The sequence below is a fragment of the Sylvia atricapilla genome, chromosome 6 (genome assembly GCF_009819655.1).
Source record: "Sylvia atricapilla isolate bSylAtr1 chromosome 6, bSylAtr1.pri, whole genome shotgun sequence".
Classification (NCBI taxonomy): domain Eukaryota; kingdom Metazoa; phylum Chordata; class Aves; order Passeriformes; family Sylviidae; genus Sylvia; species Sylvia atricapilla.
The window spans coordinates 53389911-53461999 of NC_089145.1; the positions used below are offsets into that span (position 1 = coordinate 53389911).

The 72089-nt window shown below is 34.7% G+C and overlaps 1 long non-coding RNA gene across 1 annotated transcript; it reads left to right on the plus strand.

Annotated features, from left to right (window-relative positions):
• Nucleotides 1-14233: 14233 nt before the first annotated feature.
• On the plus strand, nt 14234-23214 carry LOC136363233 (uncharacterized). The gene is made up of 3 exons (XR_010743941.1): nt 14234-14304; nt 23002-23080; nt 23181-23214. It is a non-coding gene; the product is annotated as an uncharacterized lncRNA (long non-coding RNA).
• The last annotated feature ends 48875 nt before the right edge of the window (nt 23215-72089 follow it).

Sequence of the window (72089 nt, forward strand, 5' to 3'; positions counted from 1 at the left end):
ATGTAAACACTGCATGAAAGCATCAAGACACAGATATTAGACTTGTTCAGCACCTTTCTTTGATTTCATAGCTGTGGATAAGAGGCTGACATAATTCTTCATTAAGGGTCTTGGAAGATGAAGAGAGCTAGAAGGATTTCACATACAGATTTGGAAGCACTTTGTGTAACAACCATCTGATTGCAAAGCTGAGTTTTTCTTCCTTAGCTTATGCAACCTACCACTTTTGTGAAGTCATCTGAGATAACACAACAAAAGTGTGTTTTGTGAGGAACTTCACATAAAAAGCACTGTACTATTTCTTCACATAGCCAAGAGGGAATTCAGGGTTTTCTGATGAGTGCAGGCATTGACAAGAATAGATGTGCTCTGGGAACCTGGAGGTCAGGGAGGAAATTTCTGTACTGTTGGTGGTGCCAGAGTGCAGGACTCTGACCAGTTTCTTTTAGATTTCTGCTCGTGGGGCATTAATGTTTGATAAAGAATTTACTTATTTTTAGGTATTTTGAGTTACGTGGGATTTTGATTTAACAGAGAGATGCAGGAACAGGTTTGAATCAGAGTGCAGGTACAGATTGTGCTTAGCAGACCGAAGGATTCAAGCATTCATTATAATCACAATAAAACAAAAATTTCGTGAGCTCACCATCAAGACACCAGACATCCCCAGCACTCCAAAGGATACATGTGTTCAAACCAAATCAAAACTATTGCTCTCTTCACATGTCTTTTGTTTGTTTCTGTTTCTCTATGTCACACATTTGCATATTATTGACTAATGAAGCTATTTATAGCTAGCTAACATCTGATATAGCCCTTCAGGGAGAGCAAAGGCTCCCTCTGGTCTCCTTTGCAATGAGTTCAGACTCTGCACATCCTTACCAGATTTCATAATTGTCCATGGCCATCTCCTCTAAGCCTTCCATTGAAAGGGCTCATCCATCAATAACAAGGGACAGAGAAGAAGTAAGAAAAAAAAAATCAAAACCCACAGATGTTTACTGAGTATAGAATACAAAAATGAGGACAAAAATTGTTAAATTCTACCAGAAAATTGGAAACAAAGGCTATTGCAACAGAGTATAATATAAATGAGGATGAAAAGAAGAGGTCAAATGAGGTGCAGCCATTATTCAGGTCTTTATGTAGGTGTAGAGAAATGAAATATTCAAAAGACCTTGAATGGTTTGGATTATCTGTCAGCTTTATGTTTCTGTGAGAAAATAACTTCCTTCTGGGTGTGAGTCCTACTCCTCTGCTAAACTCCAGTAAGTTAATAAGAAATCTTTGTTATGTTCAGCTCAATAATTTCAAGTTAATCTGGTTGTGCTTAGTTGAAAAGAAACCTTTTCTAGAGCTCTACCTCATATTTCAGACTTACAGAAATTATATTCTTGAGATAATAGAAGGAAATTAAAGTGGAAGGGTTTTGTTTGTTTGGTGATGTTTTCCCCCTCCCTGCCCCTTAAACGTTTCACTTGTTATCTGGATCACACTTCACAGTGGAGTGAGCATGAGAAACTATTGTTTTATGAACTGATTTCCTCATTTCAGCTCAACAGCACTTCTAAATCTTTGCCTTTTGCCTAGCAGCTGCGTTATCTCATAAACACAAGAATTTTTATTAAGGCATGTCAGCCTCAGCAAAACTATAACAAACAAACAAAGACAAAGTTTGATTAGCTGCCTAAAAGAAAGATCTGCACAATTTACACGTCTACCCTAACATACCTTTATCTTTTGTAGCCTCAGCCAATTGCTTACTCCAGGTGGTTGCCTACTGCTTCACAACAAAAATGAAGCTTTATAATTACCAGTTTCTTAACATAAGGTCCTGCACTTAAGGCACTTTAAGTAGTTGGACAAAAGGGCAGTATAAACCTCATCAGGACATACTACTGTTTCACACACCCACCACCGTTGCTTGGTCCAGGTGTGTTAGAGCCTAGCAGTTGCTTTTTCTTGCTTTGTTTTTAATTTCTCTCCTTTCCTTTCCTCTCACCTCCATGTGGCTAAGTTTATAATATTTGAAAAATTAATTTGGAAATCACAGCATGTCAAAGCAGTTCTACACAAATATGGTTTTCAATTTTGAGGAATTGTTTTGAGTAAATGTTTTGGCTGAGAGACAAGAGAGACTGCATAGTTTAGCAGTATACACCATTGGTGTGGTACTTGGAATAAACTGATTCCATGTTTTGCTTTCTCATTTTTCTCTTCCAAGTTCTATACTGTGCTTCCTTATATTGCACTGTAAGACCAATAGGATAGAAATTGTCTAGATTTTATGCATCTATAGTGGCTACTACGACAGTGTTGGAAACTCAGAGCCTTGGTATGCTGTTTTCATGAAATAATAAAAAAGTAAGAAATTTATGCTACTGAAAAGCAACTTGTGGATCACTTAGCTAATTTAAATGCTTGAGTTGAAAAAAAAATCAAAAAGTTTATCACATAGTTTGTCATATCAGGAAGAGAATAAAGCTCTGTACTGTACAAACAGCTCTCAAAATGCTTTTTTTCTCAAAAAAATCTTTTGCCATCTTTGGAACTCTAATGTCACAGAACAGTTTTCTCAACTCAACATTGGATCACATATCCAGCTTCCTAACAACCTTTATCTGACACTGAATATGCTCAAAAACATACAAAACAAGTCCATGTCTCTGCTAAGTTCTGTTAGCTCACAATCCAACTGAACTAGAAGGGAAAAAATATTTCGTGATCACATTAAAGAGGAAGACAAATCCACTCAAAATTGTAGCAGTGGGAGTTTAAAAAACTTTAAAGAAGAATTACAGTTACCACTACTACAAGCAAGAATTTTTTTGATCTTATTTTTGTGTAAGTAGTCTGTGTTTATGTATCAGTGAAAGCACCCTAAGTATTTGAATGTTTTTGTTGAAAAATAAATGGTAAATTTACATTAAGTCATTAAAATATATTGTACATTTTCACTCTTATTCATTAGGGGCTATTTTCAATTACATTGGATATAAGAAGACTTACAAGATCTTTTCTAAGTAGGAAAAAAGTACAAATTTAGAAGTTACTGAAATTATCCTCAAAGTATAGGAATTCTTGTCATAGTATCTCCTTTCAACCTTCTCTCTATACTAACCCACAAAGCTCAAAACTAACATATGAGTCATAATTAACAAAGTGAATCAGTCTATTAAGCAGTTTCCCTATTTTTTTTTTTATTTAAGAATATGACCAAAGTTCTGTAAATATTTCTTTAATCTTAATATTCATAAATAATTTTAAATGTAATTAACTTTCAAATCACTGCAGTCTGTTCTACTCACAGAGAATAGTTGGGGAGCTAAATCATATAGAACTTTTTTTTCATTTTTTGATGATTGGCTTAAATTTTCTTAATTGAGAGAAAAACATGGTTTAAAAAAGCAATATCTACTATCACTTGGTTAACCACTTCTCAATTTGTTGTGATTTATTCCATTCATGAAGAAAAATCCACTCAGATGTTATGTCCAGAAAGATTGACTGATGAAAGGTAAACAGAGAGAAAACACCAAACTTCCTGGAATTTAAATGAGGCCTGTTTTCACTGCATTCAATCAACCAGATTTATGAAGTGTTCCTACATTTCCTCCTCATCATCAGGTCCTAATCAGTTGGATTCACACTTAGTTTTGTGAGATTTCCAATGGGGCTGTGCAGCCTCAACAGGGAGCACTTGCCAAATAGGAAGCCTGACCAAAACTTTTTAGATGTACTAAAAATACTAGGGCAGAATGGAAGCTGCTATCAGTCATGCAAAGGTAATAGATGACATCTCTTAAAATAACCTACCTATACAAACCCAAGGCCCTTCATTTTTGCAGGCATAACATGGTAAATAAAAGAAAAGAGAAAAGTGAGCAATTAGGATGTTAAGGTGGGCATTCTAGGCCTTGCACTGTAATTTCACTTGTACTTTAATACTTTAGGTAAAGGTTTTTTACTGTCACTCTGTAGTTTAAAAATTGAAGGAATAAATAGCATATGCCTATAATCTAGTTACTCAATGCTCACAGAAGAAGGAACTAGTATTATTCCAGAATAATAGCCTACCGCCCCTACATTAAAAAAAATATTAAGATGATCATGAAGGAACTGAAATATACTGTTCTCCTTTCCAAGATGTAGTTATGATCTCTTTTCATGTAGTTTATTCAATTTTCTCAAGGTCTATTCCAGGGTTAGCAGAAGTTAATCAACTCCATTAATTAGTTTTCTCTATACTGATTTAGAGCCTAAATCTTTTCCTTTTAAATCATATCTTCCAGCTCTAACATATTATATACTTTTCTTAATTTCAGTAGGAATTCTCTGAAACAAGAATTTCCAACTTTTTTAAGTGATAAAGCTACTAGACAGTCCCTTGTAATTTTCCATAAATTTCTGCCCCTTTTAAATATACAGAAGGCCATTTCCAATTCAGATAAATAACTCTGTCTAAGGCTTTTGATATATCTAGGAAGGAGACTTTCAAAGACAAACAGGAGCCAGACACCTACATTCCACTGATAGCTAATAGGCATCAGGCACCTGTGCCTTTGAAAATCTCTCCCCAGTCAATCATGTTTGACAATTATTCATCAAGTTTTCCTACTGTTGTGCTGAAAAAAAAGTGAGCTGTCACTTTCAAGACTGTTCCTGTACACAAGAGAAGCCAAATCCATATCGATCAAAGTGACATGTTTGTAGTGCAAAATAAACTGAAACATCTATATAATTTATGGCTTGTTATGTTTGGTGATAAACAGGTGCTTTAATTAAGTTTGAGATTCAGAGCCTTTTAAACCTAGTGCCGAATTTTATCACCTATAAATAAAGAGGTCTTTGGAAAGAGGAATAGATAAGCATGAGTATTGATTTTGGTTACAGATGTGGACATAAGTTGCAGCACTTACAGCAAATAATATACTGCTGGCGCCTTTAAACTACAATTACCTGCAGAATACCATGTGTTCTGTGCTGTTCAAGAGAAGGGCTGAAAATGTACAATAGGATGTTTCAGCAGAAGAGAAACTCAAGCAAATGCAAAGATACAGGCTTTCCAGACAGCATCTGGATACAGCAGTAAATTTGTCCTCATCTGTGGGTGCCCCAGGCCCTGTTTATTAGAAGTTCAGGTAATGAGATTCTGAAGTACTTTTACATCTGAAGCGCAAATATAAAGTGGAGGTTAGATCATAGGGCAGATTCTGACATAGATAGGCACCTCAGTTCCTCTTTCACACAGAAAGGCTGGAGGCTTTGGAATTCACAGTACTCTTTTATATTGGCACATCCAAACATTTCTGCAGTGAATAATAAGTTTGCTTCTTCGTAATTTTGCCTCCTTTAAAGTGGATGAAAATAGAGGCATTGAATAAGTATGGATAGAATTAGTGCTGCATAACTTTTGGGTGGATAAGCTCATTCTACAGGTAAGACAGAAAACCAGGAAATTGCAGTCAGGATTTCACACTACATATCAATAAATATATTTAAAGAAGCTTCATGAATTGTCTTTAGAATGTGTCCATATATCCCTACTGACTATAAGGAAAGGCTGCAGACTCACTTGGAATAGAAGTTTAATTCCTAAATGTTAATGACTTAAAATTTATCAAGGAAGATTGTAACCTAAATAACTTTTGTAACTTTTACAGTGATTTATTGACATAGCTAGACAAAGAATCCAGAATTCTGAACTAGATTTTTTATATCTTTGTTTTATATTACTGTCTCTGGCCCCCTTATTAATATAGTCTCTAGTGGTGGTATTATATTTTAAACCTTTGTAGATTTCAGAGAACGAGGCATGTGCAGCACCCATTTGGCATTATTGGAATGAAGATTAATACAATAAGAAAATATGAAGAACTTAAGAAAAAAGTTATAAGATAGAAAATTGTTTATCAATTATTTCATGACAGACTTTTTCAACTTCAAACTCTGTATCAATTTTAGGCGGTCATGTTTTTTAGTTTTGGCTGTTGGAGATGTCTAGTTTTCAGATTATTGTTCCTATTCAGGCCTGGAAGCTAACAATAAATTAAAAACTAATGAACTGTCTTCAAGCTGGAAATGTAGTACCACGTATCATCTTCTAAGAAACAAGCTTGAAGTCCCTCTAATTCTGTATCCTCAATCCTTCTCTTTAATCCTCAGACATCTTGTTTACTATAACAGATTTTATGTTGTCTTTCTTTCCTTTAAGAGGTGTAGTTTATAGCATGTCCCAAGCTAACTACCTCTACCATAAATAAGAAAAAACTGATGCTAGGTATTGCTGAGCAGAGAGCACAATCATTAAGAGAAACAGTCCAGTAAAAAAGGCAAAGTAATTACTCTATTTGGAATCTGTTTATTGGCTTTCTGCTTTAAAACTTTGCCACAGACATAACACCTCCAGCTCAGCAACAATTATGGTGTTACTATACAAAACATGATGAAAATTTTTTTTTGAAAAAAAATCCGACCTTGTTTTTTTTGGTTTAGGGAAAAGAAACTATCTTTCTCCAAGTTTCTTTAGAGCAGTGCCATTAAATTTTGAACTTTTAATGTCCACTTTTAAATTTTCATTATTTGGAAATATTAATGGGGGAAATCTTAGTTAACACCTCTGGGTTTTGATAACTCTAGAAAGAAGACTCTGAGTCAGTTTCAATATTTCTGAAGTTGTTTTCATGGTCCATTCTCATTTGAGGCCAAAAGGTTAGCATAGTCAATAGTACAAAATAATTTTACAAGCCCTAAAGTTTTCAAAAGGAAGAACAAATATTCATTCTCTAAGATGTTTAATTTGGTTATCCTTGTTTTTCTGGATGAAGATCATTGTAATTGCTATAAATTCCTGATTTAAAAAGGTGAGATGACATTAGACAAATTAAGAAATATTTTGCTATGGATTTGCTAAAAGAGTAATTTTTTTTCTCAGAAGTAAGCTTTTGCTATAGAAAAGATCTCATAGATTTTTTAATTACAGATGAAAAATTTAACACAAAAATGATTTTAGGGACAAGACATGAGGGAAAGAGCTTGCTGAGCCTCCATTGACCTACCAGGTATCCACAAGCATGACAAATTTGTCCAAAGTGATGACTAATAGATATCTAATTAAAAGTATTTAATACTTTGAGTCTGATTTCCTCTCTTTCTCTACATTATTAAAGAATAGCACTTGGTTATTCAGGAGCAGATGTTGCTCAACAGTATCAAATTATTTTAAAATGTCCCATTTTTTTGCATGTTACAGATCCTTAGCACATTATGCATAAAAAGAGATCTTAGCAACTGTATAGCCAAAGCCTTTAGCTCATGGTTAAATCAAATCTTTTAAATGTCACACCTTCTGAGTCTTTTAAGTCCTATGAATTGTTCAAAGGATTTAAAAATGAAGTCAAGCAGCTGCTCTGCACTTTGTATTAACAATATCTGTTCAAATATGCTCATGTCTTCTAAACTTCTACATCTATTCCGTGTATATGGCACATACCTGTATCAAGATGAAAAAGAATAGGCTGAATCACTTAAATCTGGTAGACCTCAACTTTCCAGGTGTTTGGAAATCACAGGTTGTACTGGAAAATACAGCAGCAAGAATGTAGAGGACAAATGTATTTTGAAATTTTTGTTTTGTATTGTTACTCAGAATATTCATTATACATATATTGATATATAAAAAGCATCAATATAGCTCAGTTTAGTCTTGACTTTATTTTAATTATTTAGAATTCATCATTGGTGGCTGATTGGAAATGCTGACCATGATTCAGGAAGAGTTCTTCCTTTAGGAAAACTGTTCCATACACTATAAATATAAGGATAAAAAGTAAAAAAAAAAAAAAAAAAAAAATCAGAAGAAAAAAACAAGCAAGTATTATGGCTTTGCAGAAGACATGGAAATTTCACATTCCATAACAATTCTACACCTGCTCTTGTGAAAAGAAAAATTTTAGCACCATTGAAACTGATTCATGATTCTTGTCACAAATGAGTGCAAATGTATCAAAGTAATTTCAACAAAAAGATGTTCTGTTATGAACACAGAAACACACAATTTTGTTAAATATCCAATAGACACAGATTGCTTTAGCTGCACTTCCCTTACTCTGTCTATCCACTCTGTATATTGAGGAAATGCAATATTCAAAATCCAAATTGCACGGTAAGATATTTGAAAGCAAAATCTAGATTTTAGTTTGAAATATTTTTTAAACAGCATTCCTTTGCAAAAGTGAGGGTGCCAAAACACAAAGATACATGTTTATAACTCTATGCAAAAATATGTCTGTCATATCAAGGCTGCAGGTTTGACCCCTATATGGGCCATACACCTAAGAGCTGGACTTGATGGGTTCCATGTAATTCAGAATATTCTGTAGTTCTTTGATATTTATTTAGATTATTTAAACAGTGCAAAATTAGAAATTTCTCTTTAGTAAAAGGTGTGAAAAAATGCAATAGATTTCTCTGTTTTTCAGAATTTTCTGCACATCTCCAGGTATATTGATTCAATGAAGTTTGGAAAGGTTAGGGATTTATTTCCATAGAATTAAAATTATTTTAGGTCTTAAATAATAGTGGGCTATTCATTAATTATTATAATGTTCATGAGCAAGTCTGATGAAATTGAAGAAAAACTTTGAGTAGTTTTGAGAATGTAAAAAGCTCACTTGTAATAGGGAGATCATATGACCTGGTTCACCTATTTCAAAAGAAAAATACATGGCCTGCATTGCACATTTCTCTCTGTATGATATCTAGCAAGCAGGGTTCTTTAGCAATTTGCCTGGCTGGATGCAAGTGGCCTGCTGAAAGAAAAAGAAGAGGAACATCTCATTTCAGTCTAAAAATTCCTCGTGAGGGGAAGAGGAAGGGCAGGCACTGATCTCTGCTCTGTGGTGACAGTGACAGGACCTGAGGGAATGGCCTGAAATTGTGCCAGAGGAGGTTGAGGCTGAATATCAGAAAAAGGTTCTCACCCAGAGAGGGATTGGGCACTGGAACAGGCTCCTCAGGGAAGTGATCACAGCACCAAGCGTGACAGTGATTAAGACAAGTTTAGATGATTCTAGATTCCTTCTCAGGTTTGATTCTTTATAAGCAATGCCACAGCATACAGTTATGTCAGCGTTCAAATAGCTACAAAACCTGAATGTACATATTAAGTATTAAATACAAACATAATCCAAAGAAGAAGCATTTTTAAGAAAGCTGGTCTAATCCAAATCTCCTTCTACATAGAGGTGTAGGTTTATATTTGGACTTCACAGTTCACTCTGATTTTATGATGACTGAGGACTGTGTAATTCTACATGTTGCAACACTCCTTTTCTATTTTTAAAACCGGAAAAATAATTCTTTATCCTTAATAACTACTGATAATGACACATAAGATAGCTGATCCAGCCCAGAATTACCAGTCTAAGCTAATAATTAAAGTAGGTTCAGGTAAATTAAGTGCTTTGAAAGAAAGATTCCTAAAGTATACATAGTCGTTTAAAAAAGAAAAAAAAAGTCCAACTCTGTGTTGTTACAAGAAGAATTATATTCAAAAACATTGTTTTCAATCAACCATCTTCTGTTCCATACATAAGACAAAGGACTTTTTTCTGCTGTCTTGAGTACCAGCACAACTACTGAGGAGGCACCTCTGAAGCTGAAGGAATTATTGCTATTAAAAGCCATGCAGGATCAAGCCCTCCCTTCTTTATTTAAAGAATTCATTCCACATTGATGAATGCATTACATGAACTACAACTGGACCTGTCAAAGAAGTAACTTGCATCAAGCTGGATATGAAACATTTTGCAGCTATCTGAATCTTTTGATGTGCAAAGAGAAATGCCAGGTCCCTCCATGAACACGACAGAGTGCTGAGCCTTCACTGTCTAGCAAGGCAATACATAAAAGGCATTTTTGCTCTTCCCCCTTCAAGGCTGTCTTCTCATACCTCTATCATGTTTTGATATTTTTCTTTTCCAAGTCAGTTACTAAATCTTCCAAAAGCCTTTCATTGTTCTTCCCAAGCGGAATGTGCTGAAGGAAGCAATGTGTGCAGTGCACTCTCAAACCCCTGTTTCCTGTTGCCCCCAGCTGTCCCACACATTGTTAGGGTATGTAAATAATGCAGAAAAACCAGGCATTAAAAACCTATCTCTTCCCTGCTGCCTGATGGATACGTTTTGTAAATAGTACCTTTTGCACTGCTGTACATCTGTCACTTGTGTCCTCCCCTTAAGCCTCAAGTTCTACAGATGGAGGGACAAATACACATAATGCAATGAGACCAAGTACTCTGAATGTACTTTTAGTTGTATTTATGCACGATAAAATAGAAGGAACTTATGTATAGGGAAAAAAATGGACTGTTTAGTTAGTTCTTTGTGGCATTTTTGAAAACAACAATATATATTTTCAGGACACCAGATGTACACTTGAAAATGTAAGTCTAGATGGTATGTCGAATCACAATCAGGTTTCATCCTGTATTTTTATTTTCCTCCTGTAATTTTATGTATTTTTATGTCTTTTTTATGAAGCTGAAAAAAATATTTTAAGACAGCAAAGGCTAAACTGAATGCTACTCACCTGCACATTCCTTACTTGCACTATTGGGCTTCCAATTCCCTTCTTAATCCACCCAGCTATGAGTGCACTCTACACTGTGAATTGGATGTTCATTCTAAAATGTTGTCCTGTTTGTTGTAAGAGACATCAAAGAAAAGTGTTGTAACAAAGAAAAACTCTTATATTAGACCATATTGAAAATGGAGTCCAATATAAATGGCAAACAGCATAGGTAATACAGCCAAATAACAGTCTTACAATCAAGATACCTGTCCAAGTCTAGGACTTGGAATTTTTAATGGAATTTTATTAGCATACAGTAATGTAGAAAAATGTCACAACAGGAACACCTTTATAAATAGATTTAATTTGCTAATTATATAAGTGCACAGAGTTGATTTAGGCTGTGTTACTTTGCCAGGCTGTAAAACTTTCATATGATCAACTTGTAATTTTTTTTTTTTTCAAAGATCTGTATATACAAGCAAAGCAGACAGTAACACAGAACATCCGGAATATTGAGAACATATGTTGTCTGCTCTGGGATGTTTATCCCAGATTTACAAAACAGAGTTTAAACCACAGTCTCAGGTTCCCTAAGAGTTTCTGAAGCAGCTGTAAAAACAATAAATAAATAAGCTTGCCTGAAATCAAATCAGTGGACAGGAGAATGCTTTTGACTTTATATGTTAGATGCATAGGATTCATATGCTTATGACCTCAGGAAAAAACAAACAAACAAACACACACACACACACACACACACACAAAAATGCCAACAGCACAAAAAAACTCCCCAAAAAACCAAACAAAAAAACATCACCCCAGAGCAAAGCCACTATGATTTGTTTTTGGTTTTTTTTCATGCAGACTCCTAATCTAGACCATTCATGCAATTTTCCTCGTGTACCAGTAGATCAATCTAAACATAATTTGGGAGGGTAGGGGGTGGAATTCTGTGGGGTTTGGTCTTTTTTTCTTTCAGAGAGAGGATTAGCAAGTGTCTGTCCACTCTGCCATACCAGATAGTTTTTAGCAGAAAGAGAAAAACTTTCACAAGATGTCCTTATTTTTCTTTTTTTCAATACCAAAAAAAATTTTGACAGATAAATACTGATATTGCATATCATGTAACAAAGCAGCTATGCAATACATATATGCACATGCAATCTCAAAATTATTCAAGCCTCAGAAATAATGAAACACTGACTCTAATCTTTATGTATTTTCCCTGGAAAAGATAGTCAAAGAGAATACAAAATCACATCTACTACCAACAGGTCCAAATATCAAGCTTTCTGCTAGACCAGATGTTATAATATTACTCAGATTTATGCTAACTGACAACAACATAAATATGGCTTTCAAATAGTGTTCTTTTACTTATTAAGAAGAATAATGCATTTTAAAACACGTAGCTGGTCTTGTCCTGCACAGAACAAATGTGACCATACCAAAAGTCCATGACACTGAGCACTATATGAAAATTTGTGAATATTTACAGTAGAGTATTTCCTACTCTTTTCATATTTATTTTCTACTATGCTTTCCTTTAACAAGAATCATACCATTGTGTTTAAAATTATACATGAGATTTTTCATCTGAGTTTGTCAGTCCTTAATTATTTTTGTTTTTACCTTTAAGTAGAACTCCAAGATTGTAAGGGAAGTTAAACCACATACTTTGTTTTGGCTTGTTTTTTGATGCTTCTTACTTTACATGCTAGAAGAGAACAACTATTCTCTTTTCACCTCTGCTTTACCTTCATGCTATATAAACTAAACTTGAAGGATGAAACCACACAGTATGTAACACAGAGCATTGAAAATGTCATCCATAAATGCTGCTTATGGTCATATTGATGCAATCCAAATGCACAGATTGATTTAACTGGATTCTGCAATGTATTGTTACACAGTTTGACCTCTCATATAGAGCTTCACTGAAAGCTCAGATCTTTCTGTCTACTGCCAAGGATCATGTACTCCTATTCATCTTGGCTTACAGAAACTTGGCATACAAAAATTGAAGTGGTGAGCTGTTACAGTTTTTAGGAAATTCAGGAAGATTTTAACACTTTCTATTGCGTCAAACTTCACCATTAAAATAGAAAAATAAAAAAAAAAAAAATCTCACCGACAAGGAAAGACATGTGTTAGGGGCTGGATAAAAAAACAGAAGTATGCCATTAACTACTGTTCCTTACTCACACACATACTTGGACAAAAGATTAACTCCTTAAGCAATTCCAAATTACTTAGTTTCGTTTAGTTCTTGCTTGTCTGGTCTGGTAGTCTTGTAACATTACGTATTTTGTACTAATTAAATGTATCAACTACTCAGCCTAAGAATACCATATAAAGACTTAAAAGTGAAGGGAATTAAAATATAAAATAACCTCAAACTCTTTCTTTAAGAAACTATTAATAAAAAAAATAAAATAAATGAGTAAATGTGAGATATTCATTCATTTTGGAAGAAGAGTCTTCATTTCAAGGGAAACAAGCATATGCAACAGTCTCCCCTAAGCAAGTATATCACTCAAATTGACCCAGATTTTACAAAAGTCTTTATAAACTATATCTAACCTATTTAGATCTTTCAGACTTAGCAACTTTTAATAATTAAGTAGGTTTTTTTTGAAATTAAGAAATAGGTAGCAAATGCCATTAATGCGAATGCAGTTTATCTTAAAGAAGAGCACATTTATCTATACTCAAAAATTTTGTAGTCTGAAATAGTTGAATTTAATTTTTTTCTTTCTATCCTCATAAGGTTTATCAAATTTCTTCCAACTCTCTGCATTATTGTCTGTAGAATCTAGTGAAATAATCTGTTCATGGCAGTCTTTATCCTTCTCACTTTTTCCAAGTGGTCCTTTTCCAAAAAGGATTCATCATTTTTCAAAAAGGATGAACCACAGCATTGTGATTTAATTCAAAAGCACTCCTCAAGCTTCACCTTAATGAATGAGAACTTATTTCCTGAACAATTACTACTTCCAACCACTGGATGTGTTTTCAGAAGTTGTACATATTTTCAAAGAAAACAAATTAACTTTAAATTCAATATAAAATGTCAAGACCTCCCAATTCATTAACAACAAACTCTTTTGGAATCAGCAGGTAACTAGATCAAAGTACACATTAAATTTAGCTGGAAGGCAGCACCAGGTTATCTAATGGTCATGTAAAACAGCTCTGTGACTTTGGTAGATGGCTCATGATTTCAGTTTCTGAAAAGGAACATGGCACAAGAGGTGGTTTAATCACAAACACAGACACTTTCTCTAAAGGACTACATTACAGCAGTGCAATTCCCCAGATGATCATGATGTTACTTTCCAAATATAATGCTTAGTGGTAAACTTAAACTTCAGTTCTGATAACACAAGGCTTGTTACCTTAAAACCCACTTTGTTGTCTAGCTCGGTCCAGTCTCTGTTTCAGGTCAGCCTTCCAAGGCATCATGTTAATCTCAGCTCTGAAGATATTTCTGTTCCCAGTGTCTGGCAGTCTTTATGAAGGCTATGACACCTCTCAGCCTAATCAGGCAAACCACCTTCCAGTATTTCTGCAATCAGTGTGCAGATTGCCTAAACCAGCCCATGCAGTTAAGAGCTGTGCACAACTGTAAACTTATCAGTGCTCAGCTGCTCCCACAGGCATCCCTTCAAGAATGGTGTTAACAGCTGCTGTGTTATAGCAGGCGTGATCTACTGAATTCTCCACTTGGTAGCTGTTGTTGGTATAAAACACACTTAATTCAATTGGTCATTATATGATTTTCTGGAGGAATGACTTATGATTTGCCAGAAAAAAAGAGCAAGTGCTATTCAGAGAGCTCTGGGAAGAGTAATTTTTATTATGTTCCTGTACTAATACATCATTAAGACTTATAAAGCCATTGTGAGCAACTCACACCCCAAATTGTATCCTACACAGGAATGCCAAAACACAACTTTCAAACTAGATTACTTCAATTTGAGGATGAGAAAGGGAGTAAAAGACTATTTGAAATCCTAAGGAACTTATCCTTTTCTCACTAAGTATAAAGTATATGTGAATATGTTAATTTTCTATTGTCCTAGACAACTTTATTATGTCTGGGGAGCTGAGCTCTGGAAAGTTAGAAAGATTTCATTAAAAATGTTAAGAGCAATTGGATATTATAGGATTTAGGCATTTTTGGAAAGGTTTATTGAAATTCTATTAAGTCTGTGTAAGACTGTATATCCAGACAGAATTGGGAACTTCATTTATCATTGTCTTTAAACTTTCAAAGGCTAGTTGAGTAACTAGGGCTTAAAAACAAACCCCTTAATTTCTTTTTCTCTGGACGACAAGAAACATAAATGGACCACAGTATCAAATATAATAATGTTTTGTTTAATTGCTTTATTGCATGAAACTTAAAATAATTATAATTTATTGAGAGTATTATTTGGGGGCATTATTTTCCTAGGTTCCCTTCAGTTATTTTCTTTTTAGTTACTTGTTGGTTGCTGAGGGATTTTATTAATCTATCAATGTGAATTCATGTCTATTTTGCATGAAAATGCATCTTCATATTCAGAAACTATTACAGGAATTTTCACAGATGCGCTGTGAATTTTGGAAGCCCAGCCACTGCTCTTTATTCAGAAATAATGTAGGTGGAACAGAAGAAATCACCACAAGTGCAGGCAGAAGACAAGCCTTAAGCAGCATTTAGACAAGGCTTAAAGCAAGTCCTTTATTGGCAGACAGAGCAAATTCAGGGGTCCTTGGCTTGGGTAGTTATACATCTGTATGCAAAGAAGAAAAAGTACTGGACAACTTAAACACAGAAGCAGAAAGGAATAAAATGAGCTAAAGTATGAAACACATTGAAGCACTGGTTTCTTAAGATGCTGTTACTATTATTTTTTTGTGGTTTTATTCCTTATTGTTTATATGTTGTCACTTGCAAAACTGACAAAGATTTCAAAGAAAGCCTCTGAGAGTAACTAGTTCTAACTTCAGTGTTCAGTTTCTAAATCCATCAATTTCAGCTGTAATTTTTACCACTGTCATCAAACTATTTGTTGCATTTGTTCACATTGTACAAAAAGCCTTTCTTTCAATATCACATTTTTGTAAGCAATTTGACTTAATACTTGATTGTGACAAATTCAAACCCACAAACTATGTTCTACCATGCTATTAGAATTTCTGTACAATTTTTAAAAGGACTCTTAATATAAACCATGGAATTTTGCTTGCATCATGAAAGTACCAGGTCCAGGGCTCCAAATCTTTGACAACTACAGAAAATATAGCAGTCCAAATAAAGTGGAAGGCGGATAGTAAGGTAGAATTGTGATGTGCAGAATAATTTCAGGTGACAGACCCTTGTCTTGTAAGGTTCTCTCTACACGGCCCTGCAATCTCAGTGTTTACCATAATTTTTTTTTTAATTAAAATTCAATTATTTATTGTTGTCACACATCTGCCTATTTAAAAAACAGTAAAGGTCCGAAATATGTATTTATCAACTGTCAGGGTAAAGTGAAGACTGACTCAAATAAAGGATTTCAGAACTTTCAGCTTTCAAACATGTAGTATAGTATGGCTTTATTCTAAAATAGTTATAGTGTGCAAGAAGTGAACTAATACTTCTGGATAACATTTTTGGTGCTATGCCTGCCTCGCTAGATCTACTTCAAGGATAACTGTCTAGTGATGAAATCACCCTAACTACATGTAAACAATCAACAGTCCAATGTTATAATAAAATATCAAATTTCATTTAAGTAGATATGCATAGTTAAATTTGCACTAGGAGTAATTCCATTCAACTTGGCTTCTTGTTCCTAGTGACTGACCACATCTGTCATCCTGTTGCCAACACTAAATGATCTCAGAATGGTGTTACAATAACTCCAGGTCTTGTCAGTAAATTCCTGAAAGCTTCATGCAGTATCTTCAGGGGGAAATTAAAATAAAGGTTAATGTCAGTTTTTATGATTGACTAGTTCTGTAAACAGACCAAAGGGAAAGTAGCATCTGAAACCTGAAGAATTTATTAGTCTGACGAACACCAGGGAGTACCAAATACACCTGTCAAAGCTGAGCTTATCTTGTGAGGAGGAATTTTGAAGACTTGTTACAGGAGCAGCAAAACCAGCCTTACTGCTCTCAAGATAGCATTGATGAAACAAAGATCTTGGCAGTAAACTACACGCAGAAGTGAATAAAACATAAAATTGATATTTATAATTGTATAATAATAAAATGTATAATTTCCAGGCTTAGTGCTGATCTTTGCAGAATTTTTTCTCTAAAAATACACATATATGGTAGAATAGCTGGGGGAAATCAAGCTTTTGTATCACAGAGGTTCTCCAGAAGCTATGATTAATGAATTTACTTCAGTGAAAATTTTGAACTGACAGCCATACAAAATCAGCAATGCCATAGTGGTTGAGCAGGAAATATTCTATGCAGTATCAATCAATAATTGCTACTCTTCTTGTGGAGAGATAATTTTAATTGCTTGTCATGTATTTGTTTTGCATCATATGCTTACTCTTTGGCTTTTCCAAAACTAGCCAAATGAATTGACAATTAAAGGGTTGCTTTGTTTTCTTGGAGTGAGAGGATGTACTCTGATTTTATGAAATTAAACTCACTAATAACTTGACCCAACTGTTACACCCTAATGTCAGGGTATCATTTCCTTATGTACTAAGTACCTTCTGGCCTAAACATCCTACAATATTGCACAAATACCGTTTGGAGGATGAAAGTGCTACCAATAAGAAAATGGGAGCAGATTGTTAAAGTCATCAAAGTTTAAGGAGCTGGAACAACACAGTGAACCTAAGACTCCTGCATAGGAGATTCTCATGAAAATTAATAAACATTTTGGCCACTGCATGCTGACATTGGTCAGACTTATCTGGTAGTTGCTAAGTGTGAAGGATGCCCTACTGAATTAACCAGGTTTTTCAAACTACATCAATAAAACTCTAATAATAATTCATAAAAATCCTGCAAATATTAGATTGCTGGACATGGTATTAACAAAGAAAAGGAAAAAAAGCATATTTTACAATAACTCTACTGAGTTGTATGTGTGTACATACACATTTTATTATTTATTGCATAAAGTTTATTGATTTCTTTGGGCTTTGGGTATTTGCTCCTGTAGTAGACAAGTGTTTTATAGGATGAATAGTTGCATGCAAGGAATATTGCTAGTTCAATATTTGGCAAATACATTCTCTGTGGACATATGAGTCACAGTTTTGACATTTAAGAAATTTAATTGAAGCATATTTGTATTTGGGCAATAATTTAATTTATAAGGTGTATTTCTAAACACAGATGTAACTTACTAAGCTTGTGCTGCTGATGATGTGTAAAATTCTTTGATGTATATGGCATTGTGAATTCTGTTTACTAAAAACCATACAAACCCCTACATAGTAACTATGTATGTGGATTGCCTGTTTATCTAATAGATTACAGCTACATAAACCTGTATCTGTTTTCCTTTAAATCCTTCCACTCAAAAAGAGTGGAACAAGGTCAGCTGTACAGGTCCTTTAAGTGTATTTCCTAACTGCTTACGCCTCCTATCCATGCACTTGTCAAGGTCTGTCATATACAAGCAGGCTCTAACTGCCCTGCCCCATCCTGGGTCCCCAGCCACTCATAATTTGTCTATTGACCCAAAAGCTGCGTTTGAGTTCAGGTTTTTTGCCATGCCTGAGCTGTGTTGTAGCTGTTGCTGCCTGCTGTTGCTCTGTTGCTGCCTGCTGAGTGTGGCTGTGACTGGTGCTCATGGACTGAGTGCACCTTTCTCTTGTTCCTGGACCAGTTTTGCTCATCTTGCTTATGCTTGGTGGGACTGCAGCCCTGGTGTTTGTGCCTCTGCTGCTGCCACGTGTTAATTCCTGGGCTGCCTTCCCTTGAAAAATCTGCTCTACCACTTCTGATGCTTTGCCATAATGCTTCACAGTAAAACCAGGCCCTTTCCAGAGCAGCAAAGTAATAACAGTAAGGCAAATTCACAAACTCCTTGCATACAAATAACCAAAACTAGCCCCCCAAAAAACCCCAAACCAAAAAACACACAAAAAACCAAACAAACAACAACAAAAAAAACACAGAAAAAAACACAAACAAAAAACCCCACCCTTTTCTAACCACACATATTTTAATTCTACCTTGAAATGTAACTTTCTGTAGTAAATTGAACTGTACTGAAGCAACCTGCAAGTGGTGTTTGCCACACATCTTTTATTATGTGGGAGCATTTCTATTTTGAGTTACATTAATAAGCAACCAAACCAAACAAACAACATTATTATTAAAAAAAATAAAAAAATAAAATTTCATTTGCTTTAGGAGGATTACTTTCCCTTTGAGAGACTGTGGAAGACTGTAAAGAAACCTCTAACTATCCTAAGGTACAAACTGTACCTACCTGTTGAAGGAATAAGAAACATATTGCATTGTTTTCCAACAAAGAGGAAAAAAAGTCGCATCTGTGACTATCTTAATTTTATTATTGTTGAATTATGCTTTCCAAATGAATACTGAAATATCTAAGGTGCATGTAGTGACTGAAATATAAGCCATGAAACTGATCATCAGTTGAGTGCCTCAGATAAGAAACAGGATAGATTTATTCTTGGAAAGCAAAAGCAGTTCCAAATCTGTTGAGGCACTCTGTGACTGTGTGTCTGTTGTTCCTGTTTCTTTCTTGAATGATAAATAAAGATGCACTGACAGTCGTGCAATACCCCTGACCAAAGTTATCTTGTTAATGGGTCAGTGGCAGAAAGATGAGGTGTGAAACTGGATTTAGAATAAAAATCCTGGAGTCTAGAACAAAGAATAGATAACAGCTGCTTAGCTAACTTAACACTTCAAAGTCACAGAGGTCAGTTTGTCATCTATGGGAACCAGCAAGATGTGGTTAAATCTTGTTTGTACTTCCTTTTGTCAAACTGTCTTGTGACTGAGTGTGCTTGGTTTTAGTTTATAAATCATCTATGGCAAGGACCTAGGGCAAATAAGGGTAACCTTGCCATGCATTATCTTGCGAACAGTATCCATAACCTTGTAAGCATAAGATATGGAAACCAGTTACAACATTTTTAATCCAAATTCTCAGGCAAGATCCATATAGAAAACTATTTGGCTTCACTTGTGCAGTTCAAAAATACTTAGGTCTCTACTGTATGGTTCGTCCAAGATTTCTGCTGAAAAAACAAAAACAACAACAAAAACAAACAAAGAAAAGACCCCAAAGCAACCCCCTCCCCAGGCCCCAACCCAACTTTTAAACAGGGTAGCTCTTGCATGGGTCTAAAACCTAGGAAAAAAAGCAAAAACACCATTTACAACCCTACTCTGCTCTGTTCTTGTAGAGTCTCACTGAATGATGCAATCCAAGACATGCACTTCTTTGTTCCATTAATACTGATAAGGAAATGAATTAACCTAACTTTGTCCCTGTTTGGTAGACATTAGTGATCCTGTAACATTTTCTCTCAAGTGGAATTATTTCCTTAGGAAAAAGGGAATATGAGGCAGTGAAGAAAAAGACATAAACCAGTCATAGTGTTGAAGTTAACATAGGACAATTGGACAATGCAAGTACTAGGGGAAAATAAAAGCCCAGTCTGAAAGAAAAAGAGCTGTGTAACTACAGAAGCTGTGTAGTGCCAAGAAATTTTTTGTAGAGCCATATGCAAGCATTATGATGAGTGTGCATGCCATATACTTGATATTGACAAGAAGGGTCTGAATCTTTGTCTTTTCTTCTATGAAAAATTTCATGCCCCTATAAAGACAATCTTACTCCTTAATTTCAACCTATATCAGCATGACTTAGTTCCTAAATCATTTGATTGGCCTCTAAGCCAGTACCTCTTATCTCATCTGTAGGTTTCAACAAGTTCTGCGCACTATCTTGCATGTGGTTTCTTTGCCTGAGTTTAATTATCTAGCAGAAATCAAACATTCTTTATCCAGGAATGTGTGCATATTGGGGCAGATCCATATGTTATGCCAATAATAATCATTCTTCTGTAACATGCTACAGAAATTAATGAGACAAAAAGCCTAGGAGTGATGAGTGTTGAGAGAATAAAGGGAGACTGAAGGCAGCAGACTGAGAGAGGAGAGTATAGCTGCCTTTCATCTGCTATCTACCTGTTCTGCACTCCTCCTAGATACAGCAAAACTTGATTATTTTTCCCTTTTATCTAACTGCCATTGTAATTAGATAAACAATTTGTACAGTGCTCCATAGTACATATCTATAAGTGATTTCCACAAAAGTATCAGCACCCAGAAACATTTTCTAATGTATTATGCCACGATGAGGAGATATTCTGCAACTGACTGTAGATTTACTATGGAGAAGTAATAATATCATCCTTTGTAATGATACTTATGGGCTAAATGTCTGAGAGGAGAAACTCTTCTTTTAAGGCAGCTGCTCTAGATTGGAAACTTACATTATTATGCAATTTTACTTGACCATTATGCAAATTTTTCTCTTAGAGTGTACTTGATAGAAAGTCTTGGTCAGAAATAAAGCATTGCAATGGCATGAGTTTGTCTAATAAAGTCTTGTTAGTTGTGTTCCAGTCTCTTCAGACTTCTAAATTCCAGCTAAAGAGTTAAACTTTGCATGAAATAAGCAGGAAAACAGCTGCTGAAATGTTTAATTACTTCAGAGCTAGATCAGGATCAAACTGCTGTTTCTGCTGCATATGCTCCACAATAGCAAGTCTGAGGGGCCGGAGACTTGCTGCCAGCACTGTACCTGCCCGAGGCCAGAGTCAGCACTTATTTTCACCAGTAATTTGAAAGGGCAATCTAAGTAAATATGCATTTATTATACTATGACTTATGTCCAAATATATTACAAGGAAGGCCTGACATAACTTATAAGAACTGCAACACTGTAGTGCTGCAGAACTTCATCAGTTCAATGGGTAACTTATATGAAAATAAGCAAACTTATCTACAGAATGTACATTCTATTATTAGTAGTATAGTCAAAATAAACTCACTGACAACAGGATTTCTTAAATCCTCTATAGTTCTAATGCTTAACTTCATTATGGACAGAATAGACAACTGTAAACCAAGATATTTTTACAAGACTAAAGTATTCACTCCTGATGTAGAGCAGACTTTCCTCTTGAAATGCTCTTAAATATTTATTATGATTAGGAATAGAACAATTAGTTGGAAAATGAATTATTGATGAAATGCCTAATAAAGTAGAACTGTATAAACACTTTTAGAACTCTCATTTTTTGAGAAGCTTTGAAATACATTTGCTACTAACTTTAGAGTCAATATACTAAAAGAACTCACACCAGGAGAAGCCAGCTATGAAACATAGTTCAGTAGATTTTCAAGCCAAATATGAATCTGTTTCACAGTCCTTTTCATCTGTTAAGGAAAATCTCACAAAGTTAGTGAAGAACTCATCATCATGGTTAGATTTCTTCTCCTAAACCTTAAGAAAATGCCTTGGCATTAATTCAAGGTAGTAAAAGGAGGTATCTATTCCTTCTGCCAAAACCTGATTAAAATTACTTCAAACTGCCTTTTTCAAATTTTAAATTTACTCTATTTAAACCACAATACTTAAAGTTATTGTTTAAGAAACTACCTTGTGAAAGAATCCTGTTCAGTGCCTGCTGCTAAGCAACTCTGATCTGTCTGCCATGGGTGTACATTAAACATATCAATTATGTGCAGAAATTATCTGCATAGCAGCAGTCACTACAAACAACTTGCAGACATGCATTTGCATTTGCATATGCTAAATGAGTGTAGAAACATCATTAGTTACGGTACACCAAAGAAAACAAAATCAAGTGGGACAAAGTGTTTTAACACCACTGGAGGATAGTCAGCCGAAAAGTGAAAACAATTACTGAGCAAGAATATCTGTCACTATTGTCTTAGAAGTCTCTGAAAGGCAACAGCCAGTCTTTGTGACTCCAACGCATATTATGCTTATACAGCAAGTTTATGTTGTTTCCTGTAACTATTGTAAAACATTTGACCAGGGTCATGAAACCAGACAATGTCAATTAGCACTCTGCATGCAATTCAAATGGATTAAGCCCCAAGGTGGAATGTTGAAGAGATTTAAGGGATGCATTATTGCATTACAGAACTGCCAACTCTATAAGCCAAATAGTAATTTCAGTGTATGAGGTGTCTCAAGAGACTGTTATCTCAAAGTAAACTATAGTAAACTTCACACAAATTTAAGTAAAGAGAAATGGTGGACAAATGTTAACAGCAAAAATTTAATATAGATGAGTAGGTGTATTATATGCTTATACACCATTCAAGCAGCAGAAGATATAAATTTCCCTTTTAATTCATTTAGCTGGCAATGCTTTTTGCTTCTTCTGACAGGGGTTAATGGGCATGATACACAAGCACTGACAAACTAAGATGGCACTGAAGCATTAAACAGGAGCATCCTAATGTTCACGTAAGCAGATGTTATCAAATCTTCCCATAGATAAAACTGATTTTAGCTCAGAATGTTTGTCTGCTACAAGAAGTTAGGACTTTGTTCTCTGTCTTTCTAGAAAAGGCAAGTTTTGCTCCCGCTCATATCAAGAAAGTAATGAAAATGTCAGGTTAGTACTTTCAAGTGAAATCTAGGGCTCTTGCTTCCTCTTTCTCTTTCTCAAAATTCTTCTGCAATGACTGCTTTTAAAGCACTGCTGAAAGAATGGTCTGGCTACAGGTGCAGTCTCTACCATGATGCAAAGCTGGTGCACAATAAATCCAGGAGCACCTAGTTGTGCATTTTAGCATCTGCATTAATTCCACTGTGAAGATTTTGTTAATCTTAATCTTTGTGTACAAAACACTGAGCTCCATTGTGGAATGTGTGTATTTAGCCATACGCTTTTCTGATAGATGTATTGAAAATGTGGGGGGTTTAATTAACCTGCACCGTGAGGCATTGAGAAATCAGCATAGAAGCAAGCAATACTGACTCTGGCACTTGTTCCAGTCTGCAGAAATCAGCAGGAGTTATGTTCTCACTCTGGCTAATTGGAAATTGAGCAGAAAATTATGTTTGACGCCTCATGCACCTTCATAAAGAATGGGTGGTTCAAGTTGCTTATCACAGAATCAAAGAATCATCCAGGCTGGAAAAGACCTCTAAGATTATTGAGTCTAACCTTTGACTGATTACCACCCTGTCAACTAAGAAAAAAAAAAAAAAAAACACCACAAAAATTTACTTACAACATTTAATCACTGTAGCATAGCAGAAAAGATGCACCAGCATTAGGATTTCCTTTAAAGGAAGAAATGGCTGGACAATATAATATATTAAACTGAAAATATAGTACTGGTCTTTTTGTAAGAAATGAAGTATTAATGAACATCTCTACTTAAGTACCTGTACCTATGCCTCCCTAATGGCAGTAGCTTTGTTAGAGAAAGCCATTGCAACCAACTTAATGCTGCATGAAAAGACAAGTAAACATGCTCACATGAAAGGGTATAATATATGAAGTGTGAATATTTTTTAGGATGCCTTGAGTTCTCTCCGCTTCCACTTACCTCACCTATGTGCTTCATCTCCCACCAACACTGACTCAGAAAAATGTGTCCTTCCCCCAAAACAGATGTTATTCTACTTTGAGTTTTACATAAGAAAAATATTTCTCTAAATTATAAAAAACCTTCCCCTGATAAACCTAATATCTGATCATTCACAGCTGTAAATCATTATTGATAGCGTATTACAACTTGTATTTCATGTAAAGACCTTGTATGTCCTTGAGCAGATATTTCGTGCCAAAACTTAGATCAGAAAGCTACAGTCAAAATATAGCCTCTATAGGAGGGCACACCATATGTTTCCCTAACTAATTTAAGATTCTGCTTAACAGAATGGTTGTTTTCTTAGGTTACTCTGGGAGAAAAAGCTCTTTCAGGGGAACCGCACTCATGCCTATTTAATGGCTGCAAACCAGAATTGTTTAGAAATGGTTTCTTTACATGCAATTTTATTTATTTATTTATTTCAGTGTGCATAATTGGACAACCATGACAAGAAGAAACTCTGCTTACATGCAAAAACTTATGGGTGAAAACTAGAATACAATGGAAACATGAAGCTGTGACTTGCATTCAGTTGCATTCAATTATTCAGTTCAACCACATTTTTTTTCTTTTTAATCTTTGGTAAATTTAGTAAGAGATTTAACTACCTCTCTTTTTAGACATTTCCCCTGCACAAGCTTTCACATATATTCCCATGTCTTTCATCACATCTCTTTTTCTGATCAATGTGCAAACACCCACATAGTTCTCTCTTCAGCAAAATAACTTTCTTAGTAATTCTTCTCGGGTCTAAAATAAAAAGAAGACTCCCATTTCTGTCCGTGATTTCTACACACAAATATCTGCCACCAGCAGTCTATGCAGTAAGGGCAGAGAAGGTAGATTTAAAACAGACTAAAGTCAGGTTTTGAGCTTCTTTAAATGATGGAACTTGCTTTATGACAATGGAAGATTTGGTGGTATTGCTGCCACTGCTGCCTAATTCTGATAGCTGTCTTCTCCTTCCATTGTGCTGCTATCCTGTATTAGAAAGTCATGCAGAGCTAAGACTTTTGTTGTAAAATAATTAATCTCACAAAATGTTTCAGGCAAATTTGAAGCTTTCAAAAGTGTTTTATTCTGTGTACTGTTACAGTTGGATCACTAAATTCTCATGCAAAGTACAGTAACCTAAGAAACAGATCACAGTCACATATTTTACTGTACTGAATTACCATGAATACGGAATGTCTAAAAACTTAACCAAGAAAAACACTTCTTTTTATAACTTCTTTCTTTGTCCCTTTTCTCAGTATAACTAAATATATTTCTGGCAGCTCTAATGAGTCTTTAAGTTCCGTATGAATTCAAGCCGAAGGGTTGGGATTTAATGCATTCTGGGCTAAGAGATTCTTCTTTCTTTGGAAGAGAAGAAGGCCTTAAATGAGATTGAGTAGCTGAAGATATTAGAAGGAAAGGTGTGTAAAGTAAGGAAGCTGTGGTGAGAAAACTGCCTAGAAGAGGGAGATAAACTTTTCAGTGTGTTTTGCCTTGATGTCATTCAGACAAGATGAGTGTATGCAAGGTATAGGACAGGAATGTACATTTTCTCAATTACCATGCCATTTGGAGTTTGCATAACAATTCTGACTCAGACAAGGTGATTCTTCTGTAATGAAACTCCCATCTGGGTGGCTGAAGCCTGATTGTGGAGTTTCATCAAGATTTTGATTTTTATGGGTAACTGTCACAGATATTTTGACTTATTTGGGACTGCATCTCAAAGATTTTTTTAAGTGTAGGAAGCAGCTACCTTGTCTGAGAGCTGTAAAAACTTCTTGGGAGTGAGAGACTTAAGGATTTCATTTGTCTTATCTAAAAGAAGACTGAGATGTGACTATATTGTCTTCTATATCTACCTCAATGTTACTTATTGAAATACCAGCCACTAAAGGGATGTTTAATTTGGAAAAGAAAAACAGAAGGAATGAATGGCTTGAATTTTTTTAGATGAATGCAAGGCCCTGCATAATTCAGAAGGAAAGTAAGAGAGATCTTACACCATTTATTCTGTCTGTGGCTGAATCTCCTTTTGATTTTGCTGCTAGTTTTGATGACTTCTATTTTTTTAATGGTGAGTAGACAAAATCCAGAATGATACAGTTTGCAAAGAATTAGGGCCTTATGTTAATAGTGTTGAGTGAGACTAAGAAGCTGCATAAACAGTGTGTATAAATAAAGCAGAAATTATGGAAGCAGGAAAATAACTGAGTAGTTTAAAAAGTAAGCTCAATAGGAATATTTTGGAGGAGTGGATTAGATCTGCAATGGCAAAACTAGGTAAATGACCAGGAAGTCACATAAAAAAATAGGTTCCATGTCTGAGAACAAGAATTCTGTGTGAAAAATTGGATAATAGGAGTCTGAATTTCGAAGAGTAAAGAGACTTGGAAGGATTCCCAGGACAGAAAAATCTTATTCTAAATTGTTCCAAGACAACTTCTTTTCATCTATGTATGAGTTTCTAAACTCTCATACTTCAAGGAACCAGAAAAAAAAAATGGGTTATCTTTTTGGTATGTAAGATGTATTTTATTTTTTGGTGGCATAAGGCCATGAAAGTCAGCTGGAAGATCTAAACAGAATTAAGATTTCATGCTATTTTTCATGGATATTTTTATCTCGTGGTTAGATTTTGTCAGTGTTTTGGTTTGAGATTTTTTTAAAGTCTTTTTCTGGCAGGAACAAGTCTATTACTTTCTAATCATGTCTGAACTTTTCTATTCCTGTTCTATAAATAGGTTAATCAAGATTGTTAATGATAGAAGGGATCACCAGAAAAGCATAAGGGGGAAAAATATTAATAATTATGCCACTTCATTTGTGTGGAAAAATTCACAATTTAAGTTTATCACATTATGTGAACAATTTTTTTTAATTTTTGACTTCTTCCTCTTTTTTTGCTAAGTTTCTCTGAACAGTTTTTTCACATGCATTTATGTGTGCTGAAATGGTTATAGATGTGGATACATAACCTAACTAGATTAATTCAAATAAATTTAGTGATCAAACTTCCTTTTTATTACAGAAAGATATCCATGTGACAAGCAAACTTCAAATTTCCATATTATCTAGAATTCAAAAATATATTCAAAACTTTAACTAATATTTTAATTTCAAACACCTTCAAAACATAACTTAATGTGATCTGAAGTAATCTCCATTTACATATTTTTTTTCCATTTCTGTTTTTTGGGTCCTGATTCCAAACAGTTTAATTTCTAATTTTTTGCCGCTAGTTATAGAGGAATTTTCCATTTGTTTTATCAAGTCAGCTGAATCTAAACCAAGGTTTTTAAAGTTAATGTGGAAGACACCAGCTCCAGCTGTGTGTCAAGCTCCTAGCTTGAAACCAGCTAGGTTTCAAGTTCATACTCTGTTCAGGTTTTAAGTACGTATTAAACTTGGTACATATTCTCCTGTGTGTCTGTATTGCTCTAGAAGAAAATTCTCCATGTGCTCTGCAGGGAGGTGAAGAATACTACACTATGCTTCTACAGGTATAAGTTTGACCTGAGGATTTAGAATTGCAAAGGCACTTCAGAATGTGTCCCATAATATGCATTTACCTTTGCCTAGCATGCACGTTGATCTTTATTGGCACATAATTCTGTTTATTTACATAAAATGGAGAGAAAGCAAATATTTGCTTCAAGTAAAATTTCAGGACACAGCAAATTACTTTAGATGCTAAAATCCATTTGTGAGCTTGTTAGCGAGGGAAACGCATAACCACCGGAATGATTATGAGGTGCTTTATTGAAGAGCTCTGGGAGCCGGGGTACAAACCCAAATCCAACTCCAACAAGGGTCCAAGAAGGCCCCAATATTATACCCCTCCGTTACATAACTCCATGTTAATCATTAAACCTACATTGTTCTATTGTATACATCCAAGCATGAATTTTGTAAATATCTTCTTTTACAATTCTAGTTTGAAATAATAATCATGTTCAGCTACCAAAAATCATTACAATTCGATCATCTATCTTATGATGATTAGGTACAGTTTCACCCGACCTAGTTTCCAAATACAAGTCGTCCCAATCTTCTCCTTCTCCCCCCATCCTGATTACCCAGGCAGAGTTATACTTGATTTAGTTAAAACAATGAAAGCAACACCTGGTTGCAGTGAAGCAGAGACTCTATTCCCAGCTTCTCTGGTAACCGAAATTATTAACCCTATCCTAACAAGCTAAATGCTGTGAATAAACTAAAAGCCATCAAATATTGCAATATCTGTACTAAAGATGACATGGTATATCCTGTAGATTTGAGCAGAACCCTGAATTATTTTGTAAGCCTTTGGGGAAGGAAAGGAAGAAGGGGAGGGAAGGGAAGGGTCGTCTCTTGCCCTGATTTGTGATCCCAGAACTTATACTACAATTTACAGTACAGCTGATGGATACAACTGGATTCAATCCTTGGATGATAAGGAAGTACCAAACCCCCTGAAAAATGTATAAACTTCCAAGCTAAGGAATCACAGCTCTCCTGTGGTCTCTTCTAAATCATGCATTCCTGTCTGCACTATAGCCAAGGACCTTGGAAAAGATACCTTTGAAAAATTCACTTCAAGTTCCAAGTATGTTCCCCACTGAAAAGAAGGTTGTAATTGGAGTCACTGAGGTTATGTAAGGGGTGATTTCAGCCTGTTCTCATATAGATAAGCATTTTTGCACCTTGTATGACCCTGATTGTCTGACAACTGAGTAGATATTGCAGTAAGTTTCTGTTCATTTGAAACAATTATGTACAGATGTTTTCAAGGGATAAGAAAGCTGATCACAAGGTACTTGAAATCCAGGAAAAGATAAATATAATATATGAAATAAACAAGTGCAACTGACACTGCTTGGACCTTTAATTGATGTATTGTGCTGACAGAAGTACTGAACATTTAGATGTTTTCCTCAAGACTGTGGAAACTTTAACCCCTGGGAAGCTTAGCCATGGGAATTACTGAATGGGGTTTCTCATAGTAACTTTTGTTTCAAAACAATATTGAAAACGAGTGGAGTAATTAAAAAAAAATACAATCCAGCCATGAGCTTTGCCTAGATTTTGATCTGAACCTTTCTTTAGGTTCAGGCAAGTTGAGATAGTGTTTATAAAAGCTTTTTTTCATTTATGGTCTGTTCTCTGAAGGAAATGAGATCATAGTTTGTTCCTTTCTCTTTCTCTGTATCTGACTGTCAACTCTCACCTCTATATGATAGAATTTAAGTCTTTGACAGAGACAGAGGTGCTTCACATATTTATTTCACAGAAATCATTGTCAAAATGAAAAAAAAAAAATTGTGACATAGCTCAATTTTAATGAAATAGTACAGATTTAAAATTGGGAAACATCACCTGGAATGTTGTGGAAGCATGGAATAAGCATTGAGTGGATCTTGTGCTATACCACGGACCAATACAATCCAAATACAAGACACCAGACTTCATGGCATTATTTGGTTTATTTCCGGTTACTGGACAGATAGGAAATTCAATTATTTCACATTCATTTTAATTTAAACTTCTTGTGCACAACAGGGAAAACAAAACTAAACAGTCTCTTCTGCTGCTGTATAGTCTTACTTCTCTATAAAGTCCTTATTGTATCCTAGTCCTCAGAGGTTTTATCACAATTTTCTTGACCCATCCTTTGTCCTGTCTTTCTCTGAGAGTATATTTAATTATCATGCTATCCATGAAAAATTCTAGACGTACACTGCTGTTTCAAATGTTTTCATCATTTTTTGTGGTGTCAACAACTGGAACCATACTTTTTGAAACGGTGTTTTCCTGAGATATCAGTTATCTTTAATCTTTATTTCAGGCAGAAAACTTTTCAGACATGTCCATCCTCTCTGTGTTGATAAATTCACAAGCCTGCAAGGCTCTCAGCAAATAAAAGCATATTAATATCTAACACAAATATACAGGAGGGGTTGTAAATTTAGTGCCTGAGATATTTGTTGAATTTTAATCACCTAAATTTGGTTCTTTACAAGTCTATTTTTCTTCAAGCTGAAATATATGCAACTATGTATATTATAGTTTCAATAAAAATAATATTGTGTGCATATCTATAATACATAGATAGATTTTCTCTAGGAAAATTGAATTTATTTAATTTTACAGAAATCTCATGTGTTATGTAAGTTTTAAAAGTAACAGTTCAAAGAAACAGCTGTAAAAGTAGACACATGCTTACAAAAAATAAAAAAGCAAAGAAAACAAATCTTGATCTGAGGACTTAGTTCACTGTGAAGAAAATAGCTTTTTTTTCTTCCTTTTTTATATTCTAAGGCCTAACACTAGAAAAACTACAACTTCTGTACTGATGATATATTTTTTTCTTTTTGTTTGGCAGGGAGGGGGAGTTAAAAGAATAGTCAAGGTGTTTATACATTCTCTTTTCTGCCATTTATTTCAATCATATCTTCAAAAACTCTAACGGAGACCGATGAGTCAGGCAGCAGCAACACTGAGTTAGATTGAGCACAATATTATCTGAACAAACCAACCTCCAGACTAACCTGCTCAAAAAAATAATTATCCATGTGGTTGTGCAAATAGCACATCTATCCAAAATTCACACCAACTTGAACTTCTACAGAAACAACCAAGAAAAAAAATTCAAAATATTTTTCAAACAATGAGATTAAACTCATTCTATGTCATTAAAACCTTTCCTAGGGAAACTGAGGCAAGGAAATTGGACAGTTTTGCATTAATCATCTTTTTGCTTCATGTAGAGGAAATAGAGTTTCTTTCTGTTAATTCATTTTATTGCATGGGGGTTTTTTTGCTGTCTGCTCCCAGTTATAATTTATTCTTTAAGTCCTGTGGGAGTCAGGCTTGACATTTTACTAGTTCTTCCTATAGCTTACATTTTCACAGAAGAGTTCCACTAGATTCCTCTAGCCTTTCTACTCATCATTTTTATTAGCCTAAATGAAAGGTTGGATTTTATGTATTTATAAAGATTTTTTCTCCTTCTTTAAGACTACAACAAGTAAATCCTAACTACTAAATTGTGCTATGTGCATCACAATACTTGGAATGTTCTAAAATTTTTCTCCCAGGTCTGTTTTCCTCGCTTCTGTTACGAACAGAAGTAGCTAAAATATCATTTGAAGCCTAAGAGGCATGGGTTGGTATTCCAGCCCCAATGATTCCACCATCAAACCCCACTGAAGAAAATGGGAGCTTTCTTAAATTTTGATGAGGATTTTATTTAAAATTTTCAAGATGAAGTGAAGGAGAAAATAATTGTTTGACCTCAAGAATGACAGCAACAACAAAAGTTTTGCTAGAAAATTTCTATTTGATTGTGAAAATTTGTGTTGTGGGGCAGATAGAAATTTATGCTTATTATTCTGCATATGATTACTATGTGGTGAATTTTGTATGGTATTCAAACATATTGGTGTACTTTGACCAAAATATTGAAGTTTTTTGTGCAAGCAGCCATGATGAATAATAATTGAGACCAGAAATATCAATATCAAACAAGAGAGCTGGAGCTAAAATGGATGTTTCAGACATTTATCTGTTTGTCCATCGCTGCTCATAGGCACTGCAATCATGAGCTAAATGGTACTTTATTGCATCTATTGTTTTAGGCTTCTTAGCTTTAAGAAAAAACTGTAAAAATAATTAAAGCTTCCTGGTCACGAGGCTTATTTCCTGATCCATTGTCTATAACTACTCAGGAAATCACTTGGCATTAGTCATGGAAAAGGCCATAGGTAATTGCTCCAGCTTTATCACTTCCTGAGCTAATGCATGTAGGAAGCGGACATGAAAACAATAAAATTTTCAGTTAGCCTTCATTTGCCATTTAAAAATAATAATAAAAAAAACTAGCAGGGTTTAACACTTAATTGTTACCTCAGTCTTGGAATCATCTTGAAGAAGGGGAAATTGGCAACCAGAAATATTGGTCTGTACTCGTTTTTTAGAGGATTGTATACAAGCTAACTGCCCCTGAGTACCAACTTTGACAGTTGCTCTTTTATTTCCAAATATATATATATACTGTAATATCTTAGTAAAGCTTTCATCACTAGAATTTGTGACAAAGTAAACAGACTGTAAGACTACAACTTCATATATAATCCAAATATAATTAAATATCCTTACAAATAATAATTTTCCATTGTATGAAAAATTGTAAAACTTATTTTTCCAGTATTTCAATGTAGCTGAACTATGGATTTAGACAATTGTTTTATTAGCAACAGGATTTGAAAATGAGCATAAATGATAAAGATATATGACTGAACCTGGAATTTAAAATAACCAGTTACATTTTAGAAACAAAGCCGTTTGCTACTTTTTCTCTTTCCATCTAAAAATTCTGGGTCCTTATTCTTTCTTCTAGTTCAGTTTCAAACTCCTGAATGAAAGACTTATCCACTGTGGAATCACTTACTGAAAATTGTTCTTTGTTTTATCTATATTTTGTTTTACACTCAAAATACACACTTGTATCTGTTTGTATTTTGAGTAATTTGTATTCCTGAAAGGAATATAGAAACTTACCAAAGCACTTGCTTTACAGATTCAGAGGAAAGAACCAACCTACTGAATACATCTTTAAGTATGTGCTGACAGCGTATAAAGAAGAATTTATATGCAGTGCAAAGTGTATTGTATTAGCTTTACTTTCATATGTATAAATATAGCGCTAAGTAACACCCACACAATTTTTTTGAAGATTTGAAGTGGGAAGTTAAGCACAAAATTCATTACAAAGTAGAGGAATTAAGCTGCCTTGGAGATTTGTGTTCTTTTCTGTGGGCCATCTTCACTTCAATGGAAAATTTCAAATCATACAAAAAAATGTAGTTTTATTTATCATTGTCAACAACTAAATATTTTACTTCATAAGTCTTGTATCTAAAATAATTTGTTTCTCTAGTGTATATTCTTTTACAAGATGGTGTTTTATTTCAGAGTTGCGGACACATCTCTGACTTTTAAGTTAGAGTTGCATCAGTTCTAGATATTAGCAACATGAATTTACAAGACATTTTTGGCAAATTAATAAGCAAAAACATTAGTCATCATGTACTAATTAGAAATTATTTTAAAGACACAAAAGGATTTAAAAATTTCTGCTTAGCATTCAATGTGTCATTGAATGTTCCACATCAGTTATCTTATTAGCTCAACTGTAAGTGTCTAATATCTCTCATTGAATAAAAAAATAAATCTAGGTAATTCTATTATTTCTGGCATGGAAAAACTGGCCCAGATAGACCTGTCTGCTGCCTGTACCTTAAAGAATCAGTACATGTTTTCCTGTACTAAGGACCTGCAAATACTGTAGTTAAATTTACACTTTGAAAACACTCAATTTTCTGGAAACCAGATCTTTCACTTTGTCCTGAAAAAGACTTTTTCAATTCCTTCTTGTTCTTAAGATATTTCCAATTCTTTCAAAGTTACATAGAGTGGACAAAAGAGGCACAGTGTTTCAACTGGGCTTTTTTTCTTTGGATATTTTGGGGTTTTTTCATAATTTAATCACTCTGATAAGATTTTTACATTTATGTAATTCCATTCTAGAGAAGCCTTGAAATGAAAACTGAAGCCTAACTGCAGAGTTCTAGAGGAAAGGATTAAAGTAAACCTAGGAGATTCTTCATTCAAATCCTGAAAAATATGTTTCTAGCTTCTGCTTCTAGGACAGAATGGTAATTGAGTGCACTGTGGCTTTGCTACAAAAATCTGAATTGAGAAACTCAGATTCATGACTCAAAAGTGTAGGCAATGTTCAGAGTATCTATGCAAAAATTAGATAAAAATCACAGATATCTAGTTTGAAAGGAACAGCTGAGAGAGTCTCTTATAGCTCTAAAAATTACATTTTATTATAAAACATATGTACAAGTGATCTAAACAAGTATCTAAAACTCACTGTGTTGTTGTTTTCTGCTTTGCATTTCCTGTAGCAATATCAACTAATTAATGAAAAAGTAAGACAGTTATGACTTGTGTTGTTAGTACTGTCTTACAGCATTAATGAATTCACAAATAGTAAAGATCTCTGAGAATCTTTTGTCAATTCTTACATACATTTAATAAATCTGAAAAAAATAGTGCTTGTTTCCTATGCAATTTTGTCTAGAAGCAAGCAAACGGGTGAAGGATGAAAGAAGATGATGGAGTCAGTGTGGTGATAGAGCTCATGATACTGGAAAAATCACAAAAAATGGTCATTCTTCTCCGATTCCAAGAATGAAGTGGGGGTGGCAGGGTGGGGAAGGCACAGGAGAGAAAAAGATATTGTGTCTTTCAGTTCTTCCTAATCCCCTTCTTGACCCAAAACCCTTCTCTTTTTTCAGGTCAGGGCCCCTAATTAGCTGTTAAGCATGCTGTGTTGGCTTTCCAAAGCTGGGTGGAAGGATAAGACTAAGAGGCTAGAAAATAAACAGAGACCTTCTGAATTTGGTGTAAAGTGACTGTCAAATCAGTCTGTCTCCTTTATGGACACTGGCTTTTCATAGCATGATTTTCTGTACCTCTCTAATTAAAAACATAAACATATACTTGTGTATTTTATACACAACATACTTTGAGAAGCAGAACTGATCACTTGTTTTCAGTGAGTAGCAACTTACCCCATAGTAATTCCACAAAATATTGTGCAGCTCTCTTTGGAAGAAAGTGTTTTATAGAGTGAGAAAAGGAGGAAGAGAATATGGCTTGTGATAATTACTACCGTTTTTAGGATGTTCATAAACGCATACTTAAACATTTATACAAAAAGATAAGCTTTGAAAATACAGCAGTATAAAATAGTCTTCCAGATGCATTAAAGAAAATTATAATGGAAAACAACTGTTCCTTGATAAGCTGGCAGAAATTATTTCAGCTTTACACTGGGGAACAAAAACTGAAAGCAAATGTTGCAGCTATAGGGATTCTGCCAAAGCAAAGCAAATACATTAAAAGTAAACCTCAATATAAGAGAAAGTGATTTTTCATACTTGTGTAAAATTATGGCTCAGTCTTTAATTGTAAGGAATTTCTGAATTGAAGGTGAAGAGAAGAATCTTCCAAGTTAGTGTTGCATGCTGCCTACTGGTGTTTAGATTGCATCTTGCTTACCACATTTGTTTAATGGGATTCACTGGAACTAAAATACAGAATGTGGCTGAACTCTGAAATGACGAAACACATACAAAAGGTAGTGCTTTATGTCTTTTTTTTTTTTTCTGCAACACTTGAAATCAGTGATAAGGTTTAAAAGGGGATTTATTTTTTTTAATGCATTACAATTTATGAAGGTACATTGAAGTGAATACACTGAGCATGATAAGCTAATTGACCTACATGTGTTTTCTTCATATTAATCTACACTTCCTTCTCAGCTCTCAACCTCAAGTACAAGCCCTAGGAAGGAACTTCAGTATTTCATCATCAAGGTCATCACATTACATTATGAACAGTGATACTATTGGTATGAGAAGTGTAGCCACCAGAGTTTTGCAATCATAATCTTGTGCTTCCATTGGCATAGTAAGACCATTAACACTTGTAAATTTCAATGGCCAAAGCACTCAACACTCAGAACCTTAATTGTCATGCGTCTTAGGTAAGACTTATCAATTCATTGCTTTCTGTTATTTTCCTTTCTGAATATTTTATTTGTATTTCATTTTCATTTCTGTGGCTGGCAAAAAATCACCAGTCATATTTCTAAGCTGATGATACTGGTGTGTATGTGTACATTTTACTTTGGCCAAAGAATTTTGAAAGAATTCACAATTCATATGGAACTTAATCAACACACTTACAATGGACATTTTCAAATGCCCAAACAGTTAAAATGGATAATTAAGCCACCAAACAATTCTAGATTTTTTTCCCCCTAATAGTTAGCTTGGAGATAAATACAATGAATGATAAAATAAGATATAAAATAGTTTTAAATAATTGTTTATAAAAATCTGCCACAAGGCTTCAGTTATTATAAAGGATGTCAAATGTAATTCTGTTCCATTAAACTTATTGCACTTGGATGAAATAAAAAGGAGATACACCTTGGGTTAAAAGATTTGACACATTCCAACTGGCCCAAGGTGCTTCTTAATTTCTCACATCCTTCCTTTCTACTACCCCCTTCACTTATCATTTTTATCAGAAGCTAATTAGTATGATCACAGGAGAAGTGGTAAGATTTTCCAAAGTGATCACTTTTCCTTTTTCTTTTATGAGAGGCTTCAGCTTTCTATCAAATCAATTAGTTAATTGGGCATCACTCCTCTAACACTGCTCACTGACTAAAAAGCTCTCTTCTTAAATAAACTGACACAATCCTTGATTTCAGACTGAAGGCTGGATGCTCATAATTGGCCTCTGATTCGGTTTCTTTGAACATTCTTATCTGGGGATCAAACTGCATGTAATGCAATCTTCTTCCACATGAACAAGAATGTTACCAAAATAAACCTGCTCTGCTATGCCTCTCCTTCCTCACTTTCCTTGCCATAGTGGTAACTGAAACAGTATGTTATTTTAAACAAAGAAAAAAAAAAAAAAAAAAAAAAAAAAAAAAAAAAAAAAAAAAAAAAAAAAAAAAAAAAAAAAAAAAAAAAAAACAAGGGGAAGCCCTCAATTAGGCTGAGCAAAATTGGAAAGGAATTTTATATTAATATGGTACTTCTATGTTGTTATTGAATCCTGCATTTGATTACATTGCAGATGTGCTATTAATAATCCCCTATATAAATATACAATATTGTACTAACAGAGAAGTATAAAGGTGGTTATAAAGAAGTTTAAAAAAATCAAACAGATATGATGTAGCTTAGTGCCTTTTAGAACTGGTCACCCATATACTTTTACAACCTATTTCAGGTATATTTTAATGTAAACATCTCCTTTAATATCCTATTTCTTAATACATTTCCACATGTACTTTTCGAGGTATTTTCTTTTCCTGTGTGCATGCTATTAGGTCTGCTATGCAGGACTACTTCATGAGTTATAAGAATGGCATTTTTAAAATGTGAACGAGGCAAATACATGACATTATTGTGAATCAGCAGTACTGCACAAGAGAGTGCCATTTCTCTCTATATCAGTGGGGTAGCTACCAGATGTCTCCTAGGTCTGGAGATGACCTTTGAGACTAAAAGATAATAGATAACTCAAAAGCAGCTGTTCTTGAGAAGAAGTAACTGCTGTAAGAAATGTCTTAAAACTATGGAAAACATTAAACATTAACACTGTTTATTGTAGTGGTCTGCTTTAAAATTATTGTCAAATTTTGCATTTCTGAGCCCTATTAAACACAAAATTAAGAGTTTCCAATGCTCAGGCAGGCACTTAATCCCAAGCTCTTTATTAATAGTAATGACTGAAAAATATACATCCAGGAACCTTTTCAGTCATCACTGAAACAGAACAGTGTCTAAAATCAAATCTGGCAGCTGTTTAGCAGTACATGACAACACTAAACAAATGTTTAGACAAGGGGAATCAAAAATATGCAAAAAGTTACACTTTGGTAGGATCAATGTACAGAAAGGGATGCAGGAAAGTATTGTTTCTAAATGTTTAACATGTTTTTCAGATGTCAGGCATCAGCTGCTGAAATATACCAGCATTTCACTGATTAGTAATATGTTGGACTTCAATTTTTTGGTGTATTGTTAATGACATTCCTAATTTATCAATTTAGCAAATGGAGATTTTTTTTCTGAACCAAATATATCTAAAAGTATTGTCTCCAAAGGTCTTACACCAGTGATAAATGTTTTCCATTGTGTTCAGGATTTGAGGTTTGTCATTGCAGTCAACTGCTGTTCTGCCATTAGTTTGAACAGAGGGCAAGCAAAAGTGTTGTAGCCATCTACAGCTATGTCAGCATTTATATCTGTGGGCATCAAGGAGCGTGCCTTTGGAATGTCAAAAACGTGGATTTAGGAAGGAATTGGAAGACAATATTCTTTCTTATTTTACTTCTGGCTTTTGCTCCAGGAAATAAAAAGAAAAGTGAGGAGGGAAAAAATAGAGCAACTGAATTTTATGTTTTAGAGTGTGAAATGACCTGTATTGGGGATAAGGAAAGAGTGATGATGTTTTTAACTGACAAGGTGTTCCAGAAGTAGCCAATGTTTGTAGGGGAAAGGTGTTCATTTTGGGATAAAGATACATTTAATTGGATATAGCTAGATCTAGATTTGTTCAGTAATTCAAGATGCTAATTTATTTTCCAATAAACTGTATAGACTGTTAAAAAACAACACTTCAAGAGAAAATACAGGAGAATGAAATGCATTTAAAGGAAGTATCGAAGGACTAAGGTTTTAATAGTGAAAATAGAAAAGGAACTTGTTTGCGTAAATCTCAACACAGCACTGCCCTCTTCATGTTTAGTCATGTAGATCTTTCATTTGCTTTTGACAAAGTGAGAAGGTAAGAACAAAGTCATGTCACAGGTGTCAACATTCATATTTGACAAAAGCAAGCAGTGCTCCTATTCTATATTGATACAAAATAAGCTGTTCAAGCAACCAAAAAAACCAAAACAAAACAAAACAAACACAAAAAAACCCAAAAAACAAACCAACCAAACAAACAAACACTTTAGGAATGAGGTGGAACATAAAGCAAAAATATACTTTTAGGAAACTGTATGACAAGTAATATTCAGTCTTGGCTAATCTTTTTTCTAAAATTCAAAGGACACCACTAGTGGATGCAAGTGGTTTTAGTTTCCTGGTGTTGCTAATTGTGGCTTGTTAAAAATGAATGAATGAATGATCTTCAAATTTTTTTTTCTCAAAAGTGATTAAGGAAGGATCAGATTCCACAAGACTTAGTTTGGCTGTTGAGCACTTAACAGCAGTATATTCTGTTGTCATGTTGACCTTAAGTGCAATTTCTTGCATGGGTTATGCCTAGTCTGTTACTCTGAAGTTCCCTAACTGAGGTTTTTTTTTAAATAACAAAGAATGGTCTCCTAATTCTAAGAATAATCATTTCTTTCCCATGGTAAGAAGGCAGTCAGAATTGTAGATTAGTTTGAAATCCAGAAAAAAGTGAAAGCTACTTTGGTGACCCTTCTAGACTTTTTGACTAAGGCTCTTAAAAAAGGCAGCCTTAGTTCAATATTATGTTTTACTACAATGCAGACCTGAATGTTGGGGTTATGGCTTTTGAACCTGAACTGCTCTATGATATTTGGTTATTTTGGGGTGGTCAGTCTGGCTGAAGTCCAAATCCAGCCTATACAAAGATTTTTATTTTGTCCTATAAGACATCTGAGCTGTTTCTTTTTTGCAGTTCTAAGCTCTTCATAACCAAGAAAAATGCAGTTCTTTTTTTATTCTAATTGGAAATTGAGACAAATTGGCCATGCTTAAAGTTGCCTCTCAGTTTTGTGCTTTCACTATGGGAATATTTTTTCCTCAACAGAGCAGTAAAATCCAATACTGAGTGTAAAGGGAATGCTGCAAGAGAAGAGAAATTTTATAAATCACCAAGACAAATGCATAGAATTATATGATGAAAAGAAATATAAGGATCACTGTGTCATTTTTATTGCCAAGAAGAACTGATAAAAGAAAGAACTGAAGTCTTTATTGGGTTTGTGTTTCTCATGCTAAATGGATAGGTGGTCTTGCATAAATCCTGCTTCTAGAAGGTATGGCAGTGTGAGAAAGCTAAGTTTATCATTCTTGCATTAAAACAGAATTAGAAATCTACTGATTGTATTTTCCAAGATATATCCAAGAGAACTGTAACATTTTTCTGTTCACCATGCTAATATCTTGATATTATGTATTGTTCACTTATTTCATACACATAGTTCATATGTATATGATATGTATTATTAAACTGATTTTTTAATATAGAAAATTCTGCAATATGTGTTTGGGTGGGAAAGTATAATCAAATTGCAGAATCACAAAGTCTTGAAAGAAAACCTTATGGTGATGTTAGTTACATCATACAAACACTGTCACTGATTTGTAACTCCTATAGGTTTGTCTTGCTGCTCACCCCATGAAATTTTGATACTTGCCTTTAAACTCTGTTCCTAAGTGATTGAGGCCTGTCCTGGAATTTGTACTGTTTGGTTTGGGCCACTTCATGAAAGTGAAAAAGCCTGACAATCTCAGTCAAGCATAATATTAATATTTAGGCTGAATATTGGTTTCACTTATGCCTTTTTCCCCAATGAGAAAAGCCATCACATATTCTGTTCCACTTTTCTATATCATAGGTGTGTAAGGACCAACATACACAAATTTTAAAAGTGTGGGTCTTCATTGGATCCAGTTGATTTTACATCTCAACAGATGAAGCTGAGGTCCATTTGTAAGGGAGGGAGGAGGGGAAGGCAAATAAATAAAGAGGAGCATTGATCAACTAGACAAACACACAGGGTACTTTTAAGAGTATGAAAATATAAACAGCCTTTCAATCAGTGGCCGAATAATTTCTGAACATTATCATGTCAGATTAGACTGTGTTTCCATCTCACACACACATACACACAGATATAAAGAGTTGTCTCTTAGACAGGTACAAGATTCACTTGGGCCTGACTGGTTTCTCTGTCACTTTATTTGAGTGTCCTTTACATATATATTTTTTTAGTTAGTTAGGAAATCACATTTAAATGTTGACTTAGCAAATCAAGGCATTGGACCAGATGATTTCCAGAAGCTTAACATGTTTTAATGCTCTATTTGACTTTTGTCATGTGACCATAAATGGTCAGTAAACAGTCCCTTGAATTTCCCAAAATTTCATTTCCAAAGCCTTTATTTGTGACTTAGTTACAAAGAACAGACCTGAGTATCTATTTTGTTTGAGAGATTGCTGTAAATCAAGGCTGTCCTATCCATCTGGGTTATCGGCAAATTTTAATTTCAAAAATTGGTCTAATAGGACATATTGAAAATATGAAGGGCAGTCTGCACAATATGTTTCTAGAAGATACTTCCAATAGTAACAGAGAAGTCTCTGCCACAAAAAGTGCATTGCTAGAGGAGATTCCAAAGAAGAAGGAAGACCTTTAATTTCCTAAAAGTATTTTTTGCCTTATCTCACCTTTGCTAAAAGTTGATTCATTAATCTCCATATAAACAAGGACTCTACAGACATTAGTATTATTTTATAAGGAAATACAATTATCATTTGTTATTAATTGTACTTACACTGGAAAACTGCATGAGCTTCTACTAAAATTTATCTTTTAAGTAACTATGTCGCATATAGTGTAATTCAAAATTTGAAGATTGAAAGTGGAGGAAAAAAATGGAAGAAGAAATGTAGGCTAAGAGATCCCTGCTATAAGTAGTGCAGCTAAAGAGACTGGATGAGAGCAATAAGAAAAACTTCTCTTCCGAGAGATGATACTGATGAGCATTGTATACTTGCAAATCTAGTTATCTGTAAATCTGTGTCTTGGCAAGAGCTAATGTTTTGTTACTCCACTAAAAGTAAATAAAAGCTTTTAGTAAACTAAAAGCAAATAAAAGTCAGTATAAAGGTAGTCCTTCCAACATACATGGAGGAAGGAAGAAAGGAAATTTTGAAAGTTTGTAAATGTAATTTGCTCCCATAATCCTTTTTCTATGCAAGAAATGTAAAAGAAAAAAAAAAAAAAAAAAAGAAAAGGAAATGTGCCATTCCTTAATTTGTAATGGCCACAAGTTTTTCTGAAAAAAAGAAAAAAATTAACTGCACTGTAACACTTAAGATATTCTAATTTACAGAATTTCACTGTTGATGACTCCAGAGCTGATAAACCATGAATTGTAATGTATTTTGCCACATTTCTGCACTGATTGCTGTGGTGTTCTAAGTGGGGAAGTATAGCTATGTTATTTCTATACTTTTGTTTTGCCAATACAATCTCCTGACCACATAGAAAATATGGTATTTCTATGATCACATAGAAAATAACTCATTTTAGCATTTATTAGCAAATCCCCTTCAAAATATTGCTGAAACCTTCAAAAAGTACATTTAATCTCTCTTAAAATTCATGTACTTCTTCCTAAAGCTGCAAAACACTCTTTTATTCTTGTCTCATTTTGATCCAAGAAGGGCACTGCTTCTGTGAATGTTTTGACCATGAGGGTATTCAATTACTCAAAGCTGAATATATCTAGTCAATTTGTGGCAAACTATTCTGTGATCTGCTTCTAAATACTGAAAAACATTCCTGTTGAGGCAGACAATTCTGCTCTAAACCAGCTTGCATCCATAAAAATAACAAAAAAGAAATTCTTACATACTGTAAACATTAATTTATAGAAATGATCTTTAAATACATTTCTAATTGATGCAATATTATTAATTATACTATATCACAATGGACTACTCTTTAAATATTTCATAATATTATTAACAGTTTAATCAGTTTGCATTAGTAATAAACTCAAAAGATCTTACTTTGTAAAGTAATTTTGGAAAATTAAAATAAGAATAGTATTCTAAAATAAGTGTATGTGAATGCAATAATTTTAAATTTTCCCTCTCGTTAAAATACAAATTACAAAAAATACCTCCCATGCTACTGCAGCACTTCAATAACAATATTATAATTTTGCCTGGACAAAAAATAACCCACCCCAAAGATTTATGCTAATGACAGAAATTATATGTGGAAAAAAAGCATATGCCAATAATATTCAGTGTTTGGTTTTACTGAGATACATGTCAGGAAAGCAGTAGATTATGTATGAACGTACACTGAGATGAGCACCACTCACCCGTTTTTTGGATTACATTTTTCAAAGCTGTTAAGCATATGCGTTTATTTTCCTAGTCTTCTTGAGAAAATTCTGTTCACGGCACACAATGGTTAAGAATGAGTCACTAGGCACGATACACTCACTGGTAAATGATTGATTCTACTGAGGATTGTTTTGGGATTGTGGTTTCTATCTGGGCCAATGCACCAGGGACCATCAGAACAGTTGTAACTTGACTTGAGTGCCCAGATGGAGATAAGGCTGTAACTGAATCCCTTTGTCATCATGCTTGGACATGGAAGTTGGATCTTGTCCAACACTGTAATACTTTCAACCACTGCCAGCTCCAAGTGACATAGTAAGCAAGGAGCAAATCACAGGAGAGAAAAATTATTTTCTGGCCTTTAGTTTTGGCACTATTTTTCCCCAGTTTGCATTTTTCTTGAAACCTGAATTGTCTCCCACCCTACAAATGTTATTACATGGACAAAATATGCATAGCCACTTTAACATAAGGGGGAGTTCATTCCAGTAATTTAACAGAATTAAGTATGCTGTTTAAATTAAAAAATCACCTATCCAAGTGGATGGAGAATGTAATAAAGAGGAGCGAATATGGTTTTTATAGAGATGGCAGGATTTGTTCAGGCCTCTAAAGCTGAGCAACGCTGCTTGCAGTTCAGGCATAGATAGAAATTGATGAAAATGTAAAGTAGTCTGCAAACATAGGGACCTGCTTCTTAAGCCACTAAATATGATGGTTGTAGGTAGCAGATATTTTGGGTGAATAATGGCAGAACATGATTGTTTTAGTATCAAGAGAAAAGTTTACTGCCTTAAGTACCAGGTTCTTTGAGCAGAACACACATGCAATGTTGAAGAACATAACAGTTTCCAAAGGTTGCTGCTCCATGAGTCAGATAGACAAAACAAATCATCCAGCTTCAAAACATGTGGACAGTTTTTGAAAATTAAATTCAGTCTTCAATTAACAGATTTAATGCTATTAATATCTTTTACCTTGCATAAAAATACATAAAATTGTCCACAACTGAGTGGTGAATAAAAACGTCCCCACTCATATCATTTTAGCATTAAGGCTTTTAGTTAAAATCACTAGAGTTGTATTCTTTTTTCTATTAATATTGGTCAAAGCAAACTACAAGCCACAAAATTTTTGCAATAGGGAATTTTTTTTTGAGGGGAAAGAGGAAAGAGGAAAGAAGAGAGGAGAGGAGAGGAGAGGAGAGGAGAGGAGAGGAGAGGAGAGGAGAGGAGAGGAGAGGAGAGGAGAGGAGAGGAGAGGAGAGGAGAGGAGAGGAGAGGAGAGGAGAGGAGAGGAGAGGAGAGGAGAGGAGAGGAGAGGAGAGGAGAGGAGAGGAGAGGAGAGGAGAGGAGAGGAGAGGAGAGGAGAGGAGAGGAGAGGAGAGGAGAGGAGAGGAGAGGAGAGGAGAGGAGAGGAGAGGAGAGGAGAGGAGAGGAGAGGAGAGGTCATAAGGATTATGAATGTTCCTATTTAAAAACTATTGTTACCTACCCCTAGGAAGAATTTCTCTCTATAGAAAATATTAAATAGTACATTTTGGTGTATAAAAAGAATTTCATGCCTCTGCCTGAAACACTGAGGTAGATATTTATTCATTTATTCATTAATTCATAATATTTCAAGAGCACAATCACGGGAACTATTGTAGTAGACACTCATCTCTGGTAGACCAGGTTTCGTTGATTTTTATGGAGTTAACAGAGGTAAAATAGCCATTTGTTGCTTTTAAAGCACTGACATTTTTGTGTGGAGTGGCCAGTCACACAGAATACCAAACAAATCTATTTAGTTCATTGTCAGCTTCTGTTGAGAAAAAAATACATCACCTAAAGGCAAAAAAAAACTTTTTCCTTTTGTCTATCAGTAATACAAGTCAGTAAAGTGTTGAAAAAGTGAAAATTTGCCACATGTCCCACAAATTCAAAGCCATGTGTAGGAGATGAGACAAAAATTTGTTACCAGTTTTTTTGAAGATCTTAACCATGCTCATGGTGAACCCTTCAGTGTAAAGTTAAAGTCCAGAAACTATGTTGGAATTTGCCATGGTTGGGAAGGTCCTGAAGGTCACTTTATGTTGAAGGCATAAAAAAAAGAGAGGACAGTTTAGTGGAGAGCATGGTGGTGGTGCTAGGTTGACTGTTGGACATTATGATATTTAAGACCATTTCCAACCTTAATGATTCTGTGGCTCAACTTTCTTCTGTATCTGGTGGAACATGTGTTGGGATGTTTTCTTCCATTGTCTAACTGATCAGAGGCAGTAACACAAGTAGCTTCTTTACCCAATATGGTGCTTTGGGCCCTTTCCTCTTTGTTACATCTGATTTTTAGTGCATTTTCATATGTCTAGATTAAAGACAACTAGCATGTAAGAATTTTCCAGTTCGAATTCTCTTTCTTCCTTCTGTGATCATAGTTCTATTAGGATTGCTATGCTGGTTTAGATTAACTATATTTTTCTCTACTACAAAATGTGATGTTCAGGTCACCATCCACAGAATTTAAAATCTGTCTTAGATTTATCCCATTTAAACTGAAAGAAACCTTTTCTTCTATTGAGCAGATTGACAAAACTATTTGGAAACTCCTCATACATCTGATTCACTCCTCCCACAGTATATTGTTCCTGTACTTCATATTATGTATTTTCCATTTTGAAGAAAAGTGTTTATCACATCACTATTCACTTTAATCTGTAAGTAGGTTTCCTCAGCCTTTGGATTAACTCACAACCATTTCCAATTGCCATACACCTGGCTCTCTGCTCAGTCATCCAAAGCCTTGTAAGAGACATCAAGGGATCACTGATGATTGGATCATACTTTGAAAAGAAAACAAAAGATATGTTTGTTGGATTGAAAGTATATCTGTTATTGAAAAGATAAGAAATGATGGATGGAAATGACGAAAATGATGGATTTTCAGTCCTTTGCATATAATAATGGAACACAATACAAAAACTGAAGGAGAATTTTTAAATTGGGTGCAGTTTTAAAACCATGAGAATTAAAAAGTGCTCACCACCTAAACCGTAGGATGAAATACGGACTCATTTTAAACTATTACAGCAGCTCCCTCAAGCCAGTGTTTTCTTAATAATAGGCATATAAAGTCTTGATGCTTTCATAGCCAAAAAAGAGGTAGCTGTAGATCTAATTACATTTTTGAAATTTATAACTTGCTCACATTCTCGATGTCATCATAGTCCAAAAAATAACCATGTTTGTCTCAGTCTTTTGAAAAATTAGCAAAGAGCACTTGCTCCACAGATCTCTCAAAGCTGTTATAAACCTAAATATGCTTGTCAGAAAGAAAACAGGCTTCCCAAATACTTCAGGAGGTCTGTGGGACTTTAAGGACTTTTATTCATGACTTACCTTAAAAAGGTAGTCACTTTTTTTTTCTCAGCTCATTTCCCAATTAAAAGTTATTGAGGGAAAACAAACATAGAATAATGTTTAAAAAAGATCTAACCACATTTACATAGCAACACAAAATTCAATATGTTATACAACAGACCTGTCAAATAGAGAAAAATATTATTTTTACAAAAAAAAAAAAAAGAAAAAAAAAATTAAGAGCCACATGAAGGACAGTGTCATCCAACATGTTTAAAAATGTCCATAATAAATCTTGCAAAGATGTCCTCTGCCTTGAAGTGGCTGTTTTTATGCAAAGGGGCAGAAAGCCTCCACAGAGAAAAAGTATCACTCTCAATATTATCATGCTCTGAACTACAGAAAACACACTCAAGGGAAGTACCCACAAGTTTACAGGGACTCAGGTTGCTGTGGAATGTAGCACTAGAAATGGCATATAATTTCTAACCAAGAGTCTTAATTTCTTCAATCCAAATGAACTTTGTGATGCTTCAAATGGGGATATACATACTTCTTTCCATGATTTCAACAGCACTGTCTAATCCCAGAGGTAGATGTCTCTGCCTTTTCTTCTCTTTCCTTGCACTGAGCTAACTTGGAAACAGCAGCTCAGGTCCCTATAGATCAAACTATAAAGAAAAATATAGCATCTGTACTTTCAAGAACATTCTTATCCTTGATTATTTAATGCAAACCCATCCATCTCACCCCTCTTCTGCAAACAATGGTGTGATAATCACCTAATAGCTGTCTTCAGTCACAGAGGTGTAATTACAGAAATAACCTAATAAAACCCACTAGTGTGCTATTTTTTATTATCATCTGTTTTTATTATTTTTTATTAGCATCTATTTTTCGATGGCTATGGAATAGCTACAGGTATTAGTCTTTAAGTTTCAAAACTCTATTGGTGAAGGAAACTAACACAAAGAAAAAATATTCCATTTTACACATGTAATAAAGAAACATTTCGAAGACTGAGAAAACTTTTCCTTCTCTATTTTACTTGAAAACTTAAGCTGGTTTATTATCAGCTATTGCATTTTAAGGGTGAGGCAGAGAGGAGAAAGGAAAATCAATTTTCATTTGGAAGATATTTAAATAGCTTTGTCACAGTCTGTCCTGAGCTGCTATTTCAAAACATATCTGAAGTGACTTATAATTTCATTTTCTCACCATCTAACATTCATCTACTTCCAATCTCAGTATGAAACTGATTATAATTCTAGCAGGACTCCATCATCCCGTGATACTGGCTAGCATTTAGAAATTCCTAGTCAGTGAGGGTATATAGCCTCATATTACCCAGAGGCTTCAACCATAGATTTGATTCTAGTCACTGTTTTCAAAAAGATTCCAGTATAACTTTAGCCTTTTAGCACTGGCTGTTTAAATCATATCATAGTTAGGAGCTATGTTTAAGAACTCCATTCAAAGGCTGCTCTCCTGCAAGCACAGGTCAAAGTTTCTACTTGGCATCAAACATTCCAAGCTAGTCTTGCTTAAGAAAGAGAGAAATCGAATATTCACAGTTCCTTTCCTCCTTGTAAAATAATTCTGGAGTTGTTACACATTTAGTGGGAACATCTGGATCCATGGATAAAAGAACACAGCTGTCTTATATGATTTATTATTCCATTTTCCTGTCTTTACCTGGGGCCAATTTCAGTCTTTTTTTACTCTCACCCCCCATACTTTAACTCATATAACTGTCATTCTTAAAGTATTTTAAGATGGTTCTCACTTTCTGACTGTCCCAATCAATCCACCTTGAATTTCTTACTCTGGTTACCACAGTATTGGTTAAACTGACAGATATATTAATCGTTGAACAGACATATTCTAAGCAGAGATTTCTAATAAAAAAAAAATAATGAAGGTTAAAATTAAATAAAAATTTTACTCTCTAATTTTAAGATTTTGCACTGTAATGCACTTCATGTTCATGCTAATTTAGCTCAGTAATCATAAAAAGAAAACCCTATTTTATCCTATTGAAAATTATGTCTCTTAATGATTCACATTTACAGTTGGACTTGATGCTCTCAAAGGTCTTTTCCAATCTAAATGATTCTAGCAAATCATTCTATGACAATATTTAGGTAAGCAATATAAAAAGTTGCTTCTTTTACTATTTTTCTTTAATATCTTTATAAAACATAAACTAACTGCAGTCTCCTGGAAAATTATTTGCTGTGACTTCTTCATTGTATTACTAGCAGAATGTGAAAATGTATTTCAGAATGCAATTTTCCGACTTTTTTGTCTGAGCTCAGGTGCATTAAAATTTGTGCTAATTTAATACTATGAGTTCTGCCTGTGCATTTTTATAGCATGCAACAATCCTGCTGTGGTAAAACACAACCTGGAGGAGAGTTTCCTTATCTGAGGACATTACATGGCACTTCAAAACCAGCAGAAAGCTGTTTATATTAGATGGTACCTCAGTGTAACTATATAGTGCCTGTGTATAACGCTGGGACAAAAAAAATGTCTGATCTTAAGATCAGACATTGATAATAGGATAAAGATGGCTTAAATAGCCTCAAGTCTTTGAGCCATGGGCTTAAATATAGGCTGCTGAAAGGTATTGTAGAGTTACAACAGCCTCCTCCTCTGAGTTATTCAGCATCAAGAGACCTGTACTGAATCATGCCTGTGAGGACATCAATGTATTTAAATTCACCAAGGCTTTTCCATTATTTACAATATGCACAAGGAGAAATGTGTTATGCCCAGAATTAATTGGTGCACACATTATTTTGTAGAAATAGAGTAACCCACTTAAGTAAATTAGACTATTCTTGATGTGCAGCTGGGGAAAAACTGAATCCAGAAGTGCTTGTTCCAAAATCAGGAAAGGTATGTAATTATGAATGTATCTATAGCAATTTCTTGAGTTTTACTATGAGTATTTATTTCAAAATCATTATTCCAGTACATTGAAATTCCACTATCTATGGATTCGTGATTCAGAGGAAAAATAAATATTGAATCAAATAAATATTACAAACTATTCTAAAAATACTCAAGTAAATGCTCTTTTGGTGTTAGAAAATCTTGAACTGGTTCAGATTCCACTAATTTAATGCACATCAAATATTTTACTATTTTTATAAGTATTTCTATAAGAAAAATGTTTTTTCTTACTAGACTTGAATCCTGTTTCTAATAAGTCAGTGATGAAACTTCTACAATTTCACCTAAACCATGAATTGGTTTTTCATGGAAATTTTCTACTTTGTAATAACTGGAAAAAATTGGTTTTCTTATTTTTATGGTAGATGAGAGGAAACTACTTCTTCCTATTTTCATGTCCAAGGAATAGAACATTTTGCCTTTATTGTTGTCTCTGTATGAAACAACACTTCCTTGAACTTTCTACCTAAAAACTCCTAGATTCTTGAGACTCTTTAAATCCCAAAGGTAATTTAATGATCTTAAGAGTCAGCAAAGAGCATACTGTTTTGTTTGTTTTTTTCTTTTTTTCTCTCAAACTAAGTGACTGGGTTTGTTTTATTCATAAAGACCTAAAAGTATACCTTGTAAGGAAAACCTGTAAAAAGCTCTTTCAGAGTTCAAACTGGAAAGTTCATTCTCAACAACCTACACAATTTTTCACTTGTTTGGTGAGATTACGAAAAGATACATCACAAATATCTGTTTAACAGACATTACAAAACTACTAGTACTACTAGATTTTAGTTATTTGTAACTACACTTCACCAGAAGTGAAGCCCGTGAAGATGCTTAAGGTATTATAAAACCTCACTTTTTATTGTATATCTGTTTCCCTTGCTTCTTGCATTATCAAGAGGACTAATGCTTTTGTCAGCCTTTAATGAGAGGCCTAAATCAGCTTGAGAATTCAAAACCTGTCTTGACCAAACAAAGATCTTCTTTGAAACAAAAAGATAATTCTGCTGAAAAAAGATCCTACACTTTAACACAGGGAAAAAAATTGTCAGAGTCAACTTGTCAATTTACCAGCTTCTGAGTATAAGCAGGCCAAGAGTACAGTATAATTAATTGGTAAAACAGATCACAAGGGTTTAGCTTCTTGTACTAGTTAACATTATCAATAACCTGTTATTTTTTACAATGTCAATCTGTTTTATTTTTAGCCTGAAATGATTGACAGAATGACCCAACTGTTATAAACAGTGTTGAATTTGATGCCTTTACCATTGCTTAAAACGGAGAAGTCAAAATGTAAATGGAAAAATGAAGGAGTGTAATGGTACTTCTGTTATAATTAAGTTTTATGCAGGCAGCAACAGCCTATTTAGAAACTTAGCAGATAGTCAAATACGGCCTGTAAAGTGTGAATTATTTCTTTTTTTAACATGTGGAAGCTCGATTTGAAGTTCTGCTCGGTTTATCGTGGAGAAGAGAATGCATGTTTTACTTCCACAACAAAGAAAATAAAAATTATACTACTGAGAAAGAGATACATTAAAGAGAGGAGCATCTATGGGAAGTAATATGGGAAGGAAAGGGCTTTTCCTGCTTGAAAAGGTATATAGAATTAATGTGCAAATGGGTTCAGGCAAGTCTAAAATGTACTTCCCTCTTTATACTACCAAACCCTTCATAATTCACTACTCAGAAAGCTTCACCAAAAGGTAAATCAACATTTTATGAGTTATGATATACTTACTAAATAATTAATTAATCTATTTAAATACTGTCTTCTTCACAACTTTTCTATTTAGCTATGATGGGAATGGGAAGTAATAAAATACAAGCAGGAACATTACAAATATTGTCAAAGCTCTGTCAGAGAATGCCAATAATCCCAGTAATGAATATAGAACAGTAGGATACTTGCTGTATTCCAAAAGGTTTATACACAAGATTTGTACTGTTATGACTATATCAAAAGATTTATGCAGTGCAATTTCTTCAGTATGGTTTTGATTACTGCCTTACTGATATGAAATTGTGTTCATTAGTAGCTTATTTCTTCCTCTCTAAGAAGTAGAACTGATGTAAATAAGTACTTAATTGCATATATCTCAGTATAAATGGGAAAAATTTACCAAGCCAACAGCATTTTACCAGTTAAAAAACCTATGTTCAGACTAGACTTCAGCTTCCAACAGCAACAGTTTTCACACATAAAGAAAACAGTATTTATTAAGAATGCAGTATTTTATTTCTGCTCTGACCAGAACTCAGTACACAGTAGGGAGTGTACTAGAGTATTTTAATTTTTTTGCTTCTCAGACTTCTGTTTCTACAGCTTAGCTGTGTGTAAAAGAGAGCATTGACAATTCTCCCAAGCCAGCAAAACAGGATATTATTTTTATTCTCTTTACTGCTAGTAGTACAGTAAGTTGGTGGCTCCTGGGAAGAACAGAGTCCTCAAAAACATTGTAGAAGACCTACAAGTGGACCCTCCCCTCATGCTTCTCCCTGGGAAGAAAAACACTCTGCTTAGATAGAGAAACAAAAGAGTGACATATTTTCAGAGAACACCTATGAATATTGCTTTATAAAGACATGATCTGGAGATAGGCTAATAATGAGAAAATTACTTAATTCAATGTTCAACACTTATTCCAATAATAGACTTTTTCACATTAATAGGATTTTGACTTGTGATTTTGATAAGATTAAGTACCCAAGATATTCTGCTGGTCATTATAGCAGGATTTGACTAGCCTTCCTATTGCCATTGTCTGCCTTACATCCTTTAGGTGATTCCTGGTAGCAATCAGTGCAAAGAATGAGTCTGTCAGGAAAAAGGAAATGAGCTGATGAATTCCTTTACATGTTGTATGTGTGTTAAATTTGGACATACAGCAAAGTGTGACTGTCTTGTGTTCTCAAATATATTTTTATTTCTCTGAGTACTTTATTGTGTTTCTTCTGAAACAGATACAGCATTATATCTATTGTCAAGAAAAGATATGAGGCTGTGTTATGAAGTGTTTATAGACATACCTAATAACATTGATATAATATATTTTGAATGAATTCTTCATCTATTCATGTCAAAACCTGGGATATTTTACTAGAAGCATTTTACTTTCACTGTGCTTTTATGCAAGGCAACCCTTAAGATACATATTCAACTGATTAACGTTTGCTGACACTGAGACAGACAGAGAGAGAAAAGCTAAAAACACTCAGAATTTTTCCCCTTCTCAAAACATCTGTTTTGACACATTCTTTTTTTTTTTTTTTTTTTAAGTGTTGGGATTGTTTTGGTTTAGATTCCATGTAGAATGAAAACAAATGTCATACACTGCGAGTTTCATGCTCTGAATCGTTATTCTCCAGACAATTACAGCTATGTTGTGAGTGTGTCGTGTGTGTAAATAAAGCACAGAGGGAATGATACTTCAAGTGCCTTCACCTATGAAATAGCTAAATAAAAAGCGAAAAAAACCCACATTGTAAAAATTAAGAAACTGGATGAGGACACCCACATTTGACATGAAAACGAGAAAGATACAAACAACTCCCAAACTCCAGGTGCAAGCAATCAAACCAATGTTGTCTTGCATTCCAGTCACATCTTTTATTGCATATAAAATACAAAATATATGTCTCCCTAACACTTTGCAACAAGTGCCTGGTCATTACTTATTCTTCTGGTATTCAATGTAGGGTGATAACCATCATGATGACCTAACTGGCTTTTACATGTGGGATTATCTACTCTTCCAGCAAGGCCTAGACACTGGATACAGAATATGCAGTAGCACTGGAAGTATTTTTTTCTGCACTAAGGGATTTTCATGGTAACCCAAAACAGTGTTCTGGCTGTTTCTTTCCATGGCAGAAGAGAATTCAGGGGGGTACACATGGGGGCTGGAATTCAGGGTTTTACTTCAGTCTCTGAGACTGCAGAGACAGCAAGACTCTATAGCCACTGAGGTCTCTGTCAACTATCTCTGTTGATATAGTCTGAGAGACTCTCAGACTCTCTTTCTCTCTGTCTGAGAGAAAGCCAGGCTTGGTACTATCTGTGCAAGGAACACAGACCAGTTACAGAGACAAGTGCCATTTGAATTGCCATGGGCTGTCATAGGCCCTTCCAATGTCATTACCCACTTGACCTTGGCTACCACTTTAGACATGTGTGGACCTTCCATAACCCTTCAGAGATGTCACTCAACAACTTAAAGGCTGCACTTCTGGCCATTAACTATTCAGAAGGCACTGCTCAGTAATACTGAGAGAATCAGCTGCTTCATTTAGCTGTCCATAAACTATGAAGAAAAAGTTTTTATGATAGAAAATCTAAAAATATTTGAAAAGTCAATTCAAAGTCATGACTCCTTTGTTTTGTTTTTTCTACTTTGGTATCAAAATTTCTTTAAAAATTGTAGCAAAGAGGCATTTGGAGTTGGACTTCATAATTATTATGGTCCCTTCCAACTTGAGATATTCTATGATTCTAAGAAGTATCTATATCTTATAGGATTAACACAGGATGGTAATTTGCAAAGGGGAATAAAAAAAGTATTTTTTGCTTCTCTTATTTTGATGAAGTTTAGCTGCAGTTCATACAAACAACTTTTGTTCACACAAACAGTGTAGTGTAGAAATTCAGATCAAAGAACTTGGTGCAAATATTGATTAATTTTGGTGGATCAGGTTGCTTCCTGACAATTTTTTGTAAAAGAGACGCCAAGTGCCTTCTGTGCCCTCACTAGTTTTTTTTTCATTTTAAAACTTTTTTTCCCCTTCAAGGCTCAAAAAGTACAGAATATCATAAAATAGGTATAAATTACTCCTAAGTGGCATAATGTTGGTGTGGTCACATAACTCTGAAACATTTCATCTAGTTTAGACCCTTAAAAGATCTACATAGACCCTTAAAAGATCTGATTTTTCCTGCTGTAACTTTTAAAACAAAAGAAGAATGAAAAATCACTAGAATACACAAATAAAGAAACCAAGTTTTGAGTGGACAAGAGAAATGAATCCCGTTTACATTTTACTTCACTGTTTTGGCAAGAGTAAAGGAGTTTTAAGAGAGGTGTAATTACAAAACACATAATCATCCAGGACTTTTGGGGTATGTTTTTTGTAAGTCTAATACATATATTTTAAAAACTTGAGGTCTAATGGAAAGCATTGGCCTGGAAACTGGCATTTGAAATGCCTGAAGTCATCGGCGACATCAGTGCCCAATCAACACCATTTCTCATTGAAGTCTCTGATTTTTTCTGTTGTGAAAGGGATCATTTATTTTCTGCATACAGTACATTTTTTGGAGATACACAATCAAACTGAGAAATTAACTTCAGCATAATGGGCTCAGTAAACTTGTCTGGATCCTGGTGCACTGTAAATGGAAAGCAATATAACCACCTTTTAATATTTATTTATGTAAGCATTCTATGACCCATGATAAACTCAAAGCTCTAGTTGGTGCTAAAGAAGCCCAGTGGAAATAAAAGAAGTAAAAATTCCAGAGTCACAATCCAGTGTTTTACAGAATAATTATATAAATAGTACCTTTTCTTACAGTATTCCTAAGAGAATTGTATTATACAATAAATTGCATGACTGAAATGAAAAAAACTATTGAGGAAATTAAGGTTTTGACCATTGAAACCCTAAAGCTTATCTGCTTCAAATTAGACACAACAAAATCCATTTTACTTATTAAATCCTTTCATAAAAGGCTTAATAAGTATAAAGAGTTTAGGGTGCAATCAACACTAATTATTAATTATAACTGCCACATAGTTGAATAAGGAAACATTTTCAACGCAAAATTGTAGGCAGAATGTTTTAGCACTGCAACAAATGTAGTTCAGAAACCCTTACAGGCTTGTGAAGAGGTTTTGGTTGTGGTTTTTTGTGTTTATTTGTTTGTTTTGGTATTGTTTGGTTGGTTGGTTGGTGGTGGTTGTTGTTGTTGTTGTTGTTGTTTTTCCCAGAGTACAAGCACAGTGGCAGTATTCCACTATTTCAACCAGAAAATAAAATTTGCCTTCTAGACTCACGGAGACAATCATCTGCTTTTGCCTATCAGAGCAATAGGTATATTTTTTTTATCTCTGGTAACATACAACATATGAAAAAAAAAATGCTGTCCAGAAGTTCAATAATTCCACCGAAACCCCATATTTCTTCTCACATTTCTGTACTCACATTGGCAGAGGTATATTTTAGAGGACAGGGTAAGGAAGAAATGGAAACATTGTAGTAGTTCCAAAGAACAACTGCAAGAATTTTTCCAACAGATCTTTCAAAAAATACAAATTAAACACTATGGAGAAGATTTCTGAAACTAAATCCTAGTTTAGAACTTCAATCTGGTGAAGTCCAAGGACCTTCATAAATGTTGAAAGCAGTGAAGTAAAACAGGAATTTTTACTGGGGACTGTAGTTTAGCTGATGGCAGTTGATGGGCTCACTTTTTGCTTTTACTTTTCAGATCTATCATAATAGATCAATAGTTGAGGTCTCTTTAGTATCTTCTAAAGCAAAGTTCAAGAACAAAAACTATTCAGTGGTTTGTGTGATATGAAAACAAAAAATTATTGGATCATACATGAACCACACCTTGTATTTATCATTAAATGTTGCATTTGTTACCAAAACCAAAACAAATCCCTTTTAAAAAGAAAGCATACCATCAAGAAGATAATGTTTGCTTACCCCATGGAGTATGAGAAACTGTATAGTCTGAAGGTAAAGGATAAGGGATTTAAAATTTCTACCTCCCAGTGAATTCCAGGGCTTCATAAAACCTTTGTCCAAGTGTGAATAACCAATTCTGAAAAAAATAGAGTAAAAGCAAAAGATAAAAGTCAACCCAAAATCATGCATAAAGCTTCAAATATTGTCAATTTATGCATGTTTTAAGTATCTTAGGTAGCTATGTATAACTCTAAGTTGCATCATGCTTTTTGACTTTTTTTAAAATTAAATTGCTCCATATCATCAAAATAATTTTGGTAATTAAAAAAAAAATCTTTATCAGCTGGAAATTTTTTAAGAAGTGATTGCATACTTCTGAGCATTATATTTTTCAATATCCAACAACCCAAGGCTGTATAAACTGGCAGCAATGGCTATCCTTGAATTAGAATCTTGACTGCAGGAAATGCAAAATTTCAACCAGAACTAAGAAAGTTTTGTCAGTAGAGTCTGTCATTATTATTAAACTCCTTCTCCTTTCAAGTCACTATGCAAGTTCTAAGAACTAATGAGGATAATACAAGTGCACAGTCTATCATCAGCAGCCAGATTTTATTTAATAGCTTCTTTCCAGTTGGCTAAGTGGTGGACAGATGGCAGGTAATATGTAATTTCTGTGCAGTATTATAGGAGTTAGTGACCTAACATGGGATTTCAAAAACCCCTTATATTTGGAAAACATAGGAATTGTAGATTATCCAAGAGAACTGCTGCCATTGTGTGGAAATTAACAGTATATTTTCTTTTTCTCCAGGGCACTGCTTTGCTCTTCACTAATCCAAATAGAATTTGTGTGGCAAAAAGCCACAATTATAATCTCTTAGGTGTGACCTTGAAGAAGTAACCCAGTTAAATCAATTTGACATTCTTGTAGCATCATTTGTTATGTGAGCCTTTCCGACTTCTCAGCCAACTTAATCCATTTCATTGCAATGCTTTTCTCCTGTCCTTATTTCCATATATCTTCATTACCAGCACTCCAGCTCAAGCTGCTGCCAAAGGGTTAAGGTATTTATTAAATGTAAACTCAAACAAATATTAGCAGGAGCAGCTACTGAAAGTACAGAGATAAAAGGCCATTTGCTGGCTTAATTAAAATTAATTGGAAATAATGGACTGACTTGTGGAGGAATAATATAAACACACAACACTAATCTCAGAAGCTCAACTTAAAAAATAATATGAGACTCCTAGTCTCATTGATATAATATAATATTTAGGAAAAGAGAAAGGTTTAGAAGAGATCAGAATAAGTTCTCTTCCATAATAAAATTAATATTTTTTTGATTCAAAGTCCTATTGTAATGTTTTAAAACAATTCACTGTTGAGTCTCCTTCTGACATTGATAGCAGCTAGGCTTTTGTAATGTGATGTTAATAGGCTATTAATTCCAGGACAAGATTAAGAGGTTTGCTCTATCCTTCAGTAGTGCATGTAGCTGCTACTAAGATGAATGGAAAGTATCTATTCGTATTGATCACTGTAGGGCATGTTCTTTGAGGTTCATGCCCATTTTCCATACATTATTTGGAAAAAATTACCTGCATAGGTAAGACTAACAATATTTAGCTGGTCAAATCCTTTGTCAAATCTTTCTCATAAATATCTGGTTTTCATTTTGTGGCTGTCCTGGAACGCAATGTGACTTTCTCACTCTCTTTTCTAGCTCAGTTTTCAAATAGCTGTATTGAAAGAAGTGAGGAAGAAACTCCAAAGCAAGCCATGTATTAGCTCTAATATTTCAGCCCTAGTCTAACTTGCCTTGTCTTTGCTGAAATATTGAGTCCCATGTACAACACAGATGTACAACATAGCATACAACATAGTGTAAACATATATTCTTTGAGAGATCATTAGCAAGAAAACTATAATTGCACATCTTGCAAAACACACTCAGTTCTTAGGCTTTTTACATCAATGTAAATCAGAAAATTAATCCTAAGTAACTAGATTTCATTTACCTCATTATATGGTTGTGCAAACACCTAATTTCAGAATTAAAATTGCCTTAGTTCATTTTACCTTACATTGCCTTGGAAGTAGATTAGGTTAAATAAGATTTAGTTCCCTTTAATAATTTAGGGAGGGTATTCACATAATTGTTTATGTGGTTTAACTAATGCAATTTAAATCCACATTTTTAGACCATTCAGTTAATTTCCCTCCATGTCCTCATGTAGACAGACCTTTCCCCTTCTTTCAAGGATGCTCTTTTCAAAGCTGTGTCTGTTGTACACCTTTAGGATTGGGCAGAGTTCATTGCTTTCTGACAGGCTACTTTGCAAACTCTGTTTTCTCTTTTGTATCATGCAACAGATAAGTGATATAAGAACAAGATCTCTCTTTCTACTGGATTATTTGTTCCTTTAGGAAGCCTTATTCTCACTAGGGAATTTGTATGGAACTATTACAGCCCTTAAGCTATTACAGACTGTCAAAGCTGTTCTTTTAATTTAGGATTTTGAACCTATTTAAGATTGTCTAAAAGAAAGCATTGCTGATATTATACCTTTGTACTTGATGATGCATTTGCTGACAGCAGTCATGCCAGTTTGGGCATACTGTGCTTTTGTCATAAACACAGGTCAGCTCGTTGATGTCCTGGCCAAAACATGCCCTCTTTAACACAGAATATAGACAGGCATCTCCATAGCATCACATTCACTGTGATATCATAGGCACTAATGTCAGATGAGTTGTTTGTTAGCACTGTATCTAGTAGCAGACTGATACTCTGATAGAGACCTTTTAATATCCTGCCTGCATATACTGATGAACAGATAATGTGCTTTTGTGTTGTTCATTGAATACTATACATCTCTTTAATCCAGGATAATTCATAGAGAATCATCCTTGATTAACCTACATTTCACTCCACAAAGCTGGGATCATAAATTTCCCCCAAGTGAGATCATGATTGCAGTAGCCATTCTTAGCATATCTTCCATTTTATTTTTATTTTTCTATTATCCAAAATTTATGGTTTTCATTGGATACTTCCAAAACTTTTGTCTACCTTGTCTCTACTTATATACAGAATCTAGCTAGCTCTAGGATCTCAGATTTTTCAGATTTCAAGAGGCATAAATCTCCTCCTAAAATAAGCTAAATCTAATTTTATCTTTCATCTGTTAGGTCTGTGATGGCTTGGTGCTCAATCCAGACAAAATTACAAAAGAAATTAGAAACTTCTTTGTATTTCTAAAGTTGTTGGTCACAGTCTAACCCTAAATATTTTCTAAATTCAAGTCAGGCATGGAACAATCTCCAAACAATTGTTTTGAGGTTCATGATGTAATACATAAAGTCAGTCTAACAATGAATGAAGGCAAATAATTAATTAAATCCCTTTTTCCTATTTATAGCTTTGGTAATTGATAAGTGAGTATAAAAGTCTGGAAAATCAATACAGTGATTTATGCAAAGAAAAGTTATAAAAATGATTCACACTAAACACATTTTGAAAGTAGCTATTTAATTTAAAACCTTCTATCTGAAAATCCAGTGGTAAGTTTACACTATAATCGCATGCTGACAATAGACACCTGCAATGTCTTTTTATTCTTATTTTAAAGAAACACTGCAAAAGCTTGGAGGTCTAAAATTTTACATAAACGTACTGTAAGACTTTTTTGAACCTTTTACATATGTACTATTAATATTTATATTAATAAATATAATATCAATCCTGTTAATAATACTAATATTATTAATAATCAATATTTGTTGAAGAACAATTCTGATGCTCTTGGGAGAAAAAAAAGCAAATAAAATAAAGAGATAATATACAAAAGTTACAAGCATACAGTGTTGTTCAATGGTGCATTAATGAAGAAGTTTAACTTAATCTCCACAAAAAACCACAATGTAAAAAACTGCATAGTGCACTTTGGGAGGATGTAAAGTTTTATGGAGGACACAAGATCAAGCCAACACAAGAAAGTCAAATATTTGGCAAGCTGTCACAAAATCACTGAACTTTATATGGAAACATTAATGTACCCAAAAGATAAGCAAGACTCATGATTAGAAAACTAACTAAACAAAAAAATCCCAATTACATGTCGAAGGTGGAGATACCTAAGACAGGTTCTGAGTGAAAATCTGAATAAATCGGTTATAAAAGAAGTTGCACCCCTATTCAACAGTGTAGAAAAAATGTGTGTCAAGTACTGAACATCCTAGGATGCCATTAGGGTCTAATATCTCTTGTACTGCCTAACAGTAATGTTATGAAATTATCAGCGTTTATTCTTACTCAGTTTTGAACTGCCCTTCTGTCCACTGATAAAAAACTCTTCCTTTCTCCTCTGAAACACAACACACACACTATTCTTGTCTACACCTTCTTAATGTTCTTGCTCTTAAATAGGATTATTAAACTCTGCACATATCCTAAAAGTGTTTATATAGAACACTTTTTAATTTTGCTGCTAATCATCTGTTCCAAACTGCTTTTTTTTTTTTTTTTTTTTTGGGGGGGGGGTGGGGGCGCATCCAGAGATCAGTAAAACTTCCTAATTTGTTGTGTATACTAGGTATGATGCCTAACTGCTTCTGCAGGAAAAGTAGTTTCCCCTAAAAGGAAAGTATGTTTGTATTGGAACTTTCCTAGTAAGAATATTTCAGCGCCTCAGAACTGTAAGTTGCACATATTTTTCTATATGTGGCTGCCATTCTTGGTAAAGTGGCAGCTCCTTGCTTGGTCAGGTTGTGTTGGGATATGTGAGACAGAAGAGCTGTATGAAATAGAGTGAAGCAGGGGATAATAAAGTGGTATAGAATTTCAACACCTTTGAGAGCCAGAAACCTACAGCAATCTTGCACCTGGAGAAGTTGTCTCAGGAGATCCATTTAATGAAAATGCACTGTAATTGGGAGAACAGGAATTGCTCAGCAAAGCTTTATTGCATCTTTTGGGCTGTCTTCGATTTTAGCTGGGAGATTGCACATGGGAGTCTCTATGCATCTTTCAGAAAGCAAACAGCAAAGTGAAACCAAGGAAAACAGAAGAATGATCTCCAGTAACGTAATTTTCAAGTCCAGATAGAATTCATCCAAACTGATGGGATTTATATTTGAAACATTGCTGCAAAGGGCAAGGGCATCTGTTCATACACAAAATAGGCAAGTGTTACCCAACAGGAAAACATGACTAATGCTGGGTTTCACTCCTTTTATCACAGTCCCATTCCTCCTGCTGCCATTAATCTGTTTCTAATTTTTCACCCTTCTTTCCTTTCTTGGGCCTTATACAACATTGGTGGGGTTTTTTTGTTGTTGTCGTTTTTTTGGTTTTTTGTTTTTTCCTTTTCTTTTCTTTTTTTTTTTTTTTTTTTTTTTTTTTTAACATTATTAATTTTTTGGCATTCAAGTTGTTTTAGAAAGTTCCACAGAACAAGAAAGGAGTGGAGAAAAACAAGACTGGAATGGAAACCAGAGCTGAATTTTTAACAGAAGCTGCCCAAGGCCTTACATACCATCTTCTTCTTTGCCATATGTTCTACATGCTAAGTTTAGCTGAAGTAAACCCAATAGTACTGCAGCTAACTGACTTGAAGAACAAGTAAAAGATTGTGGAAAATGCAGTGTGGTATTACAGAAATTTCGGGGAAGATCAACACATGTATTCTAAAATAACATGCTATTCAACTAGTGGAGAGGCAAAGGGCACTGTCCCAGAAAATGGACATTCTCTCTGTCTCCAGCTGAATGCAGATAAAAATATGATGGAGATTAATATCTGAGTTGAAGCATCCAAGTTATTCTGGGTGGAAAATGTACTCTGCAAAACCGTAATTAAATTCACCATATCCATACTGGATGTACAAATAGTAACTTGGAGAGAAGGTAAAAGTACTTTTAAAATTCTTTATTGTACTGTTAATATTTTTGGCTAAAATCTGTGAGTGAATATGTCTACTCTTTAAAAATTAGCTGAAACTTGTGGAAAAAGCTGTGGAAATCTCCAGAAATGCACCTTTGCTGTGAATTGGAAAAATGAAGTGACATCTTCATCTAGATGTTAACTTCCTGCTCACCTGATTGGATGTAACACAAAGTATTGTTACAGAATTTGAGGTGCAGTTTAAGAAAAGCAGAATCAAATTTGTACCAGTGGCTTGTAACAACTTTTCAGTGAAGACACAGCAGGGAAAAAGTTGGTATCTTCAACATTAGGAAAAAGTAACGAACAATGTAACTACAGATTAAATTGGAATCCCAGTACTGAGCTTTTAGGGTTGGTTTCGGTTTTGGTTTTTTTGGTTTTGTGGGGTTTTTGTTTGTTTATTTGTTTGGTTTGGTTTGGGGTTTTTTAGCTGTCTAATGTACATATTAGCTTACAGGTGTCTTTCTGTTTTAAAGCATAAAAACCTATCTCCCAAAAAATTCAATTCCTTGAAGAATGGCAAAAATATAAATTCTGGATAGGTGTCTTCATAGCTCATGGAGACAAGGTCATCTAGTAGTCTATCCAAGTTCTTAATCAAAATATGGAAAGTCTCAAGTTTCCATCCAGAATACAAAACAGACAGCCAGGTTCAGATTCACTGTTATGTCAAGAATTAGAAGGTACCAGTAAAAACTATACAGTTATATGAATAAAACATAGATGAGATTATCTTCTACTTAATTCCCTGTTGTATATTACAAAATTAATTTTTACTTATTCTGTGCCCTCCCCTTTTCATTCTCTTTTAAAAACTTTAAAAAGTAACTTCATATACACAGATTTGGTTTTCTATGTTACCACAACCCAGTTTGTCCACTAATTGAGTAAATGGCATGACACAATTTTGAATTACGGGAATAAACACAATTTTCTCTTCCACTTTACTTTTGTAAGTTTTACCAAGCAGACAACAAAATCTGCTACTTAAGATGATTTTTTTTTTTTTTTTACTTCTTAGAAAATTGTTCGTAACCTTCAGAACTGTTCAGTAATGACTACAGGAAGTTAATAGTTCATGTCATGAAATTAATTCCAAATTCATATAAATCTTATAAATAAAGTGTGAGTTGATACACAAATTAGTAATACATTCAAATTATGAATGCTTATTAGACAGTATTATATCTGATGAACAACACACCAGCTGCTAAAAATTAATTTTTTTTAATTTCTGTGATGTTTTTCAGAGTATGTACTATAATTTTTTGCTAAAGATAGATCTGGTGTAATGAATGTAAAAGAAAATGGAAAAAAAGTTGTTTCTTATTTCATCCACATCATGGAAAAAAGGTCAAATTTAAATTTAAATTATTCTCAGAAAAAAATTAAGTTCATATGTATTGTAACGTTATAATATATTATTTCTTGACACAAGTGGTAAAGGTTAGAACAGGAAATGTTCACAAGCACTCAGAAATGGAAATGCTTTCCAAAATGAAACCAAAAACTATTCACATTTTTCCTTGAATTTTCTTTCTTTCTTTCTTTCTTTCTTTCTTTCTTTCTTTCTTTCTTTCTTTCTTTCTTTCTTTCTTTCTTTCTTTCTTTCTTTCTTTCTTTCTTTCTTTCTCTCTTTCTCTCTTTCTCTCTTTCTCTCTTTCTCTCTTTCTCTCTTTCTCTCTCTCTCTCTCTCTCTCTCTCTCTTTCTCTCTTTCTCTCTTTCTCTCTCTCTCTCTTTCTTTCTTTCTTTCTTTCTTTCTTTCTTTCTTTCTTTCTTTCTTTCTTTCTTTCTTTCTTTCTTTCTTTCTTTCTTTCTTTCTTTCTTTCTTTCTTTCTTCTCTCTTCACTTTGTGTTTTGTGTGAAAACTCTCAGTCTCAGCTCAGAACAGCACTGCCACACTGTTCATACAAATAATTTGCCTGTGTTCATCCTGGAACTTTTTCAATTGTAGGACTGAATTTGGAGAAGCATGTGGAGCAGGAGAAGGGAAGAGAGGTGCAGCCCTCCTGCTGCCCACGTCACACACAGTGAGATGTGCATTCTGTGCCTTATCACAGAGAGAAGTCACTGCATGGACTCTGTTCTGTGAGGACTGTGGCTACACCTTACCTTGATTGCACAGCAAAATTCCCACTGATGTTAATTGCAATATGATAAAAACGACTGTGAAAGGACAAGATATGTCATTATGTCTCTGAAGAGTGATAATGGGAGATTCTGAGTTTTGTTTGTGAAGTACACAGGTGAAGGTACTGCCAAAAATGTCCAGCCCACCTTACAGCTTTTTCATCTTTGTGTTTCCTTTCACACATACAAGGAGAATGTTGACATTTTTCAATGGACAAGAAGAAGAGGGGAGCATGTAACACCTTAATGTCACAAATCAATAGATTTCTTTGAGAACCTGCTAAACTTTATAAACATAAAAAGCCTACTGATTCAGCAAATGTCTGATTTACTGTGATAACACTCATTTTCACCCTCAAGAGCAGAGGTTCATGGTCAAACAGCAGAGAACTCCTAGTAATCTTTCAATTGAAATAGTCAATGCCTTGAAAAGTCTGTCACAGTTTCATAAAAGTTGCCTGTCTCAAAATCAGTAGTGCATCTGGATATTAGTGGGAGGCAAGCCTAACTTTTGTCAGCCTAATATCCTACCTCAGTCTCTACTGACTACAAGATGCATGAAGAATGGAAGTGACAAAAAGTGCTACTGAAAACATAGATGAAACAGGTCTTTATCTGATTTTTTCATGTATTTCAGTTAAGGCAAAGGAAGTTTGGACACAGAAAAATTACATTTTCTTAGGAAGGAAGACAACAGATTTATGCTCTATCTGGGGTTATATAGAAAGGTCTTTGAAAAGATTGAGGATAAGTCAATTTATGCATAAAAAATGTACTGAGTTTTCTAGATGTTTGTCACTGAGTTCCAGAGTCACATGTTGCTCATCCAAATTAGCTGCATGGGAAGTACTCACACTTCTACCCCTTTTACAAAGATGTATCTTAGTTTTCTTCTTTTAGATTTTGTGTGTATCTGTGTGTGTAGTTAGGGATGTAACATCTGTGTACAACACTGCTCTCAGGGTGATAAGTACCAAGAGACAATAATGTTTTCAGCAGACAGAGGAATATATGGAAAGTAATACAGTTGAAGTTAAAGATTCAGAACACTTTTTTCATATTTTGACAAAAGGAGGGAAAGAAAACTATTCAAAAGCCTGCATCTGAAAACTGTTATGAGATTATTTGTAGTTAAGTGAAATCCATTTAAAAGATCAATATGACATCTGTTGACAAGTAAAATTGAATTTAGTTTTAAAAGAAGTTAAAAATACATATGAAGATCACTGCTGAGTAAAAAGTCTTGTCAGGTAACTGAAAAAGAAAACGTATTCATGCGATATTAACCTAGAGGAAAAACGTTCACAAATGTGTGAAAAGCATTCATTGTCTGACAGTGAGAATACAGATATTTGCCTGAAGATTACTATCAAAGACATTGGCATTACACTATAAACGAAATGTGCAGAGGAAGGTTTCTCTAAGATTTATTAGGTGTGAACCAAAGTAGACTGGTGGCATATGAGGAGAGGCAAGTGTATCTGCAGCAGATGTGTGAGGTAAGCTAGGATTCTGTTCACTGCTCCATTGAAGAGTAACTCATTTTAGGTTCTGTGGCGGGGGAAAGCTTTCACAAAGTATCCACATTAAACGTGTGAAGTTTGGAGTAGGCTGGAAGCAGACAGAGCAGACATACTGCTTTGGACTCTGAGCCCCAGAATCAGTCCTCAGAGTGTGAAAACAACTTGGTGATGAACTAATTTGCTAGCCTAAACTTGCACCAAAGGCCATTTTTATTCATAGGCCCAGAAGGAATACGACCTAGGGAAGAACCTAATTCTCAGTTCTCAACCTCCTACAGCTGCTACTAAGCTGACACTGCTGATTTATACCTCTCTCAGGCTCAGTCCTGAAATCATAAAGCAACAATATATTTCCAGCTAGTGTTTTACTAAGGCTGTGTCCTACTGGAGAGTAGAGATTTCTGATACTTCATTAATGCCTTTACAGCAAAGCAAGAATGACTGAACCTCTTAGAACCATTAAAAACTATGCACTCCTTGACACTGGCCAACATTCTGGCTTGATATAAATGTTTATTTAGGTTTGATATAATTCCTTGCAATACCAAGCAGCGAATTGGTGCATGCTGGAGATCTGGAACAACCTCAAGGTGTCTGAGAACTCTTGGAGCAGGTGACAGAAAATAATAAATAAAATCTCAGGCTACAAACAAAAGGACAGAAAAATGCATCAAAGTAAATCGAGTTTCAGTAAAGACAGACTGTGCAGACAGAACCAGTATGGCTAAATTTACACCTGCAAGTGTGTTTAAACAGGATTGATGTGCTGACCTAATGTCCAGCTGCTGTCAGAAGGATCTCTCAACTGCAGATCCCACCCCCGCTCCTGGCCATCAATTCCCACCAGCTAAAGCTCTCCTCTGGCTTCTCACTAAGCAGAAACTACCCATAATTTTGCAGACAATCATAAAAACATGAAAAGTCAACATTTTCTCAGTGTCAAATTGGTCTGGCAGAGATCAGATACATGCCAAAATGACTGCTAGAAAAGACAGTGGGCAAAGCAGAGTGAAGACTGATGAGACTGCCTCTTTCAGTGAGAATCAAACAATTCTATCAGCCTAGACATATCAGCTTCACAGGTTTTTATATCCAAGCCCCATTTCTCTTCTGAATTTCCAGAAATATATGCTAACCACAAAGTACCCGTTTTGAAATCTGGGATTTAATTATTGATGGATTTCTTTTTCGTTTGGTTTGTAGGATTTTCACTGACTTACAAAGGTTATTTGATAAAGACAGATATCTTTCTTCTTTGTGTCACCAAATGCATTGGCATTAATTCTCCAATCAGAGCATTCAGAAATGAATGGTATTGTGGAGACCCTTGTGCCATTAAAGGAATTTCCAACTGCCCTTCCCTGGAAAAGTGAAGATTAAAGATGCCTTAGATGTAAAAAGGCTTCCCCCCTCCACATATCCTTGCAGACATTGTGCAGTCTTCTCTTGGGGTTTCACAAGTCCATCATTCACCCCATGGCATCCCTTTCCCTGTTTCCCCAGTGGCATTGGGTCCTGGTGTCATGTTCTTCTCTTCCCTGTGGTCACTTGTCCTCTGCCCTGCCCCTGGTACCACCCACGAACCTGAGACCCCATATAACTAAGGAAAGCCCTATATAACTGAGAAATACCACGTGTTGCCTCTCTTTGGCTCCAGATTCACCATAAATAATACGCTGGAACAAACTCTTGCTGGAATTGATCTGGGGCTGGGAGCCTTCTGCCCCTCTGCTGAGCCAGCCTGGTAACGTGTGTGGTTGTGTGACCTTGATTGCCACCTGAATATTTCTTAAGCAGTTTCTCTACGGAGAGGCTGACTGAGATTTAGAAAGGCTGTAGCCGCACTCCAGAAGGACACACTGTTGCATTGTATCATGCACAAAATTGCTGGTTACCCAATTTTCTCAATCTGTTATTTTGTTCTCTTATACTCTAGTTTCTCACACCATTAGAGAAATAAAGAGAAAAACAAACAAACAAACAAACAAAAAAAAAAACCAAAAAAACCACAACACCTCAACCAAAACAGATTTTCAATTATTTTAATATCTTGCTTTTCTGTTCCCTGAAATAATTTAAATGAGGAATTAGACACAAATAGAGATATGTGGACTTACAAGTCAACCAGGTTTCCACAGATCAGCACCGATTTTTAATAGAGCTAGCCTTTGCATACTTTACATGGTATTGTAAGGTTGGCTGCTTTTTAATCAGTTTGGCTCTTCTGAGCCATATGTGCCTGTGTTAGGCAGAATGTGTGGGGTTTTCCTTATAGTTATTAATTGCTGTCTTAGAGTCAAATGTGGAGACAAAGTCTGAGAAAGCAACTGCAGCTGCAAAAATTCTAACTCTATACCACAGAAAAAGAATGATGGGACTGTGAGAATTACAAATTATTTTACTGCAAGGCCTCCATCTGAGGGTATATACATGTCATATGCAGTGGGGAGAGTTTCACAAGTTACCAATTGCTCTTGCTTCCTCAGGTGGTGCTTTCTCACTTCAGGTAGCCTTGCACTGAGACTCAGAGATTCACAGGGTGTTTGCACAGCCATCAGCTGCAATGTACCTGGTGAATGAATCAGCTGCTTGCAAGTCCCAGAACTTTCTAGTTCTTTCCATATATTCTTTCTAAGCCTCATCCTCTGAGCCTTTTCATTGTGGATCATCACTGATAGACAGCAATGCATTTTATGGTGCTCTCAGAAATAACTTCCATAAGTACTTCCTCAAAGCCATTATCATAAACAGAAGAGTCTTGGTGGAATTTACGAGTTTGGAAAGTATTAGCATTGCTAGTTGGCTCAAAAATATTGCAGGTTGTTTTACTTAAGGCTTCAATATTAAAAAAATAAACAGATGCACTATTATTTTTTTTATGCAGTTGTCAGAGAATTGTTCACTAAGTGCATAACCTTGACACTGTTTATTTATAAAGTTTTTAATTAAAGTTGGTATTCAGAACTTCCTGCCAGCAGCTGTTGAGCAGTGATTTCACTAGTGACATTGGCAGTTTGAGGGCCTGAATCTGAGAGACAGGAAATCAGTTTGCTGCTTTATGCAGACTTGTAGTAGAGGGTTTGTTAAAAACATATACGCACATCCTAACTGGTTTTTTTAAAAGATTTCAATGTTCCAAATTAAGAAGAAAGTCACTTACAGGCTTGCAGGATAAGAAATAAAACCCTGATGCAATCCTAGATTAATTTAGCAAAATTATTCCTACAGTTTTAGAGGTGCTTAAAATGTGCATATAATCAGCTGAAGGAGATGACAGTAAAAAGATTATGCTACAAATATTTCAGCATATAAATTATTCACTTAAGAATTTGCCATCTTTTGTTTCAGTTTTCAGTAGATATTTGTGCAGTCAAATTCAACTGGCATGATTTGCAAAACAGTAAAAAGGAATAACTTTCAAATTACATTCAAGCTGAAAATCCTAAGATTAACTATCCGGTTGTATGTACTATAGAGCAACAATACAATGTAGCATTCATAGAAAAAAAGGCATATCTGTTATTAAAATTGTGCTTTTGTTATTGGAACACAAGTTTTTATCAATCTGCCTGTCCCTTCCTGTGATTTCTTCATCCTTCAAAATGCCACAGACTCTTTTACAAAAATTTATAATCTGTTACTTTTTATATGAATCTGACACCATTTCCTTGTGGTCATTGTAAGAGAGTCAGCAAGTCAGCATTTTACGTGTGCATACACATCCTTTGCCAAGTGAAGGGGGGACTAAACAGTCTGCTAATTTTTGAAATTAGGTTAGCACTTTAGAAATCAACCCCCTTCCTTGACCTAAGCAAATAAATAAATTTTAATAATTTCAATGTAGATGAAAGGACAGCACTTTTGACTGTTCCTTTCTGTCCCTCATGAAGGCTGCACAAACCACAGTATCTGTATATTTATTCTGTCTGAGGAATGTAAGCCAAGCAGCAAACTGAAGTACAAATCTCTGCTTATATTCCACATGTACACATGCCAGGATATGACTTCCTTTCAGTGTAGTCCTGTGAAGCCACACATTTCAGAACAGCCACCTGAGTTCTGCAGGGGTACAATTCATACCTGCCCTTGGGGGGCATATGAAGTCAGTGTTCTTCCTGAAAAGGCTGTAGCAACATCTCATCTGTTTGAAGTTTTTGACATCCTTGTAAGGTCAGAACAAGGAGATGGGTTTGGCAACTCCACGTGGCTCCCACACTGTCTTGTTTGTGCTGAAACATTCCTGCTGCCTCTCTAAATGCTGCACTTTGGATGTGTTCAAGTGCATAGTCAGAAAACAGTGGTAATTCATACAGGATGATTTCTAGGGATCAAAGAAACAGGATCACTTTGAGACAGAGCACTTTTGAGAAACAGACACTGAGACACAAAAGCAACAATAATTTTCTTATATGTATTTTTTTTATAAGAAGCTTCACATACTGTTCTTTAACCCACATCCAGACCTGACCCCTGCAATATTTTTCTTCTTCAATTGCAAACAAAAATAGATCAGTCCCTAAATATTTTGATTGTAGATGAATATTCAGTAGTTGGTGAAACCTGAAAACATGCAATTTTCACCTTATGCCCAAGACTTTTAAAGCATATCACCATCTAGTGAACTCTTCCTTAAAATTATGCTTCAATTCAGTATACCTTTGCATCCTTAACAAGTTATCTCTCCAGAAAAAATTACCTGATCCCAATACATACACGAACTTTAGTCTTCTAGTGCTTGTGCAAACCCACAGAGACTCATTCATCAGAGGTTGCTCCCTGACCTATAACTGACTACAGCTTTAGTTCCCATTACTTTTTCATGAAAGTTCTCACTTAACACTATGTGAATAGAATGAAATGTTTCCATTAAAAGTCTTTGAAAACACATGTTTAACAGGACCTGCTGTTCCTGTCCTATTGCATTGTATCAGTCAGGAGAAGAGCAAAGATCTTGAAGAATGTTTCCTGTGTATTTTTGAAGCAGTTTGGAAGGTGTTGTTTCATTTTGTTGCCCTCAGTGATTGAAGGCTCTCTGTCTCTCCATCTCCAGTTCTGTCCAGCTCATGTTCTGAGATAAGAGTTTCAAAGAATAAAGCCTTGTAATGGGAAAGTAAGATCCAGAGAACAGTAGGATCTCTAATTACTGTTATGCTCAAGGAGAAAGGGAATAAACTTCTCCCTTCTGATCAAGGGAAAATGCTCTACTTAATGAATACATCTATTAAGGGAATGCCTAGTCATGTAGGACTGGATATGGTTTTACCTCTGTGTTACAGGAACAGAGTGAAGTTTCATGAGGCTTATAGTGGGGAGTTAATATTACATCATCTAACTAAGTATATATCTTAGGTAAGTTTTACAATATATGCAGGCCAAAGACAGACAAGAAGTTTTTCTGTTTGGTTGGGGTTTTTTGTTTGTTTGGATATTTTTGGTTGGTTGGTTTGGTTGGTTTGTTTTTTTCCTTGATTTTGTTTTGTTTTGGGTTTTTTTGTTGGTTGGTTTTTTTTTTTTTTTTTTTTTTTTTTTTTGTTTTTTTTTTTTTTTTTTTGTTTTGTTTTTTATTGTTTTGTGGTTTTTTTTTTGTTTTTGTTTTGTTTTGTATTTTTTGTTGGGGGGTGGTGTATCCCCCTATTCCCAGCATTTGAAATAGTTCCCAGCCAAAATCAGACAGCAGAGTAGAGATGGGGTGGGGTAGCTGAGAGCCCTGCAGTGTGGAAGAATTAGTTTGGTGAGATAGGCTTACATAGTTTAAGTAACTGAACCATGAAGTGGTGGATGAAAAGGTCAATGTGTCTAGGGGAAGGGGGGAAAATGTACTAGGGGGAAATGGTGGGAACCTTTTCTGAATAATTCCAAATCTGCCAGTCTGTGGCATCTTACCTAAAGGATGCTCTGGGAGCAGCATTGACAGTTTCTTTCCAGCATCTGCTCACATCTGGCCACTGCTACTGGACCAACTGTGCAACCCTCAGTAACCTAGGAAAGTGACAGATAGGTATTTAATTTTTATCTGGAAACACTCCCAAAGAGTTCAAAAACAACCATCAAACTTATTAAGGATTAATACAAATAAATAAAAATATTTAAGAATCTCACCAGCCTCCAAACTGAACTTGACAAATAACAGATAAGATTGTTAATTACATTAGAAGAAGGGAAGCTTATACAGGATGCAATAATGAAGCAAAGAATCTGTTTCAGAATTAAAGCAATTAGAAAATCATTCTAATTACACATATATATATATGTTTGTATGTATATAATACTGATGTACTGATGTAGGGCAATACAAATAAAGTGCAAAAATAGTCATCTGATACAACTTTATGGATTTTTTTTTCACTTTGGCAGACACATTGTTGTATGTAGATATTTATATATTTTAAATAGAAACAAAAATATTATACTTTCCTCAAAGGGTATTTTTTACTTCTTAAGTAAACCTTTTCTAAGGAGCTAGAAAACTGATACTTAGGAAACAATGGGGAAAGAATATACA